Source organism: Tenrec ecaudatus, chromosome 1, assembly GCF_050624435.1.
Source record: "Tenrec ecaudatus isolate mTenEca1 chromosome 1, mTenEca1.hap1, whole genome shotgun sequence".
Lineage (NCBI taxonomy): Eukaryota > Metazoa > Chordata > Mammalia > Afrosoricida > Tenrecidae > Tenrec > Tenrec ecaudatus.
Window position 1 is genome coordinate 143,981,627 of NC_134530.1, and position 70,765 is coordinate 144,052,391.

At 52.0% G+C, this 70,765-nt stretch overlaps 1 protein-coding gene across 2 annotated transcripts; it reads right to left on the reverse strand.

Moving 5' to 3' along the window:
- Positions 1-13,984: 13,984 nt before the first annotated feature.
- LOC142458119 (glutathione S-transferase Mu 1-like) lies at positions 13,985-26,335 on the reverse strand. Of its 2 annotated transcripts, none has more exons than XM_075559172.1 (8): positions 26,226-26,335; positions 25,871-25,946; positions 25,417-25,481; positions 25,072-25,153; positions 24,899-24,978; positions 23,820-23,915; positions 23,624-23,734; positions 13,985-14,866 (listed from the first exon to the last, which is right to left on the reverse strand). In XM_075559172.1, the coding sequence occupies exons 1-8, from the start codon at positions 26,259-26,261 to the stop codon at positions 14,777-14,779; spliced, it is 636 nt and encodes a 211-aa protein (XP_075415287.1). In that variant the 5' UTR covers positions 26,262-26,335; the 3' UTR covers positions 13,985-14,776. The 2 variants fall into 2 exon arrangements, with proteins under 2 accessions (XP_075415287.1, XP_075415280.1); XM_075559165.1 differs by having other exon boundaries at positions 24,878-24,978.
- Between the last annotated feature and the right edge of the window lie 44,430 nt (positions 26,336-70,765).

Genomic DNA, 70,765 nt, shown 5'->3' on the forward strand with positions numbered 1-70,765 from the left:
GAGCAGTTGGTGGTTTCAAACTGCCGACCTTGCCGTGAGCAGCCCCGTGCATAACCATGCCACCACCAGGGCTCCTAGTTCACAGCATAGGATTTTTTCTTGCGTGCTTGACCGTCACGATCGGTGCATCCTATAATCTAAGGCATTTTCGTTGCTATGGACTCTAGTCTGTGCCGTGTGGTCTCTCTCTGACGACTGCTTTTTAAATTGCTGTCTGGCTCAGGGCAGACTTGCATAGTCCATGAATCTTTGTTAGTGTTAGCATTAAGGCTTCCTCCCTCCTTGGAAGTGAACATAGATCCAGGATGGTATCCACACGACTTCACAAAGGTCAGGAGACCGTTATCACAGCAGGCACGAGGCATTCAGGGGCCCTGCATGGGAGGTGGACAGGTAATAGTTCAGGGTCCTCATTGGCAGGGGCAGGTGTTTATTAACTAATCCAAAAATGTTTAATTTTTGCCAGTCATCATGACTTGGATGCTGGTATGCTATCGGAGCTGGAAGAAGAACCCAGAGCAGCTGTTGGACCGAGTGGCCCATGGACGGCACGGTGGTGTTGGGTGCTGGTCCAGGAGAGTGCAATGCTTCGTGTGGCAGGTTTTTCAGAAATGGGATATCTCTGGGGTATCTCCACCCCACTCCTTGGCCACCCTAGATGACTAGGTGGCCAATCAGTGCCCTTCACCGTGAATAACTAAGAACTTTCACACCTGCCCTGCTGACTCGACTCCCAGGGTGGCCCTGTGCATGCAGTAGCAGTGGTGTTGAAAGGGGCTGTACTCAACCACAGTCTAACCAAGGAAGTTCTTGTGTCAGCGGTTTATGTTCAGAATAAGAAGGGCCTGCATGTGGAAAGGCAGACCCAGGTATCCCCGGTCTGCTATGGCCATTCAGGGAGATGGTCTGGGTAGTTGTTTAACTTTTATTTTAAACAGAATGGAATAACCGTTGTCCCAGCTCTGCTGACCCAAAAGCAGTCACGGCTGACCTGGCCCACACAGCAGAATCACCTGGCGATCTCTGAATCCCGCCCCGCAGACCGTCTGGGGCAGCATCTCTGAGGGTGGTGGTATCAGTCTGCCTTCAGATCTCCCCAGGTGATTCTAGAAGAGTCTCTGGAGGGCCAGGGGTGTGGGGCCTGCTTTACAGCACCCACTGCCTCCTGGATCAGCCCACACACAGCACCTCTGAGCTTCACATTTTCCAGATCCTCGCAAGGGCGGCTGCTCTGCCCTTGGAGACACCTCCACAGCTCAGCTGCAAGCTCAGCTCAGCGGAGTTCCCGCATCATCGCGGGCTCTGCAGGTCTCGGTTCCTGTAGACGCTCGTAGGCGTGGACTAAACAGACCTTCGGAGCGGGAGCCCTGCCGCCCCATGCTGGGGCCCCTCATGGGCTGGCTGTAATAGGACAGAGCTTTGGCGTTTTGATCCCACCTGCCGTTCTGAGAACCCAGTGGGGAAATCCCTTGAGTGCACCTGAGACCCTCTGATGTCACCTCAAACACGGTTCCGTGCCCCTGGGAAAGAGCTGGGATTAGCAGCCTGTGGGCATTGTTCTTCTGACCCGCGCGCCCTTTCCCAGCGTGTGTGTTACAGGTCTGCAACAAACAGCCCCAAAGCTTACTGTGCGCCCCTGGCTGTTCTCATGGGTTCGTCGGAAAAGCAGCAGAAAGCTGTGGCCCAGAGCCCAGGTGGAACGAAAGGGAACATTGAGTGGTGTGGTTACCCAGGAGGAGCGATCGATGGTTCAGGAGGGCCCCCCTCTTCCTCAGCAAGTGCCCCAGCTTTTCCCTCTGAGGCCTGGGGGCAGGTAACAGGTCCCTCACACCCAAGTGAGCTTCACTGGCCCTGGGTGTTGGAAGAACTGCGCATGCGGGCAGACTCTAGGAATCAAGGGAGCTGGGAAGTCATGTCCTTGAATTCTGTTGGGTTGAATCCCACATGTCCTTCACACTGGCATCACGAGAATCAAGTAAAGCCTACAACAGGAAGAGGACACACACATTCCTAGCTTTCGGTGGACCCTGAAAACGCCTCCATAGATGAATGTTCAAGGGATGCTCCTAGCAACCAGGCGTTTTCTCTGTCCGGGTGCGCTGGAATGTTGTTTCTTTGGGGATCCCACAGGAGCAGTTCTCCGAGGGATTATGACCAGGTGTGTTAGACGGTGTTCTCTAGAGAAACAAAACCAGGACACACACACACACACACACACATATATAATAGGATTATACAGTGAGAACAAATATAATGACTAATTAGTCCACACAACAGTACAGAGGGCTCCGTTCAACTCACTTTCGTGGAACTGTTAATATACTGAAGGTCCTTCATTGAATTTAGGACAGTTCAAGGTCAAGGAAGCAGACAGTGGAGGCTTCCCTCAGGCAAGACAGGCAGAGTCTGCCCCCCAGGCAGCAGACAGCAGGGTGGGAAAGCAACAATCAGTAGCTCGGGAGCTTAGTGAAGCAAGCCCCTATGGGAATCTCAAACTCAAAAGGTGCACAAAGACAGGATCCACCAGCCCCAAGGCCAAGTGATGTGTGCACCAGCAGCATGGCGAAACAGGTCTCGAAGGTGCCTCAAGTTCTAGCAACACGGTCCACGGGTTGGCTTGGCCCACAGGTAGTGCAACACACAGTTGAGGCCAAGAACTAGCTTAAGCATGCTGATCAGATCACCAGGGAGGAAGAGAGAGGGGATGACAGCTGCCCCAAAGTATTATATCTCGGTGACCCTCCAATCAAGCGTGACCTGATTAAACTCTGCCCACATGTTCCTATGGTGGCCTAGTTGGCACCATAAATCTAACTAACACACCAGGACTGGGTCATGTTACCTGCTCTTTCTCCACCCACAGCCCCTACCCCTACTGCACCTCCCCCAAATATAATCCCCACACTGTAAAGGTCACTTATTTTGAAGCACGCAATCCAGTGGATTTTAATCTAGGCATGGAATCTGCTATCAGCGTCACAATGTTAGAATCTTCTCAGGGGCCTTGTTAAAATGTAGATTCTGACTCAGTATATCCTTGATGGAAATTAACATTCTCAGCAAGTGTTGTCAAAGCCCCTGTCCTGACCTCTCTGTGAGCATAATCCCTTTTGGGAATGGGCTGTCTTTGTTGTGTTCAGGCTGATTGCCAGGCCTGCCCAGGGCAGCCAGGCAGGTCCGAGGAAAAGGGGCACCCCAGTTTCCCTTCTGATCCACGATGGTAGGCGAATCTACCCGGCAGGGAAATTGGGAGGTTTTCTAGTCTGATAGTCTGTGGCGCCACAGGGCGGCAGGTTAAGCCCACCAACCCCGCCCCTGAGAAAGGCCTGAGAGCTGCCCCTGTGCAGGGACGGCCAGGAAGGCCTGCAGGGCTGTTGTGTTAGACAGGGTTCTAACACAACAGAGACAAAACCAGATTGCTGGCACAATAAATTATCGCAGCCGTCCACCTGGCCATGGAGTCTCTAGACAGGTTGGTGCACAGAAGCAGCACAGAGCCCCAAAGAGGACAGGAAATTAGAAGTGCCCTTACCAGGCCAGAAACCACAGGGAGACTGATAAGGCCCATCCCTTACCCACCTCAGATGTCTGTCTGTCTGGTCTGATTGCTGGCTGTGCCTGCAGTGGGAAGTACTAGCTCCCTCATGAGACAGCAGACCCTGAGCACCAGCCTTGTTTTCTCCACCCTCAGGGCCTGAACAGAGTCTCTTTCTTCCCTCCTTCCTTCCTTCCTTCCTTCCTTCCTTCCTTCCTTCCTTCCTTCCTTCCTTCCTTCCTTCCTTCCTCCCTCCCTCCCTCCCTCCCTTCCTTCCTTCCTTTTTCGCCATTCCCTTCCCAAAGGCCTTAGGCCACTCTCTCCACCCCAACCCCGACCCCACTGCATCCTAGCCCTTTAAACCCTTACTTTCCACTGTCCTCCAGCCAAGACCCCTCCCAGCCTCACCACCTATCTTGCTTCTGTACTGAAGGCACCCAGCCTGTCCGGCTTCTAATGCCATCTCCCCTCCAAGGAGCTGCCTGGATGCCTGCTCTCACCTGTCTGATCCCCAGGGGAAGGCTGAGCCACACCTGCTGTGCCGCCTGAACTGGGGCAGGTTGTGGTAGTGGTTGACTGGGTGTGGGGTAGACGTGGTGTCCAGGGCAACGGCTGGGTGGATGGAGATGTCAGTATAAAGAGAGTGAGATGGTTTCTTGTTCATTTCTGTCCCCTCTTCATGACCCTACCTTCCCCACTGTGGGGATCGCTATGGAAGGGACGACCCTTCGACACCTGACACCCTCATTATGAAGCTTCCACGAGGCCCTGGGTGTGGTTCTGAGGGCGTTGGACCAGTGGAGAGGGAGCTGGGCAGTCCACAGGGGTGTCGGGTCCTGTCGCCCTCACCCAGCAGCTCTCGCTGCCTCTCCTGTCCCTCTGCTTTGTTCTCACGATAAATCTCAACAGAGCAGGTCCCTTGGGTCACCACTGTTGCTTTATGTGGACTTTGCCAAATCAGAGCATGCATTCATTGCGAAGAGAATTCATGTCCCATTGGCTGCTTTATTTCTGATGTCTACACCCACACCAAACTCACTGCCATCGAGTCCAGCTGACTCATGCGGACCCCTTGTGGGTTTCCGAGACTATCACCCGAGGAGGTGCTGGTGGTTTCGAACTCCCAACCTTGTGGATCGCAGCCCAGCGAGTAACCACTACACCACCAAGGTCCCTCACACAGTAAATGTTCGAGTAAAGTTGGCAACCCGAGAGCGGTCTCTCTAGGTAAGGCCCCGCCAAATTCTGCAGTCCTGGTTGAGATTGAGAACCCCAGGCACAGCTCCCTCTGCCACCAGGAAGATAGCTCAACCCGTGTCCGAAGATGTTCAACCAGCCTGTCTGACTCCTCGGAGTAAACCACCCCCGGAGCTCAGAAGGGCGGCATTTGCCAAGACAGAGTTCAGAAGGGTTGGGTGAGAAAAGAATGGAAACGGGGGAACGGGGTTAAGTGTGGGTGTGCCCGGGGAGTCCAGTCACTGACATAACATGTGAATGAGTATTTGATGGACTGCTGATGGGGTTTGTCAACTTTCTCCCCATTTCACAATAAAAAGGTGTTTTTAATGTGAAGATTAAAAGACAAACACGTCCGCATTCTGAAGGAATGCACCATCGGTTCACTCTAGCTTCAGTGACACTAAGTCCCAGTGTCTGGTTGAACACCTGGACCGAGGCGGACGGGCCTAGCTTGCTGGGTCCAAATGGAGCAGGTCTGGGAGGCCAGGAGGCGGGATGGGCGTCCACCCAGGGTCAGCGCTCAGTGGAGAAGTGGGGACGGGCAGCTTCCTGAGGCCGAGGCCAGAGGGGGCAGCGGGGTCTTGTTGAGGCAGCCTTCAGCCTTGACACAGAGCAGAGTCTTATTGGAGTGTGCCCAGATGGGCTCTGCCTGCAGTGCCCTTCCTGCAGTTTTTAACTCCAAAGGGGGGAAGAGGAGGAACACTAAAGGTATTGAAGAAGTAAACGATCCATTTCAGCAGCTCAGATGCCACCAGGACTCCTCGTGAGCGATACTATTAAGAAAAAGTTTGTGAGAATTACCGAAACGTGACACGGAAGCATGATGAGCATGTGCCGTCGGCAACATAAGGCACTGACAGACCTGCTCGAAATAGGATTGCTACAAACCCTGCTTTCATAAAAACGCAACAGCTGGAAATCTCAGTAAAGGAAAGACACTAAAACGGGGTATGCCTGTACCTCGTCACAGAGGATCTGCCTTACCTGTCCATCGCGTGATCCCACCTCACGGTGCCCTGCCTGAAGCTCTGAGGCTGGAGGTCTTTATGGGAACATGTAGCCCTCCTCTTTGTCCTACAGGTGGCTGGTCACAGTCACAGATTTCCAGGGCAGAATAGGAGACCGGCTTTGAAGGACAACCGTCATCTCTCCCACACACCAACGGGCATGACAGTCCATCAAAAGCAAGTCCAAGTCCAGGAGGAACCTTGGGCTTCGGCCAGTGGTCTAAAGCAGGCGGGCTTGAGTCTACGGTCTTAGAGACAGTATCTTCTCTGAAGACAGACCTGAGAGGACTTGACCTAACATTTCAGATTCTTTGTGCTCAAACAGAAGGAAGTTATTGGAAAGATCGGGCGGCTCATTGCATCTCGGGGAGGAGAGGGGCTGTCAAGGAATGTACTTGACAAGCCAATTTTGGGTTCAAACACTAGAAAGTTGTCAATGGCTGATTTTGCAGAATTCCATTGCTGGGCCTCTGTTCTAAAGAGGCTCTGGGTGGACGTAGGCTTCCAACCTTTTAGTCAGCAGCCACCATTTGCACCACTCAGAGACAACTCCTTAATGATTCAAAAAAATCCGAAAGTCACTGCCTTCGAGTCAATTCCATGACACTATAGGAGTGGGTACACCTGCTCTGGCGGGTTTCAGAGACTCCAACTGTGTACAGGAGTTGAGTGTCACTACCGGAGAGGTGAGTGGGAAGCAGCCCAGGTGGAAAACAAACTCCAGCAACCTCCTTTGCCACAGTTAGGACCATGCTTTCTGGCAAGAAACACTTTAATCCGCCCAGAGAATAAAACAGAAGGGAACCAGAGCATGATTACAATCCATGTGTGTAAAGTCAATTTGTAAGTGTCAGGGCCCTCAAAGGCTGCTTTCTCCCACTCGGACCCGATTGGGCAGGGGTCTGTGGTTGGCAATAGGACAAGATTGAAAACAGCCTTGGCAGTTCCTTTAAATCCACCTCACCTGGCTGGTTGCGTATTGCTGCCAATTCATGCCTGGCGTCCCGGGGAATGTGAAGTGTTCTGGCTAACGTCGGTTTGCAGTGAGGTGGTGGGTCGGCCATGCTGAGGACACACGTCTTAGTCGGATGCAAGGCGATCCTGAGTGTGCACTTCCCCACTTTTGCTCATCAGCGCTTGTCTCTGACCGTTGACCATCGCCTCTGGGAATCCCTCCGGGCCTCTCTCTGCGTGAATATGCTATTGCGGTATCTTTCTCCAGCAGTCAGCTAAGGCGTTTGCTGGGTCTTGGGCCAGCATATGATCTTCAGCTTCTACGTAGCAGGGTCCTTCAGAGACAAGACCTTCAGAATGTTATTCTTGGGTTTTTGTCATTCAAGTTTTAGAGAGTTTTGTCTACGTTAGAAACTTCTTTCTTCCAGAGCATTCCAAATCAGTGGACTACACCCCCCAAAAGCATCTGTACACAATGTTTGTAATAGCTTGCAGTCGAGGATAGGTGCATATCCTCTCTATATGCCTTATTTAAGCGTACACTGATGTAGGAACATACAAATACATAATACTTCCAAGTTTTAACTTGATATCTAAAATGCAAACAGGTTAGGTGACGTGGCACCAGCTCCGACTAGAATTCAGTTGGTCATTCAAGCAACTCTCATGATTTTATACAGAAGCAGAAAACCCCACCTCTGGTTCTCTGTCCGGTTGTTAGGTACGGTGAAGTCAGTTGTCACACAATGCCCGGATGTGCAGCAGAGCAATACTCCGCTGTGTCCTGTGCCGCCCTTCCATCGGTTGTTCTGTCGGAGCCATTGTTACAGCCTGGTGCCCACCCATCTCCCTGAAGGCCTTCCCCCTTTCCACCGACACTCGATTTACCAAACACGATGTCCCTTTTCAGGGACCGGGGTCCCCTGAGAACCTATTCAAAGCATGTAAGACCAAGTCTCACAGACCTTGCTCCCATGGAGCCCTCTGGATGTCCTTCTCCCACTGCCTAAAGGGCTTGTTCTTCCAGCAGTTCAAGGTGCTTTCAGTCTCCTGCACCAGCACCGTCCTCCCAGGGCATCTGCTCTTCTTCGGTCTTCCGTATCCACTGTCTGGCTTTCACACGCACGGTGTTACTTTGATAAAGAAGTAGAACCCCCCATCTCTTGTGCTATAGAGCCCTGTGATTCGTAGCGATTACCAGAGAGGGGGAGGCAGGGGGCAGATGGTGGGGGTGGGGTGGTGGTGGCTGAGACTCCTCCTCTGTGGAGGCTGCTTGCCTCCTGACTTGCCTTTTATCTCTTTTAAGTTCTTCTCCCGACCTAGAAGCAGAAACTTTGATGTGGTGAATGGGGGAGGTGGGGGGGTGGGGTGGGGTGGGGTGGAGTGACACGATTCCCTCCCAAATGAGTCAGCAAACTCCAGTAAACTTGTGCTTCATTTGCTTATCTAACACTGGCTGGGACTCACCTCAGATCCCCTGACCTCAGCAGGGACACCAACCCTGAACCCTCTAGCAGTTACACTGTGCCTTGGGGGCAAGGTGACTGGCATAGCAATTCAGGGTAATTGCACCCAAGTAGAAACTGCCCCTGTCCTCCAAGCTCACCCCACTGACTACAGAAGGGGCAGCAAGCTCCTTGATTCTGGAGAGGGTGCAGGCAAGAGGGAGAGAGGGGAGCCCCTGGCCATCAGGCCCGATTCTGCCCTTCAGCAGCAGCAGAAGTCTGGTGGTCTCTGCGCTTCAAGGTGATCAATATGACATCTCGAAGGAACCAGTACCTGACGCACGCGCTCTTACTCCCTGCCAGCCTTGCTGCCCACCTCGCAGCGCCCTCCGGGGATCCTCGACTCCACCCCCAATCAGGGAAACACCCAGTGTGGTCCATCAGCGGTGGTTCCCTCCTGCCTGGGGAACCTGCAGTTTCAGACCCAACCACTGTCCCTCAGTCCAAGTCCTGCTGCCCACTGGCCGGAGGTCAGCTCCATCCCGAGAGGGACAGTTTAGGAAACTTTACCTCGGAGCGACTGTTCTTTTTAGGTCCTTTGGGGCCTTAAACCACATCCCCAGGGGCTAGGACAGTGGTTCTCAACCCTCCTAATGTCGAGACCCTTTAATACAGTTCCTTGTGTTGTGGCTACCCTCAACCACAAAATTATTTTCATTGCTACTTCATAACTGTCATTTTGCTACTGTTATGAATCATCATGCAATCATCAAATACATCCTGACAGGCAGGATTGTATTTTCATTGTTACAACTGGAACATAATTAAAGCAGAGTGATTAATCACAAAGCAGTATGTGATTGCCTTTCCGGCTCTAACGACCGCTCGGTGATCATGCCTCTCGCAAAGGATCTCCTTCACCCCGCTCCCGAAGGGGAGAAGAGAAAACACAGGGAGAAGCGCCTGGTGCAGAGAGAGCCCCAATTCCTACTCCATGGACGTCAAATGCCCAGGCTGCTATAAAATCACCACGGTCTTCAGCCATGCGCAAACAGTAGTTTTGTGTGCTGGCTGCTCTCCAGTCCTCTGTCAGCCGACAGGAGGGAAAGCAAGGCTCCCAGGACGCTCCTTCAGACGGAAGCAGCACTAAAGGACCCTGAGTCACGATGAGTGGGAAGCCATTCTAATAAACCCATTTTGGATAAAAAAAACCAATATGTGATTATATATTGGGAAATATTTATGTGTTTTTCCGATGGTCTTAGCCGACCCCTATGAAAGGGTCATTCGACACCCAAAGGGGTCTCGACCCACAGGTCCCGACCACTGGGCCGGGAGGAAGGCTCTGGGATATCCCTTCATGTAACTGTAGGCTATTCAGAAAACACTGTTGCCAGTGCTGTCCAGTGGGCTCAACTCAGAGCACGCTTAGCACGCACTGCCAGCCTCCCATCACTGCTCTGTCTGAGCACACTGTTGCAGCCACGGAATCGATCCACCTCATCGAAGATCTTCCTCTTTTGCAGGCCCTCTACTTTACCGACCTGGACGTCCTGCCCACCATCCCCATTGTTGAGAAGCAGCTTCCAAGACAGATTTGTTTGTTCTACCAGCAACCCGTGGTCCAGTCAACATTCTTTGCCAACCCCACGATTCTAATTCTCGGAGCCTTGTCACCGACGCCTTCCCTGCAGCTTGGCTTCCTCTTTCAGCGCTAGGGGTGCTCCATCACACGCCACCTCACGACATGGATGGATGCCGCCCAGTTCGTCTGGGACAATGACTCTGTGTGTTCCGTCCATCTTCTTTTGATCCTCCTTATGGCGTCCCATATGCTGCCCATGGACTCTTTCAGTTTTGCAGCTCGGGATTCGAACGTCTTTCTTCTCCAGTCCTTTCCGGAAGAGAAATACGGGGCATATTTTCCTAGCTCCAAGTCTTCTCACCTTCCATTGCAATTCTTTGTCTTCTCGAGCTGTCCTTTGAAATGTTCTGTTCCGCTCGCACGCTTCATCATTCCCCCGGCTGCTTTAGCTTCTCTGTACTTAAGAGCAAGACTCGGAGTCTCTTGTCGCATCCTTTTTGACCTCGTCTTTCTTTCCTGTCTTTCTAATGACCTTTGCTGTCTTCATGTCTGGTGGTTCTTGGTGCGATCTCACAGCTCATTGGGACTTCAGTTATTCGCCTGTGTTCAAGGCATCAGATTTGTTCTTGAATTTTTCTCTAAATTCAGACGGGATAGATTCAAGGTCTGATTTTGGGTCTCGTGGACTTCGTTCATTTTCTTCAACTTCAACCCGAGGGGCAATGAAGAGTCTCTTCCACAGTCGGCCCGGCCTTGTTTCGGCTGCTGAAGCTGAGCTTCTCCATCTGCTCTTCCTGCAGATGCTGTCAGTTTGATTCTTTTGAATTCCACCTGGCCAGGTCCATGCCTATAGGAGGTGTTGGAAAAGGACATTTGGAATGAAGTCATTGGTCTTGCAAACTGAGCATACATTTTCCAGCTTCATTTCCACCATCAAGATCCTGTTTTCCAGCGGCTGATCCTCTTTCTTTCCCACTTTTGCATTCCAATCAGCAGTGAATATCAGTGGCATGTTTAAGCAATTTCTTGATTGCATGTTTAAACAATTTCAGATCTAAGAACTAGCAGCGTTCTTTAACTGTCATCCCTGGCTTTAGGAGTTGGTGCATACATGTGAATAACCGTTGTACATGTATAGTTATTAGCCCATCACAGACTGCACTGCACTTCAAGCTAGATCTTAAAATGTTCTTTGTGATGACTAATTTGACCCATTCCTCTTAAATTTCCGGCATAGTCCTTCAAGATCATAACATTCAAAATGACCGATACCAGCAGTCCGTGTCCGCTCACTAATGTCTAGGGTGTCTATCTTTATCTGTTCCCTGTCATTTTGTGCCACTTCTGATTTTCCTGGAAGCATCCATCATCCACTCCACATTCAGATGATTAATGGGTGCTGGCAATTCTTCCTTCTCATTTGGAGTCACGTCACTTCAGCGAAATAAAGGTCATGGAACTTGGCTCCACCATTAAGGCCAACTCTGAGAAGACAACTCTTCCCTGGTCCTATTTTGAGCATCTTCTAGCCTGAGGAATCATCGTCCAGCACTAAATCCAAGCACGTTCTGCTGCTATAGAGCAAGTTTTCAGAAGTTAATCCCTCCGAAGGGGACAGCCCAGTCCTCTGCCTCACCTGTTCTTACGCAGAAGCTATGTGAAAGCTGCTTAGCATGGGTGACCCTGCTGGTACTAGAGATATTGGCGGCTCCCCTGCACTTCAGGTGAATGGCGATGCTAGCTCAGACTAGGAGGCTGCGGTAGTTTATGGTGCAGTCTGGCCGATAAGCACAAGTAGGAATAACTGAAGGGCAGAGGGATAAATGGCTTGCTTGTTCTGTGCCTCAGTTTAAAGGGGTACACTACCTGTGGGATGCCTAGCCTGTGGACTGTGTCGCTGTAAGTTGAGGTCCCTTTAAGCCCACACGATTGGAATGTTCCTCGCTGGAGCTGGGGACTGACAGTTGATGACAGCTGGGGACCTGCCTTGCTGTTTGCTGCCTGGGTATATATAGCCCAGCTCTCTCTACAGAAGGGGACTGGCAACTGGCAGCTCTCAAAACTTGAAGGACTGCTAGTGTCTCACTGCTTTGTAATTTAACTGTTAATTTCTCGTATTATCTAGCTGTATATAATTTAACGGTTCATTTCTTGAATTATATATCTATCTTTATAAATATATTTATATATAATTACTAGCAATCTGGTTTGTCTCTCTAGAGAACCCTGTCCAATACAGAGTATTCGAAGAGCTGGGAACTGCCCAAAGAACAAACAAATCTGTCTTGGAAGAAGGCAAACAGAATGCTCCTTAGATGCAAGGTTGATGAGGCATCTTCTCATGTACTTTGGACATGATATCATGAAAGAGCAGTCCCTGGAAAGGAAATCATGCTTGGGAAAGAGGAGGGGCAACAAGAAAGAGGAAGACTCTTGACAAACTGGATTGATGCCGTGACTGCAGTGATGGGCTTGGCCATGACAATGATTGTGGGGATGAAGCAGGGCCGGGCGGTCTTTCATTCTGTTGTTCACAGGGTCACTACGAATCAAAACCAACTCAATAGCACCCAAGGTCAGCTTCCAGCATCACAGCAACATGCAAGCTCCACAGTGTGACACACTGACAGATGAGCCGTGGCAAACCAGCTTCTGTGTGTGTGTGCTCTTGCTGTGGTTAAATGCCATCCAGTTGGTCCCAACCCATGGCAACCCAACCCACAACGGAATAAAACTCGCCGGGCCCTGCGCTCTCCTCACAACTGTTCCTATGCGTGCGCCCGGTGGGTCAATCCATCTCGCCGAGGGCCCGCCTCTTTCTTGCTGCCCCTCTACTTTACTTCTCTGGGGACTGGTCCCTCGTGAAATGTCCAAAACCCGTGAGATGAAGTCTGCCCATCTTCACAGGCCACACCTCGAAGGAACTCCCAGTTTCAGCTGACGGGCTGCTCCCAGCAGATTGGGTCATGGACACGATCGCACTGTTCTAGCTCTGATCACAGGGGTGACTCTATTCTACCTGCCCGACCACTGAGAATCATGGTCGAGCCAAGTGGACACACCTTAACGATCACAAAGTCGACTCGTGCAGAGGGCGCAGCAATGGCTGGAGACCTAAGAACAATGATGAGACTGTGGAGAGACCCAGCAGTGTCTCATTCCGTGGTGCGTAGGCTTGTTACCAGCCAAAGCTGACTGGAAGGCTCCTGGAAACATCACCGAGACATTGAGCTTCCAGCTCAGGACTTGGCCAGTGATAGGTACTGGTTTATGAAGATAACGTTCCATTCAGCTTTGTATGGAACAGGACAGGTTGAGGCCACGTGACCTGCAAAGCCACCCCGTTTCCTATCTGACCTCTGTGACAGAAGATGCTGGCCGAACCCTGCTCTGCGTACAGACACGCCCATTTCAATCAGATTGACATTATTTGTTCCAGTTATCGGAGTTTTCTTTCCCTTTTGTTTTCAGCGTTTCTGTCTTTCGGAGCTTGTTTTCAAGTTTAACGGATGTTCAGCTTAACTTTTACATTATCTGGTTCTGAAACCGCTCCCTTTGCTACAATTTTATCTCACCAGTGTTATCTTTTTAAAGGAGCCATTTATTAACCAGTGTTAATGTGACTCCTCTGGACGCCCTTCTATTTAATAACTGCAGGAAGTGCACTGCAGGCAGCGACCATCTGTAATAAGGTTGTTCTCCCAAACTTCTCTCTGCTGGGGACCAAGGCTCGAAGGGTGTGACACAGACTGACCACGGTCTGAGGACTCTGCTTCCTCAGCTGGTTCTGAGTCCTGCTCCTGGTAGATGGAGGGAATAAAGGCCACCGCCTCCTGAACAGCTAGATCTGACCAATTTGGTCCAACAAAGTCAGTCTGCCCAATTCAGGTCAAGGAGTCCAATCAGTAACTAGAGAGAACCAATGCCGTCTTCTCCCAGACATGCTGGGCTTCAATCTCGGGCCTTCATTGTAGACCGCCATGGGCTCAGAGCCATTGCCAGATCTCCAAATCCCATTCATGACTGGAGAGATCTCCAAGAACTTCCCCAGGACTGTTCTTTCAAGTTACCAATTTCCACTCCACATTTACTGAGGACCAGGCACTGTGATGGGCATCAGACATAAACAGTTCAATGAGATGTGAATGCTCTCCTTAATGAATTGATGCTCCAGATAGGTGAAAGCCAAGGTGAATGACAATGACACGAGATTGGGATGCATTCTGTTAACTTTATTGTGAGAACGGGGGGGGGGGGGGGTAATCAGAATCAGCGAGAGTGTCCAGGATGTAACACCCCTGCAGCCTGCTCAGTCCCCTCCTCACAGTTCCAGTGCTCACAGAAGCACGGGCACAGGGCCTCATGGACTTGATGGAAGCTGAACGAAGTTCCCAGTCACAGACGCCCTTCTGTGGGGACCCCATGGTGAGCAACAAAGGGGTATGGAGACTGGGCAGAAATGAGCAAGAACTCTTATAACGCTGGTCCTTACTCCCCCATCCCCAGAGTCCCCTCAGGCCCTGCCCAGGACACCATAAGCAATAGGACACCTGCTCTCCTAACCACCACCACCAGCAGCCCGTTATCTCTGCATCCAGGGAGCGGAGAGGACAGACTCAGCAAGTGTGGCCCCGCCCTTCCCCGGGAGTAGGCGGGGCTGGGGCAGGGCCTGAAGAAGCACTGCTTGCACAGCATCCTGAGCGGGCAGCTCAGGATGAGCCCTGCAAACATGGGTTGGTGCTACTTCCCTGAGCAGAAATGGCATCAGGGAAGGGCCAGCAGCTTGGCTTCCCTGCAGGGACAAGGGATGGGGGGTGGGGTGAGGGACCGGCTGAAGGGAAGTGGGAGCTGGGGCTTTAGAGGGTCTCGATCCCATGGGGTTGGGCAAGGGCCTAGGGAGGAGCAGCGAGTGATCAGGGGTCAGGTAGGAATGGGCTGGTACTGGGAAGCTGGTGTTCCTGGGCAGCAGGTACAGGGCTGGCACCTTTTCCTTCTCCTGGGTTTCCAGGCCCTACTTATTGCCCCAGAGAGCCTCCCTGCCAAAGACAGGGTGTGGGAGGAAGTTGCTGGACTTCATGTAGGCAGAAATCTTCTTCAGGCCCTGAGGGTGAGAAAGACAAGGTCCGGTTTGCTGCCTGTGAAGTACCTAGTAAAAGCTCAAACTATAGCACGATATCATCAACATCACATGCTTAAGATCATCCAACAACAGTTGTAGCAGTCCATGTACAGGGAGATACCACAGGTTCACGGTCGATTCAGAAGGGGATGTGGAACAAGGAAAGGAAATTATTGCTCTTGTCAGATGGGTCTTGGCTCAAAGCAGAGACTATCGGAAGGGCGTCTACTTGTGTTTTCCTGACTACACCAAAGCATTCAACCATGTGCATTACAACAATCTGTAGACAGCCTTGAGAAGAATGGGAATTCCGGAACACTGCATTGCGCTCATTTGGAACTTGTACATGTTGTGTGAATGGACCAGAGGGATCCTGCATGGTTGAACATCAGAAAGGGTGTGTATCAGGGCTGTTTCCACTCACCATGCTTATTAAATTTGTCTGCTGAGCAAATCATCAGAGAAGCTGGATTATATGGCACCAGGATCGGAGGAAGGTTTATTAACAACCCAAGATATGCAGGTGACACTACCTCGCTTGCTGACAGTGACGATAGTTGAAATACTTGCTGCTAAAGACCAAGGACTGCAGCCTTCAGTGTGGGTCACAGCTCAACGTAAGAAAACCCAAATCCCCACAACTGGACCAATAACTAACATCGAGGTAAATGGAGAAAAGGTTAAAGCTGTCAAGGATGTTGTCTTGCTTGGATCCACAATCCATGCACATGGAAGCAGCGGTCAGGAGATCAAAGGACGTGTTGCACTAGGCGACTCTGCTGCACGAGACCTCCTTGGAGTTCTGAAGATCAAGGGTGTTTCTTTGAGGACTAAGGTGAGCCTGACCCAAGCCATGGTGGTCTCCATGGCATCACATGCATGTGAGAGCTGGGCACTGAATAAGGAAGAGTGGAGAAACAGATGCTTTGGAGTGGGGTGGTGCAGGATACTGAAAGTTCAATGGCTGGCTAAAAGGACAAATGGATTTGATTTGAAGATGTAAGAGCAGAGTGCTCCTTGGAGGCAAGAATGATGAAACTCTGTCTTGTTGGACATGTTGTCCTAAGAGACCACTCCCTCCAGAAGGAGGACCATGTTTCATAAAGCAGAGGGACATGGAAAAAGAGGGAGACCTTCAAGAGGCTGCAACAGTGGGCTCTAGCAGAGGAACGATTGTGAGGATGGGGCAGGGTGGTGCACAGGGTTGCCATGGGTCACAACTGACTTGATGGCACCTAACAATAACAACAACAAGCACTCATGGGTTACTATGAGTCTGAATGGACTCAATGACAGTAGAGCATGTATTAGGACTTTCTCCTTATGGATGAAATATTGATCTTTTATTTTTCCCTATATGTTGTCTAGTATAATGTCTTATATTCCTTATATATTGCTCTAATAAAAAAGCCTTTGAATTAAAAATAAGAATCTAGTAAAAGAACTCTTTCTTTAAAAACCATCTCTTATCCCAACAGGAGTGCCCTCTAGGGAGACCCTGCAGTGCTGGGAAGCTGGCATCCACCAGAGATGACGACATGGTGCTGTGGCTCATGGCATCAAGTCAGTGCCCACTCAACAGGGACCCCATGTGCAACAGGACAGAGCACTGCCTGGCCCTGCACTGACATCACAGCTGTCATGTTTGGGCCCACGGTCACCGCCACTGGGTCGATCCCTCTGGCTTAGGCTGTTCTGTTTCTCACTGACCTACTTTACCCAGCACCACGGCCCCCTCCAGAGACACAAGCCCATCATCCTCGCTTTTAAAAGCACATTCTGCCTGTACATTCCTCTGCGAGTCCATGATAAATACAGCTAATATTCTTCACCATGATTCAATCCCATCGATTCTTCTCGGGCCTTCCTTAGTCACTGCCCACCTTTTCCATGCAGGTGAGGCCATTGACCATGCCATAGCTTGAGCCAGTGGCACCGAGATCCTCAGAAAGTGCCATCTTCACTCTTTCCCTCTTGAGAGACGTCTTTGCACCATGCATGCCCAGGGAGAGTCATTTGCTTTCTTGCCTAGTGCTTGCTGGATCCTTGGTTGTGGATCCAAGAACATGAAAGGCTTGAAAAGCCTGATGTTTTCTGCTTTTAGCAATGATGCTGCTGTTTATTTGCCCACTTGTTTCCTTAACAGTGAGGTGCAACTCATACCGAGGCTGTAGTCTTTGGTCCACATCAGCAACTGCTCCAGGTCCTCTTCGCTTCCAGCAAGCAAGGCTGTGTTCAACATCACTGCAGTTTCTGCGGCATTGTTCCTGAGCAGGGAACAAAATTTCACAGGCACATGCTGTTCCTTTAAACTGGCCCTCACAAAAAATGAGCTTTGAGTGAAACTGCTTTCATGAAAAAATTCACTGTGACCAGAAAGCCCCACCCCAGGGGACACCACTGAGTGCACTGACTCAGAGCGAATCGCTTGATGCTCATCTAGCGGGAAAACGTGACCGATGAAAGCTCTGTCCAGTGGAGCCTTTTCCAGTTTGGGGGTGCCCCTTCGTTTGTAATGCTGCTACCTTATTTCGGTTACCTTTTATCCTATTTTCACTTTCATGTGATATTGATGATGTTGTTCTGTTAAATCACCTTCGTCAGCAGTGGGCACAGAAATGGATCTCTCCGATTGGTTGGCAGGGAGCTGACTTCCAAGCAGTTTGCCACAGACAAGGGAGTGCTTCGGCTTGCTCAGGCATTGCAGTTGGTTTTCTGCCAACCCCTGCCTGCAGCCTTGTCTGCACCCATTCCTTCAGAGCAGCCGGATTCTTGAATATGCTACACGTCTGATTGTCAACCACTTCTTTTTGAGTCCCGTCACTGTGTATTGTTTCCATCTTCTTTTGATGCATTCTGTCTCATTGTCTAGTTTGCCCATTGAATCTCTCAAGATTGGACTCGAGGTTTGGAATTTCCCTTCAATTCTTTCCGTTGCAGAGGTGTTGGGTGTGTCCTTCCCTCTTGGGTTTCTGCCTCCAGGTCGTTGCACACTTTATTACAAATCTTTGTCTTAAGCTGTCCGTTGGGATTTTTGTGTTCAGTTGTTTTCTTTTTTTTTAGTTGGGGGGAGGAAGCATCCAGGATCTGGGGGAAAGCTGTGCTCTTCAGTTGTTTTCTTTCATCATCTCTTCCACTTGCGTATGCTACTTCATGTTCAAAAGCAAATGTCAGAGTCGCTTTCTACACCCATTTTGGCCTCTCCCCACCCCCACACCCCCCCACGAGTAAATTAGGAGCCGGAAAGTTTGCTATGTTCACATCACTAAGGTCAACTCCACTTGGAGGAAGTTCTGCCCTGGGCGGATTTTTGATGGCCTCAAACCTCAGGGGCTCAACATCTGGGACCCTAGCAGACAGCGTTCCCCTGTGCGCCATAAGGTTTTCAGTGGCTGGTGTCTCAGAAGTCGCCTGTCTCAGTGGGCACACCGTGAGGGTCCTGATGGCTGTGAGACGCCGTTGTCACACTGCAGCGTCCATCGCTGTATGAGAAGCGGGCCAGTGAGTGGTAGAGAGATTATGACCCAGCATGAGAACGGGACCTGGGAGTGGACTTCGAGCTTGCACTTCCTTCAGCCCTCATGACTAACAATTAGCTCCCCGAAGAATAGAGCCACGTGCTACCACCACTGGTCTGTCAGTCTGTCATGCTGGGGAAGCAACAGCAGTCAGCGAACGGGCTTGGGGATAGAAATAAAGTGGGAGGTCACTTGATAGGACTTTGTCAAGCCAGCAACTTGTGTTCACCACACAGAAGGCGGCTAGATGCATGGGCCTCTCCAGATGGAACACGGAGACCAGATCGACTACATCGGTGGGAAAACACAATGGAGAAGCTCAATAGCTAAAACCAGACCAGGGGCCGACTGTGGGACAGGCCATCAATTGCTCATATGTAAGGTCAGGATGAAGCTGATGAAAATGAAAAATTTTGACAGGAGCCAAAATATTACCTTGAGGATGGCACCTGGGTTTTGAGAACATCTCAAGAACAGATGTGAAGCAAAAGGTCATTAAAGACAGGAACGACATATCCAGGTGGATGCCCGAAGAGACTCTGAAACTTGCTCTTAATTGGAGAGCAGCTAAAGCAAATGGAAGAGAGGATGAAGTCAAGGAGCTGAACAGAGAACTTCACAGGGTGGCTCTGGAGGACGAAGGCAAACATTACAGTGGAATGCGTCAGGGCCTAGAATGAGAGAACCCAAGGGGAGAACATGCTCAGCACATCTGACACCGAAAGAGCTCAAGAAATTCAAGCCTCCAATTGCAGTTTTGGGAGATTCTAAATTGAATGATGCAGGAAGCTTCACAAGAAGATGGAAAAACACAGACACTGGACCAGAAAGAACTAGTGGACCGTCCACCATTCAGGAGGTAGCATGTGAGCAAGGACCAATGGAGTTCAGGGAAGAAAGGCAAACTCCAGCAAGTGACAGAACACTAACTGAATTGTTTCAGAAAATGGAAGACGCCCTGGAAGCACTCACTCGTCTATGCCAGGACATGTGCTTGGAAGAAATCTATATTTGTGCTAATTCCAACGAAAGGTGACCCAACAGAACGCTCACACTAGAGAAGGATGTCACTGAAATCTCAGACAAGTAGAATTGTGCTTAAGATCACCCAGCAGTGCATTGACAGGGCGTTGTCGGTTCAGGCCAGATTCAGAAGAGGATGTCGAACAGGGGATAGTATTTCTGATATCAGAAAGAACTTAACTCAAAGCAGAGAACATCAGAAATATAGTTACTTGTGGTTCATTGGCCACGCCAAGGCTCTCGACTGTGGACCGTAATAAAATGTGGCTAGCCATGAGCAGAATGGGAATTCCGGAACATGTCGTTGTGCCATGTGGAACTTGTTCCTGGATCAAGAGGTAGCTGTAGGAACCGAACAAGGAAATATCTCATGGTTTAAAATAAAGAAAGGTGAAGCATGTGAGTCAGGGTTGTATCTTCTCACCACATGTGGTCAATCGGTGTGCTGAGCAAATCACCAGAGAGGCTAGATCATATGCAGAAGAATGCGGCATCAGGATTGGAGGGAAGCTTATTAGCAACCTGTGGGTATGCTGCGGACACCACCTTGCTTGCTGAAAGTGAGGATCGAAGCACTTGCTGACAAAGTGTGGACTACTATTTCAGTATGGATTACAACTCAGTGTAAGAAGACCCCCTCCCCACACTATCATGATCCGAATCCTACTTTGCAAGAATGGCCAGAGCAGAGGCTGTACACTGGTGCAGATAGGAGCTGGAAGCACAGGGAATCCAGGGCGGATGATACCTTATACCTTCAGGACCAAAGGTGTGAGGGGCAATCCTGGGAGGGTAGATGGAGAGTGGGTTGGAAAGAGGGAACCGATTACAAGGATCTACCTGTGATCTCCTCCCTGGGGGACGGACAACAGAAAAGGGGGTGAAGGGAGACGTTGGACAGGGCAGGATGTGACAAAATAATAATTAATAAATTATCAAGGGCTCATGAGGGAGGGGGGAGTAGAGAGGGAGGGAAAAAAAAGAGGAGCTGATGCCAAGGACTTAAGTGGAGAGCAAATGCTTTGAAAATGATGAGGGCAATGAATGTATAGATGTGCTTTACACAATTGATATGTATGTATGGATTGTGATAAGAGTTGTATGAGCTCCTAATAAAACGATTAAAAAAAAAGAAGGCCCTAATCCTCAGAGCTGGACCAGTAGGTAACATGGTGGTAAATGGGGAAAGGTTGGGGTTATGAAGGATTTTGTCTTACTGGGACCCACAATCAATGCTCCCGGAAGCAGCAGTGAAGGGATCAATAGTTGTGCTGCATTAGGTACATCTGCTGCACAAGACCGCTGCAGAGTACTGACGAGCACAGGATGTTTCTTTGAGGACGAAGGTGTGCGTGCCCCAAACCATGGTGTTCTCCATGGAGTCATGTGCATGTGAACGTTGGCCATCGAATAAAGGAGACCGCAGGATAGGTACATTTAGATTGTGGGGCTGGAGAAGAATACTGAATGTGTCATTGCTGCTCACAGGACAGACTGATCTGCGTTGGAAGAAGCAAGGCCAGAGTGCTCCTTAGAGGCAAGGATGGCAAGCCTTTGCCTTGCATGCTTTGGACATTACTGTCAGGAGAGCCCAGTCCCTGGAGAAGGACATCATGTTGGGTCACGTGGCGGGACAGTTAAAATGAGGAAGGCCCTTGACGAGACGGAGTGACACAGTGGCGGCATCACGGTGGTGGGGATGGGGCAGGACTGGGCAGTGCTTCCTCCTGCTGCGCACACGGTCACTATGCGCCGGAGACCTTTCCTTGGCCGCTGCCTACAAGAGCATCACAAAGCGTGGTGAAGAATCGAGGGTATCCCACTATCCCAATGAATAGTGGCTGGGGTCTTCAAGGCTTGCTTTCAAACAAGCGTCATCTAACCGCGGTGTGAAACACAAGCAACCTTCTAGGTGAGGTGTCAGCTAAATGCACACGGACGACGCACACTAACCTGCATGATCCAAGGACTGCAGGGACTAAAATCTAAGACTGGAGCAGGGAATGCATTAGAGCTTGCTTTCTGAGCCCCTGGGGTGCAGAAGGCTATGGATGACAGGGAAAGTGCAAACCCATGTGCAGGGTCCTCATGCGACTAAGCCGCAGCCCTCTGAGCACTGGCTCGGGTGAATAGCATTGCTAATGGGCAGAGTGGATTGCTACATCGATTAGGGAAGCGACGGTTCAGATACAACCTCACCGTTTGTTCTCTCCTCTGACCCACTTTAAACTCATCCTGGTTTTCAATATTGTCTCCTTTCTTTCCATTGAGGTTTCTCTCCGTTTTGTTTTGCTATTGGTTTTGTTCTTGTTTTTTTTCTCTAAGTTTTTGTGTCTGTGAAATGCAGGATTGGTAAATCGATAGCGACTGTACCCAATTGATTCATAGTGTCCTCGTGTTATGGCATGGGGAGGGGGGACTGGGGGAAATGGGAAGCTAATAATCATGAGTACAAGAAATAAGAACATGCTTCATATTGGTTGTAGTGATGATTGGAAAGCTCTTTTTATATGCTCAGTCATTGTATTGTATGATATATAAACTACATGTCAATAAAACGGCTTCTTAAAACAAGTATCAGGATGATGTTGACAGACCCTACTATCACCATTTCTCTGAAGGGAAACTGAGGTGCAGAGACTTCAACGTCTTCCTCCTGCTGACTGATTCAGGCCTGGAACACACCCTGGCTGTCTCTCCCAGGCCTGGGCTCCTTCTCCCTCCCCGCCCCCACCGGAAGACCTCACACTCCCTGTGGAAAAGACTTCGTACTTTTGCAGGGGAGGCTCGAGGCGCCTGGCCAGCTCCCCAGAGCTGCACACATAGAGGTGCCCGAGCAGCAGAAAGGGGCCCAGGGTCCGTCTGCCAGCCTACAGTCACTCCCAGCGCTCTGGGAATGAATGACTCAGCAGATCTGGTTGAAGGTTGGCAAAGGGGAGAAGGGAAAGCAGAGCTGGGCAGGGCCGGACTCTAATCTCTCCACTGGGGGAGTCCACGCTCCACAGCCAATACCTGAGCCCAGGCTCACTGTGCTTCCAGCTGGGCAGTCTGAGAGTCAGGGGGCTGGGGCTATCACAGCAGGACAGATCAGCTCAAAGACCCCTAGACCTCGCTCAGCCAGTGAGATCAAGCCCCAGCAGACTGCAGGCCGCCATCCACAGCTGACCTTCACGGGCCTCTGAGCTCTTCTGTCACCTCCCAGGGGCTCAGCCTGGACCAGCACCAGAACCAGATGAGAACTAACAAGGGAACACATGTCTTCATGGGAAGGAACCATGAACTCCAGCTGACCACCCGCTGGCTAACTGCCTCTAATTCCCAAATCTAGGACCACCTAGACTGGGTTGCTCTGAAACCGAGTGGTCAAGTGCAATGGACAAGTGGCTGTAAGGGGCGTGTCCAGCCCGTGTCCGCACATGTGCTGCTGGAGGGCGGGCTCCAGGGCAGGGCCAGCTCTGCAGGCCCCGCTGTGCCTGACCCAGGGCCTCGTCCAAGGAGCGCGTCAGTGGACATGAGGCACACTACCCGCACTGACCATCTCAGAGACGGGAGCCTTCAACAGTGAGGAGGCAGAACCGGCAGAAGAGGAGGGAGCACTCTGGTCCACCAGAGAACCCTGGAGAAAGTCCTCCCAGGGGCACCCACACAGACCCTCCACCCCAGCACCTCTGCAGACCCGCGAATTCCCACTGGCCCAGGCGCGGATCCAAGTGCCGCAAAGCATTCTGGGGGCCAAGTATCAATAAGTCTGTGTCTTGGGAACTAATATTGAGCCAACCTTCTCACCGGCCTAGCACTGTCAGCGACAGACACACGCCTCAGTTCTGCCTCAGCGACTCTCCACGGACTGTGAAACTCAGTCAAGAGAAGGTCAGCCTTCTCCCTAAAAGAGAGGCCCTGGCTCCTGCCCCTGGGCACTGACGGGAAGCCCAGGGTGAAAGGCTGTGTGACCTTGAAACGCCCCTCCCCTGCGCCTCAGTTTCCTCATCTAGAAAAAGGGGCTCATAGTTCTGTCCAGCTTGGAGTAGGACTGTGAAGGGTAAAGCGGGTGCTGGATATGTCAATGCTTAGCCCGAGTCCTGGCTTGAAACCAATGCGCTGTAAATGGGGGTCATTGTTCATTGAATCTCCGAAACTCAGACAGCCTCATGGAGAAGGGAGAGGAAACGGAAGCATAGAAGAGGGTCAGGGACATTACCTCGAAGCGCGCCATGAAGTCCTTCAGGTTTGGGAAGGCGTCCAGGCACTTAGGCTCAAAGACACGGTGAATGTCAAGGGCATCATAAGCCAGGAAATCCACGAACGTGATCTGCAGAAAGCCAAGGAGGAGTGGGACTGAGGTGCCACCATCAGGAAGATTGACAGCAACCTGTCACCATCTCCTTCCCCTCTACCTTGTCCCCTGCGAACCACGGCCGCTTCCCTAGGAACTGCGAGTACAGCTTCATCTTTCCAGGCAGGGCCTCCAAGTACTGTGGCTTCAGCTTCTCCTGAGGCAGAAAAGAGTTGTCACCTCCCTCAGAAACTCTCCCTCCCCAGAGAAAGGCAGCTACCCCACTGCTGACTGACCCAGCTGGCCCTGGGGGAGCTGCCATCCTCCTCAGACTGCCCCTCCCTGGTCACAGGCTTCCATTTAATCCAGCCAGAATTCTTTAGACCCCTACTATGGTTAGACATCAGGCTGCTAACTACAAGGTCAGCAGTTCAAACCCGCCTGCCACTCCTTGCGACAGAGAGGAGTGGTCAGCTCCAGGAAAGACTTACAGTCTTGGGGGCCCTTGGAGCAGTTCTATCTGTCCCCCAGGGTCCCTCTGAGTCCGTACTGACTCTGGGGCAGAGGGACAGTGGAGACTGTGTTCAAGGCCCCTCTGTCAGGGCAACAGAAGGCAGAGAGGCGAGTGACACTGATCTGACTGCCCCTGTGCTCTCCATCCACCTGCCTGTCAGCAGGCACAGGGGCTGAGGCCATGGTGGAGGGAAGCACTCAGAGGCACAGCAACAAGGACAGGAGCTCAGGGGCAGGTGTCGGGCTCTGGCTGGTCGGGGGCACAAGAACCGGGAGGGCATTTGAATGGCCTCCTGAATGACCAGGAGACTTTGAGATGCTGACAGGGAGGAGGGACAGCAGGGCATCCCTGCAGAGAGACTCTGGGCGACACTGCTGCTGGTCATCAGGACCCCTGAGAAGCTCCTAAGTAACAGGGTAGAGTTCCCCAGCTTTTTAACCCCTTAGTTTCCACACAGGGGAGTTGATTTGACTTTTAAACTGGAGGGGATTGATTCTGTGTTTGTTGGGGGAGAGTGAGGGTGATGGCAGCAGTAATGAGGGTTCCAGGGAAGATCTAAGTTAGTTCTAAGGGGTTCAGCTGGCACACAGGACCACTGTAGCTGGGAGCTCCGAGTCCTGACTTCCACTCAAATCCTGATTTGGACCAGCCCACGGAGAACTCACAAAGTCGGGGCTGTAGCACACCCTGGCCAGGTCGTTGGAGGTGTCCATTGCCTGGTTCAGCAAGATGTCCACTCGGATCTTCTCGTCTTCTGTCTCGCCACCTGTAACCAGATCATCAGACACTCACCCTTGGCATCCTCCCCTCCCCCCAGCCAGGCCGTGCCCCTTCCCTGCCCCTGCCTCTGCCCACTCACACAGGTTGTGCTTGCGCCCAAGGTAGCGCAGGATGGCGTTGCTCTGGGTGATCTTGTGAGGCCCATCAATCAAGTAGGGGAGCTGCAAGAGCAATAGGGAGCTCTGCTATCCCACCAGGCCCCCAGCGCCCCGGCCCCTGAGCAAGGACACAGCTGGGACCCGGCACACGGAGGGCCTGACCCATGGAGGCCCTCAATCATATGTGTACAGCACCCGCATGACCTGCCATAGGGAACACACGGAGAGGCAGTGGAGAGAACCAGGAGGGGGAGGAGGGCAGAGGGCTCGGCACCCTAACACCTCCAGGCCTCGGGCCACCTGTCCCTGCCCCCACCCCGACTTACATTGGGAAAGTCGAACCCCAGCTTGAACTTCTCATTCAGCCACTGGCTTCTGTCATAGTCAGGAGCTGAGGTGGAAACAATCCAATGAGAACTGTGTTCTGAGGATCGGACCTCCCGCCCACAGAAACCATCCAGGAGGCCTTGCCCAGTGGGCCTGGGGCAGGGGGTTCTGGGAGCTCAGAGACCCACCAAGCCAAATCTTCCCAGGAGTAAGGCTTGCCAGGTGAGGCAGCCTCCACAGCAGGGGTTTGGTTTGGCGTCTCCAGAGGGGGTAACCCCCCCTCCTCATTACTGTGGGCGGCAGCAATTCCGCCCCAGCCCCGGTGTCCTGCACAGGCAGGCCCCTGCTGCTGCTTAGCCACAGGGCCCCAGGTGGCATGCAGAGGTGGGGGCAAGGGCTGCTTTTTACAAAGCATGTTAAAAATGGCAGAGGGCCCACACACGGCGCCCTTACCGCCCCCGTAGGTGTACTTCTTCTCCTCGTAGTCTGAGCCAGTGTATTCCAGGAGCAGCCGGATGGAATGTGCGAGCTGGAGAGAAAGCAGGAGAAGCGGTGGCCTTGAGGGGTCCTGACTCCTGCACCCCGATACCGCAAGGAGCAGGTCAGAAGACCCTTCTGAACTCCCTAGGGAAGCTGTTCCCTGTGCCCCATGTCACTTCCCATCAGGGCCCAAGGTACCAGGCCAGGCAGGTCAAGAAGGGCCAGCGCCAGCAAAGGTGCTCAAGTGCGTGCCCAGCTGCTCAGCACTCCCGTCCCCACCGCACCCCTGTCCCATCTGGCCAGGTGGGTGGATGGATGCCTCACTCACTCCGCGGATGTCCCAGTAACCCAAGATAACAGGCATGGTGCTGCCTTTCCAGGGGCTCTGCTAGGGGAAGCAGTCTTCTCGGAAGCTGGGCCCCGCCCCGCCCCTCCCCGTCTGCGCATGCTCCGCCCCGGCCCCGCCCCTCCCCGGGGGACCCCGGTCCATAGATGGGCCGACCCCACCTCCGTGCTCCGCAGCACATCCCGCTTCCGCTCCGGCCGCGAGGATTCCCGCAGCCCGCAGAGGTGTGCATGTGCAGAAGCGGAAAGCGCCGCACTCGGACTTTGACCTTCCGGCTTCCGGATTCCAACGCCCGGGGCTCCGCTAAGTCCCCGGCTCGCGGCGCCCTGGGGAGACACGCCGGAAGCACGGACGAGGCCTCTGGGAGGCCCAGGCTGCCCCACCCAGGGCGCAGTCCGCACCGCACGGGGAGCCAGGGCGCTGGCCAGTCCGAGAAGGCCCCCGGAAGCCAGGACAGAGAACAGCAAACAGACGTGGCCCCCCAGCTTTCCTTTCACTGTTGGGAAGGGCCCCGGCCTGGCCTGGTCAGTCAGGGGACAAAGGGCCACAAGAACCAAGAAGAAACCCATGCATTTAAATTGCGGCCCAATTGTCCACCCCAAATGGAAGACTCACACCCAGCAATGAGCCTGCTGTCTGCGGTGTCGCTCCAGAAATGTCCTGCCAGCCGCCCCCATCCAGGACAGTGACAGGGAGGTGCCGGTCACAGGGCTCTTGAGCCAGGCAAGACAGAGCTACTGGATGTTACCCTTAAAGATGGTTACAATGGCAGTTTTTATGACATGTCCATTTTAACACACACACAAGCGTAACCATCATACTGTGCAGGTGATAAGGTGTGAGGCCAATAGTAAAGAGTTCACTAATGGTGCCCAAGGGTCAAGGTGTACTGTGGCTTGGAGGCTGCAGTGGACTTCGGCCCCAACTGCATCTGCCAGCTGGTCTGTAAGCCTGTGTCACCAGGGCCGGGGAGGGGGCAGACCATGCTGCAGATGCCTCGCAGCTGTTCTTACCGGCCAGTCGCCCCAGGTCTCAGTTGAGGTGCAGGTCAGGAAGCAACTTCTGCTGTGACCCCTTAGTGGAGTCTCAAGGAAGTTTGCCTCCAGGGAGGACAGGCCCCAGTCCACTCGCGGAAGGGCCTGCTGCTTCTAACAGTTCTAGCTCATTATCCACGAAGGGTCCAGCAGGCTGAACGGACACATCGTGGAAGGGAACGCAATGACTAGACCGAACCCCGAAAATAGCAAAAAGGATTGCTCCCGGGTGTGAACAGCTTGCTCTAAGACAGAGCGCACTGGCTGGTGGACCGCTGCAGCTGCGATCAGGGCTCCAGCGAGCGTAATTGTGAGGCCGGCACAGGGCCCGGCGTGTTCCATAGGGTCACGAGTCAACCGCCACAAACTGCATTAAAACGTAACACGCTATCATTTGTTCCCCCTTTGGGTCCAGTTTCAATTTATTCTAGGGTTTATTATTTTCTGTTATCTTTTCAACTGAGGGTTTTCCCTCAGTTGGGTTTGGCGGGTTTTGTTTTTGTATGTTTTTCTTGACATGAAATCCTGGGTAGGTATGTCTGTTGAGGTAGAACTGGATTACTGGTTTCTTAGGGGTGATGGCAGGGGAGGTTGGGGGAAGGGAGAGTGAGTACAAGAAAAGGGAAAATTTCTACATCGATAGTGGTGGTGATTGTGTACATCTTTTTAATGTGTTTAATTGTAAAATCACATAAAATTTGGAACTCTAGATGTTAAAGGATAAAATAAGCACTAAGAAAAATAGAATAATAATAATAATATAAATAGAGCAGATGTTTTGAAATTAGTATTTATCTATGCTGTCATTTCATTTAATAAAAAATGAATCTTTACACCATGTGTACCCCTAGGGACCTGGAGATGTATTCAAGTACCCTGGAAACATCACTGATTGATGGTCTTTCTTATTTGGGGTGAGAGTGAGAACTCAATTACCATGTAAATAGTTTGAATTAAAAAAAACCCCGCTTGCATCCCCCTGATTACTGTGTAATAATTAACAGAGACCTTAATTGTATAAAACCAAATTCTATGGCATTCTATTGATGGGTGCGCATCATATTAAAACATCATGAAAAAGCTCAAAACTAAAATTTGCATCTAAAAGAAAATCTTTGCCATCTTGGCGTTCACTCGGTATCAGGAGTAAGGCAAGGTAAGGAGCCGGGTTTGGTGGTGGCTGTTTGTATCCGTGTAGCACGGCATTTCTCAGGCACACCGTTTGGTGGCAGCAAGGGCATTCCCCTTGCTGTGCACCCCCTGACAACGGTAGCCCGCTTTCCAAGGAGGCTGGAGCAGAGTAGGAACAGCAAGGAGCACAGCTTTGTTCTCATGGTTGGTTTAAACACGCAGAGGCGGTAGCGAGGGAGAGGCGGGATGGAGGACAAAGAGGCCATGCCGGTTAGGACAGGTCTCTGAGGACAGGCAGCTGCGGCCCAGAGCAGTGGACCCTTCAGAAAAGCAAGACCCAGACCCACGAGCATGGAGTTGATGGCCATCAATAGCAAACCTTCACAGAGTTTTCATGATTGTAAATCCTTTTCTTTCTTTCCCTGTGGAAAAGGAGATTTCTTTAACAAGAAAACTGTAATTTCTGTCTGTCTCCCAAGGAGCATCAATAGAATTAAAAAGACTGGGAACAGACATCCTTCTCTTCCTCCCTCAGAGCGGCGGGTGGGTATGAACCCCAGCTCTGTAGTGGCAGTGCAGCTCTGGGGTGACAGTGACACCGGAGCTCCTGATCCTGCCAAAGGAGGAGTCCACTTCTGCAGAAGGAGGAGGAGGACCCGACAATCAGATAGATTCTCAGACCCAGGATCTCCTGGGCCCACAGCCTCAGGCCCGTGGGGCACTGGAGCTGGGAGAGACAGCAGGGAGAGGTGGGCATGAGGGAGGTTTCCACAGGTGATGCAGTGATGGCATGAGGGGAGTGCCGGGTGAACCTCACCAGATGGCCCTGTCAGAGGGGGTGACACCAAATGACCGCCTAAAAGGGGCTTATGCGGTGTTTCAGCAAAAATGTATTTTTTAAAATAAATATATCCCTCTAGTTAGTTATAACAAAAACATGTTTTATAAGCTTACCTTGCATCCATCAATATCCTATCATACAAAACTCTAGTTTGCTTTCTGAGCCCTCTAATACACTGCCACCATCATTGCCTGCCATTGCTACCCTGAGGCATGGTCTGTTAGTCTGGCCCTTCTAGCCAGAATTCCAAATGGGACGGAGTAGAATTCCAGCCTCTATTTCTGTGGCTATCACTCCAATTTGGAAGGAATTCTCTGCTTTACGAATGGACAGGATTAAGATGGGGTTAAACCCTGACCTTAGTAGAGGGTATAATCCAGTCACATCCTTTGTGTCCTTGGGGACATCTTTACACTGGACTTCACTAAAGGGTGTGCCTTAAGACACCTTCCTTTTCCTTTAGGTATGGTCAGTTGACGAAGGAGCCCTGGTGGTGTACTGGTGGTCCACAGTTCAAAACCACCAGTTGCTCCTTGGGAGACAGACAGAAATTTCTGCTCCCCCAAAGACTTACTGTCTCGGCAAACCACAAGGGCAGTCACCGGCCTGTGGGCTCATTCTGAGTCAGAATCGACTCCAAGGCAGTGAGTTTGGTTTAGAACGCTCAGCTGAAAGACAAACACCACACCCAAGCCAAAGCCATTCCTCAGTGTATTCGAGCCATCTCAGACTGAGAGGAAAACGCCCAGGACCAGCGGCAGAGCAGCTCCAGATCTGTCTGAAGTGGTGGAGGCTGAGACCGGGCCGCCAGAGACTGGCACAGAGACTCCAAGGCAGAGGACAGGAGCCAGGCTGAGACCAGAGGCCAGACAGAACAGCGGAACCGCACAGAGACTGAGCCATGGGACTGTGAGCCTGAGTGGCAGGTCCTGGTCCACGGAGGCAGAGGTCCACGTGGCTGAGAGGCTAAAGACGAGGGAGAAGCTGCTGTTGCCTTAGGAGAGGTGTTGCTGTAGACCAAGAACTGTATTCTTACTGTTTGCTGATCCTAACGTGTGTGGACCTATTAACTTCCATCATGAACCCCATGATGGGGCGTGTGGTCTGGGAGTTCTGTGTGGCCGCTGCAGTGGACGCTGAAACGCAGCATGGAGGCGGAGTGCCGTGGGGGGAGCAGGGAAAGGAGGAGGGGCGTGGAGGCATGTCTGACCCCGCCTCTTGGCTGTGGGGAAGGCAGAGGGCAGGCAGGGCCTCCGGGCCATCTAGTGCACGCTCAGATACAGGGGTGCTTCAAATCAGGCGCTTGGTTTGTACTGATGCAAATTGTTCCTGTTTTCCTTGCTGTTGCTTTTTGTACGTCACTGGTTTTGTCAAGTTTTCTGCTTCTTCATCTACATTATGGTAATTAGCATTTTTTTTTAGAATGAGGTAGTAAGAAAATACAGGAGAAGAAACCTTTTTTCAAGGCTCCAACTGTATTCCTTCCAAGTCTCTGACCATCTAGCCCAGTGGTTCTCAACCTTCCCAATGCCACGACCCTTTCCTACAGGTCCTCATGTTGTGCTGACCCCCAACCATAAGATGATTTTCTTTGCTACTTCATAACTGTCATTTTGCTACGTTATGAATCACTCCACTCCCAAAGGGGTCACGACCCACAGGTTGAGAACCGCTGATCTAGGCAACCCATTGGCAACAGCGCATGAATCAAAAAGTTCGTGGAACAATTGCGTCATTCTCGTCAAACTCGTGTCATTCCCTGTTTCTGCGACCTTTTTGAAGCCCCCGGTATCGCAGTTTCCTCAAGACTCCCCTTTGATTTCCTTGTTTCCCCCCTATTCTGTGTTTGAGGAAACTGAGGCTCAGAGGAATACGGACCTGACCCAGGACACCTCCAGTGGATCACTGTTTGTATTGGCACAACGTCTGGCTCTCCCTGGCTGCCCCAGGACCTAAGACTGAACCCCAGGGCCAGAGGGCGCCCAAGCGGAGAAAACTGACACTGGATGAACTTGGCACCGAGGCAGTCATGTGCCAGGCACAGGGCCTTCTAGGTGCACTGTGCCCTTCCAACCATCCCTGGGGGAGAATTGTGGCTGCTGGAGGCCAGAATATTCAGAGCCGCCAGGGGCTGCAAACACCTGCCGTGGCGTCAATGGGTGGCTGCACAGCCAGAGCTCCACCGGTGCTGGGCAGGTGCCTTCACCAGGCTGCGGGGAGGCCCTGCATGGAACTGTTGGGATCTCTGCTCCCCTCCAGGCCAAGGAGTGCAGGCCATGGGGGAGAGGGGAGGGAATGGCATAAGAGGATAGTGGGAGAGATGGGCTGGAGGACAGCAGGTGGCCCCACGAGACAGGAACTGGGCCTTGAAGCCTCTAGCCCAGGTAGGGTGCTTCTGGGGAGTCTGCCCATGTTGGGGTCAGCCCAAGCTCGCTCCCCTGTGAGACCCAGAGGTCACAGAGGGCAAACATGAAGGTTTCCATGTGACTGCGGCCTGCCCATTTGAACTGGAAGCAGAGGTGATGCTGGGCCATGCAGATGTGGCAGGGAGAGATGGAGAGGCTGGCTTTTTGGAGCAGAGGGTCAGGAGCAGGGGTGGAGCACCCAGGAAGCAAGGTAAGCGGGGACGTACTTGTGCTTACTGACCCATCTGGAGGGAACAGTTACACGTGGGTCTCAGCACATCTTTGCTACCGATTAGTCAGCAAGCCCAAGTACACCCCTGCTTACCTTGCCACTCTGATCCTGTCTCACTGTCATGGGGTCAATCGGGTCAGTGCTGACACAGAGCGAGCCCCGTGCTTTCTGAGACTGTAACTTGACAGGAGCAGAAAGCCCGTCGTTCTCCCTCAGAACGGACGGTGGTTTCGAACTGCTCACCATACGGACTGCAGCCCAGGCTGTAACCACCACCCCAGCAGGGCCAAGTCCTGTTCCTGTCAGAGGCTGTCAATCTGCAGCGAAGCTTTGATGCCATGGGGTTGGGGAGTAGAGAGCGAGCTGCCAGTCGTACCTAGAAGCAGACTCGGTGGAAAAAAATGTGAAATGGTTCACTATGGATTTCTGACTAAGCACAAGGAAGCCTGTGCTTACCATGCTTATTGGGCAATGCTACCCTAGTCTAAGATCCCCTGACCTTCAGCAGAGACACCAACCCTGACCCACCAGCTGCTCTTCCTGCCCACGCTCACCACCCCTCTTGGCCTGCACCCGCTCAGGAGGCAGGGCCAGGTGGCTGGCGTGGCAGGTGAGGGTAACTGGTGGCCCAGTAAGTGACATTCTGGGCTGCTCACCGGAAGGAGGCTCAAACCCACCTGCTGCTCAGCGGGAGAAGATGGCGCTGTCTGCCCTCCTGAGGGGTTAAGGTCTCAGAACCACGGAGCAGCTCTGCTCCCTCCTGGGGGTCCCTGGGAGGGGGAAGGGCTCGGTGACAGTGGGTTGGGTTTGGCTGTAGCAAGACAGGGACTGCCACTCTGTGCCAAGCTCACCCCCCTCGCTGCAGAAAGGGCAGCAGTTCCTCCACTGTGGAGAGGTGCAGACAAGGGAGGGGCAGGAGGGCAGCCTGGCCATTGAACCCTAACGCCTCCAGCAGCGTGAGAAGGCTGGTGGCTCCTGGGCTGCAAGGTGCCCAGCAGCATGACTGTTCAGTCACCAGTACCTGGCGCTGATGTCCCAGCCTGTCTGGTGCAGCAGTGCTCCCTGCCGGTCACGTTGGAAATTCTCACCAGGGAAGGCCATGCATTGGTCAGTGTGTGGCCCATCTATGGAGGGTCAGCCCAGCTCCCTCCCGGAGCCTCGCCCTGGAAGATGCGCTCCTCCAGCCCAGCCCGCCACACACCCTTGGCCAGTTGCAACCTTGGCGCTGCCCACGTGCAGGAACACAGCTCTGTCCTGTGAGCACAGTCAGGCACGGCCTCCATGCAGCTAGAGTTCCTTGGGCTTTGGGGGGACTGGGGTCTTGGGCCACATCCCCAGGAGCTAGGAGGGAAGTCTGGAGCATCCTGGCATGTCGGCCTTTCAGGAACAATGTTGTTGTTAGGAGCCTGGAGTCTGCGCCAGATCACAGTGACCCTATCTGTACACAGCTGAATGACACCTGCCTGGTCCACCGCATCCCCACTGTTTTGCCGGAATGCACTGGGGTAGCCGCTGTGGCCATGACCTTGCTCGCTGCCCCTCTGCTTTCCCAAGCATGCTGTCTTTCCCCAAGACTGACTTCTCCTGGCGGCCTGTCCAACGCGCATGGGATGAAGGCTCTCCTTCCTTGCTTCTAAGGAGCATCCCGGCTGCAGGTCTTCGGAGAAAGGTTCGTTTGGGCTTTCGCCGCTCCGTGGTACTCCCAGTGCTCTCTGCCAGCACCGGGATTCAGATGCACTGACTCTTCTTTGCTCCCCTTTATTCAGTATCCAACTTTCCGTGTCTACGAGGCAATTCAAACCTGGCTTGGCTCAGGCGCACCTTAGTCCTCAAAGTAGCATCCCTGCCTTCAACCCTGTGAAGAGCTCTCGTGCAGCAGGCTGGCCCGGTGCGATGCATCCCTTGCTGCCGTGCGCACTGGTTGTGGATCCATCACCGTCTGTCACCACGTCCCTCTTTTCTCCCTTTATTACGATGCTGCCTCCTAGTTTGGCGGTGAGGGTGTGGGGTTGTTACGTTAAGTTGTGATCCACACTGCCGGCTGCCATGCTTCATGTTTCAAGTCCTCCTCCCTTTCAGCAAGTGCTGAGTGTCACCCGCTATTGCCGGTTGTCAGTCAGTGCTCTGCAGACACAGGGGCCACTGCTGGTGGACTGGCTGGATGCTGGCACCGAGGGAGCATTGTTTTACTCCTGAACTCCCCTGTGAGATAAGTAGGAGTGTTCGCCTCCTTTTACCCAAAGGCAAACAACCAGATTTTAAAGTCACTTGATTGTAAAGCAATGAACAGACAAGTGTTGCAGACTGGCAGCCTGGGAATGGCGCAGGCTTGTCGCTCTCCACTCACCCACACTGTCCCCGCTGCCCACCCAGCCCTGACTCTGTAAAAGGCCACCAGGCCTTCTCTCTCCTGTGCCTAGGGGTTGGCCTCTTTAGGTAAACTGCCTCAGCATCAGAGAGCAATCATTATGTCCCCTGTTTTATATCTGTATTAGAGCTTAAATTTTGAGCACCCTTTTTCAGAAGGCTGTGGATTACGGCGAAAACCCCAAATCCCTTTGCAGAGTCCCCGTGTGAATTAATCCCTCAGTGGATTCCTTCTGACCATGATGAACTAGGGGTGAGAGCAGTCTTGCCCTCAGGGAGAGTGCATTGGAAAGTGGGTTCCCTCCCCACTCTCCAGCTGGCCCAGGGAGGGGCAATCTCCCTCAGGGGCTCGCCTGGTGTGTCTCTGTTGGACAGGTTTGGGGGTCACAGTCAAGAGTCATGTCCTCTCAGTTGTGCCCTGACTGCTTTCGTTGGAAGGCCCTGCACCAATCTTGTAAGCTCGTCCGCCACCATGATGCACACGTCCCAATCACGATCCTGCTTCAGCTTCCGTAGTCCCACCTGTGGCTGTGACATGGTGATCGACCACCGATCATGATCATGTGACCACTTCCTTGTTTCCATGAACTAGTGCCCTGATCGTGGATCCTCAGACGCCACTTGACCTCTTGCTCCTTGGTGAGTCTTCCTTCTCCTGTCTGTGTCTCATTAAGAGTTAGCCAATGTTCCCCTGAAGCTGTGTCGGAGATTGGGGCGAACAGCCAGCCATTTGGATAGTAGCTGCATGCTTCACTGCTCCTGCCACCCAGGAACTTGTGGCAGTGAACAGCCACCAAACCAACCTCACAGCCATTTCTTTCTCCATGAGCCTTCCACTTACCTCTCTGGAGGCCTGTGTCCTCCCTCCCTGTCCCTGGCAGCAATGGCTGATGGGAAATGCAGTGAGGCTGCCCCTGTGAATGCGGTGAACCCTGAGACTCAGCCTGGTCCTGGCAGCTCCTGCCACTGCTGGTCTTTGCCCTCAGGACATGCCCAGCCTTGGCGCCCCCTTGTGTTGCAGACCAGAACTGCTTCATGGGTTTCTGGGCTGAAATCGACATGAAAGCCCACCCCCAAGTCTGCCTTCCAGGGTGCCTCTGGTGGGTTCTAATGGCCACCTTTCAGGTTAGCACTTGAACCAGGCCCTCGGGTCCCTGAGTCAGAATCGCTGGGACTGAACAGCACCACCAGGACCTGGGACACCTGGTAAGTGCTCAGTACATGCTAGCCATGGGGGACCTGACATCCCTTGATGACGGAATCCCCCTGCCAGCGCCTTTACTGAGCAGGAGGGAGAGTGAGCAAGCCCTGGAGGAAGCCCCCTGGGACAATCCTCCCAGGCAACTCCCTTGGCACTGGCTCCTGGAAGGCAAGGAGCCTCCCCTGGACCCCATCCCAGCAGGCACTGGTCTGCAGGCCCAGGGCAGTGCCAGCGCCTCCACTGCAGCCTCTGGGGCCCTGACCCCACAGCAGAGGATGAGGGAGACCCCCATGCAGGCTCCAAAGGCCCTGCTCCCAGGCTGCCCATCCTGAAGAGCCTGGTCAAAGCCCCCTCCTCCTTGGAGTCCTGCTGAGGGCCACCATTCTAGAAGCTCCTTTTGCTGAGGCCACCCAAACCCTCAGGAGCTGCCACCAGGCCTCTAAGCAAGGAGCCCTGTCTCCTTGACTCGTGCGGGGGTGTCACCAGGACCGGAGGCCGCCCTCCCAGCTCTGAGCGTTCCAGGGAAACCTTCTCAGAGGGAAGGAAATGAACTGAGAGATCAGTTTGCATCTCAGAAGCAGTGCAGATAGAGGGCGGGGAGCTGGGAAAGTCAGGGAGGGCCAGTGCAGGAGAGGGAAGCTGAGGCTGAGCACATGCGGCCACGTACCTAAGGAGCCTGGGGTCCTGGGAGGGAGGTTGAGTGGGCTCCAGACACCTGAGGGCCAGCAGGGCCCTGCCTCCTGCCTTGGCGACAGAGCAGGTGTCTGCATCAGCCAAATTTCCTCCTAGTGGGGTCCTGGCTGAACCTGGAATCATGTGTCTTCTTGATGGGGGCTCAGTCACGCGCCAGCCTGTCTACTGGGCAGGTGGATGGTGTCCCTCAGTTGTCCAGTCCCAGAGGAGGCAGACAGACAGGCAGACAGACAGGAGGCAGGGAGACAGAGGAGGCTGCAGGCAAGTGTAGGAACACTCCTCCTAAGGGGCTCGGTCCCGCCACCATGTGGACAAGGCCGGCACTGCAGAGGGCCACCAGGCAAGTGGCTGCTGTAAACCAGCTACACTGGACTTACCCAACAACTTGGCACCAACCACCTGGAAGAAGAGTTGCTTTTCTCATGACCCAAATAAACCACTTGCTCAGTGAGCCATCGGGAACCCATGAGGGGCCACCGTTCCTTAATCCCCTCATGGGTGTCACAGAGGGAAGCCTTAGCCCTGGTTTGGAAAGACCCGGGCCTCAACCAGGCCAGCAAGGTACCTGGCCCCGGGCCCCGGATGACGCAGGGGAACAGGGAGTACACACGGGCACGTCTCAGTGGGACAGCAGCTGCATGGTGGGGCCATGGGCAGGCAGGGTGATACCCTGTGGTGGGCGGCTGCAGCCTTGGCAGCATGGAGGCACCAGGTAGCCCTGGGCCCTGAGCTACAGGGCAGGATTGGGGTGGGGGCGGGGGTGGGGGAGTTGTCACTTCAGCAGCCATGTGAGCCCATGTAGGAAGAGCCTGGGGCATGCCTGGGGCATGAGAGCCTGGGGCTGGGGTCATGGGAGACAGTGGGGCCTCCCGTATCCCTGCAGGCCTCTGAGGCCTTGGGTCACCAGCCCCAAGCTGCAGGTTCAGTGAGCAGGTGATGTTCTGCTCCAGCCTGTTCCTATGGACACAGTAGACACACGGAGCTAGACAGCAGAGCTCCTCCCCCAGAATCTTCCTGATCCCATCCTGACCATCTGCTGCTGTGTTTCCCCCGCCCCCCACTCCCTGCCACCTAGACTGTTGCTGGAAACTCTGGGTTGTGCTTGGCCTGCCTGTGTCCAGGCCCCCAATACAAACACTGAGTTTGGGGTGAAAGGCAACATATATGATTCTGCAAAGAAATGAATATTCAAGGACTGACTGTTCACCCCAAGATGGCTGGTCCTGGAGAAGAATAAAACAAGTGATACACACACAGGCACACTCATATTGTATATATAAATTTTTATATCAAGAAAGTGACTCACACAGTTGTAGAAGCAGGTTAAGTTCAGTGTGGTTCGAGTCCATGGGTGTGTATCTGGAGGGTTTTCCTGACTTGTGTAGCTGTTGGGCTGACAAATCAGGACGCAGGAAGCCCACAGGCTGGTGGAGACAGAGGTGGGTGAATCCAAATCAGAAAGTCAGGTTCGTAGCTGCAGAGGCTAATGGATCCACAGTCAGCAGGCAAGATGGGAGGCCACTGCTTGCAACCAGGGCCTGTGGGTTAAGGAGCTGGAAGCAGGATCTGGACCAGCAAGGAATGAGCTATCTTCCCAACCAACTAAACTAAGCCAAGTCAAACCAAACCAAGCCAACCCAACCAATCCAATCCAACCCAAAGAAAACCAAACTAACCACCACTGGGTGGATTTCAACTTATAGAGAGCCCATAGGACAGGCTGCCTCTGTGGGTTTCTGTGCCCCTCCCCTTCCCTTTGCACACGGGCTGCTGACGATGATGGCTCGTTTAAACCCTGGGCAGAGGGGCGGGGGCTGCAGGCAGTGCAGGGCCGTGTGCAAACAGAGCAGACGTGTGAAGAGAACACGGCACAGGACAGGAACTGCGTGTGTTCTCGTCCCTGTTGCACATCTTCTCAGGGCCCAGCTTGGCCCCACGTCGGTGGGTGCTCAATACATCAGGGTTCACTAGGAATGGGGGGCCCCAAAGGGGCTGTCCTGGAGCTCAGTTCCACCTGGGATCAGAGCGGAGCCGATGGAAGTTGTTTCTGAGCCAGACTGCCATCTGGCTTTTGAGTGATTGGTCCGCTCCCTGTGCTTCGCTCCTGGCCTGAGCTCTCTTTGCGGATGTGGTCTCTAGCTGATGTCCTGCATCATTTTAGCAATGAACTGAGGTCCCTTGTTACTGCTAGCTGATGAGCTCATCTAAATTTCCACCGTTTATCTTCTCAGTTGGTCCTACTGTGGTGGCCTGTGCGTTGCTGTGATGGAGGGAGCTCTGTCACTGGCATTTCAAAGCCTGACTATGCAGAAGGAATAACCTTCAGAGGAATTGGCCACTGGGAACCTTACAAACAGCAACGAAACATCATTAGACACGGGAGAGGTCACGAATAGAGGTAGAACATTGTCAGAGATAGTGCCAAAAGATGAACCCAGCAGGTCGGAAGGCATTCAAAATATTGCTGAAGAGCCAAACAAGAGCTGTGTTCTCAAAGGAGCGTTGACTCTGATGGTGTGCATGGAGTTTGAGAGGAAGGCCTTCGGGCCCTTCATTTGCTGATGGGGATGACTCCTAGTGAGAAGAAACAGGTGCAAACATCAATTAATAATTTGAACGAGGTGTAAGAGCATGAATCTAGGAAAATAGGCAGTTGTCAAAAATGAAATGAAGCACCTGAAGAGGCCCATCGCGTCCTGGTTCTGACGGCACCCTTGCTCTCTGGAAGCTTTTGTCCACAGGCGCCACAGTCTGTGTCCGTTCCTCTGCTCAGGGTCTGTCAGCTGCTCAGGGTCTGTTGGCTGTCGGCTTTGGCTGTTGAGACTTGTGCTGCAGCGCACAGTGGAGACCAGTCTCCGTCCGCTCAGTGTAGACCAGGAGCTGGGTTGCTCAGTGTAGACCAGCCTCCATCCGCTCAGTGTAGACCGGAGCTGGGTTGCTGCTTCAGCCCGGAATTCCCTGTTTGGAGGAACTGCTGCACAGTTTTCCCAGAGGTTCTCCTGCTTTGCACTCCCACCACCAGGATCCCATGCTTCCCATGGCCTCACATCCTTGCCAACAGGTTTTCCCCTTAGCTTCCTCCCCGAGTCCACTGTCACCAAGCTGATTCTAACTTAGAGACTCAGTGTTTACAGAGTTAGTGCATATCTTTGAATACATTTGAGTCATTATATTGATTGGATTTCCTTGTATGGGGATAGGTATTATCTTATCACTGACATTTTCCTAGTAGTGTCTCTGTGTATCTGGCCTCCAGTGAGCTATTTATCTCCATGGCGTCTCCAAATGAGGTCATCAAGCTGTGGCCTGACAGGGTAGACCCCACCTCTTCACAAGTTGACAGGAGATAATGCAACTGCCGTAAACCATCATGTCTAATGAAAGACAATGATAAAATCATGTTTGCACCTAACAGAATACAACTAAAATGTGTACAACCCAAAATGCACTGGCCCCATTTTAATCTTATATTTCATAAGTGAACAAAACAAAACTACTGTATGCCTGACAATTGCAGTCTGTGGACAACTACACCTGAATCCTATAATCCTATGGACATCTCTCCCAGCCATGGAAACATGTAAGCCAGTTACTCTGTGCTTCTGTATCCCCCATTTTGTGTATCAAATTTCTAAACTTCTCATTTCTATCAACCCAGTGCTCTACGTCCTTTTTTTTAGCAATTTTAATTTTAAAGGTTGAATACAGGTGGGCTTACATTCTCTCATTAATCAGAATTTCCAATATTCATTTCTATCACACATTATTTCAATAACAGTAAGTAGGAGAAACCAATATAACCCTAGTACAGCCAGATCCTAAGCACAATTCTTTTTTTAAAAACTTTTTATTAGGGGCTCATACAGCTCTTATCACAATCCATACATATACATACATCAATTGTATAAAGCACATCTGTACATTCTTTGCCCTAATCATTTTCAAAGCATTTGCTCTCCACTTAAGCCCTTTGCATCAGGTCCTCTTTTTTTCCCCCTCCCTCCCTGCTTCCCCCTTCTTCATGAGCCCTTGATAATTTATAGATTGTTATTTTGTCATATCTTTCTCTTTCCGGTGTCTCCCTTCACTCCTTCTCTGTTGTCCATCCCCCAGGGAGGAAGTCACATGTAGATCCTTGTAATCAGTTCCCCCTTTCCAACCCACTCACCCTCTACTCTCCCAGTATCGCCCCTCACACCCCTGGCCCTGGAGGTATCATCCACCCGGGATTCCCTGTGCCTCCAGCCCCCATATGCACCAGTGTACAATCTCTGCCCTATCCAGTCCTGCAAGGTAGAATTCGGATCATGGTAGTTGGGGGGGGGGGGCGGGGCGGGGAGGAAGCATCTAGGATCTTGGGGAAAGCTGTATTCTTCATTGGTACTACATCACACCCTGACTGACCCATCTCCTCCCCTAGACCCATCTGTGAGGGGATCTCCAGTGGCCGACAAATGGGCTTTGGGTCTCCACTCTGCACTTCCCCCTTCATTCACTATTGTAATATATATTTTTTGGATGATGCCTTATACCTGATCCCTTCGACACCTCGGGATCACACAGGCTGGTGTGCTTCTTCCATGTGGGCTTTGTTGCTTCTGAGCTAGATGGCTGCCTGTTCACCTTCAAGCCTTTTAGACCCCAGACACTATCTCTTTTGATAGCCGGGTACCATCCACTTTCTTCGCCACATTTGCTTATGCACCCGTTTGTCCTCAGCGATCGTATCATGGAGGTGTGCACCCAATGATATGATTTTTTGTTTTTTGATGCCTGATAACTGATCCCTTCGGGACCATGTGATCACACAGACCGGTGTGTTCTTCCATGTGGGCTTTGTTGCTTCTGAGCTAGATGGCTGCTTGTTTATCTTCAAGCCTTTAAGACCCCAGACACTATCTCTTTTGATAGCCGGGCACCATCAGCCTTCTTTACCACATTTACTTGTTCACCCACTTTGTCTTCAGCAGTTGTGTCGGAGGGTGAGCATCGTAGAGTGCCAATTTAATAGAAGAAAGTATTCGCGCATTGAGGGAGTGCTAAGCACAATTCTTTTAAAACACTCAGGTTCGAGGTTTTCTAAGACCATCCCATTCATCTTCGCGTGGCCATAGGCTGATGGCAGCATGAATCCAGCAGGCCTGGATTCTAAAGCAAGACTCTTGCCTCAGGGAAGTCCAAAAGTCCCCCTGTCCCTCTGTACTGCAACTTAACATCCATCCCATCCCTTTCAGCCACTTCAGGTGGGAATAACCAAAGAACGTTCCTAAGAATAAAGGTTCACTTCCCATGCGCTTTCCAGAAGTAAACTGAGTAAGTCATGCGGACTTATCTGATCTCCAATGGCCATCCAACTGAGAAGGAAAATCCAGTCCCACCCGATTGCCTTTAAGACAAATCTCCACTCTCCATCTTCCTGATTTGCTTTTCTAGAATTCTACTCCTAAGATTCCAATTGGTGTCAGGCTGGATTGTTTAGAGAAACAGATCCAAGGACATGGACACACACACACACACACACACACACACACTCACACACACACACCACCCCCATCCAGGAGTCCAGTCCATGGGTCTGATGTTGGCTGATTCCCTCTTCAGACTCAGGTAGCTGCAGAAGGATGATGTCGGAGGTGAAGTCGGAAGCAGGCGATAACAGGCCCGTAAGTGCAGAGTCTCGAGGGTCCAGGGTTGGTGGGACTATGGCAGGGAGCAGAGAGCGGAGAGGTCAGCTCTCAGTGTCAGTGGCCCATGTGGGGATGCCCCTGGAGGCAGACACAGAGTCCCCGCATGTAGGGAAGGTGAAGGGGCAGGGGAGAGTTCTCAGGCCACACCCCCACAGAGACATCATCACACTGTGACCTGACCAAGAGGCTGGACTCCACCCCGACACTTTCACACAGGTTTAAATTGCTGTTAAATTTAACGGCCACAGTACTTCATTAAACAGAGATCAATTTGGAATTCACCTTTTCCCTATTTTGAAGCCCCCAAAGTTTTTCTTCCCAGCCCCCCTCATTTTCCCATTTCTGAAAGGACAGACAGGTCCGCCCTCAAAGTTGGGGGGTTGTTGGTTTGCGAGTGACCCGGGGAGCCTGTCTCCGGAGCCAAAAACAGAGACTGGGTTGATTCAAGAAATCCCAAGTTTATTTCTGCAAGCGCATGCAGAAGGAAAACAGGCAGTTCAGTCCCGACTCCACATGCGAATGGACAAGAAACAGGGATTTTTTTTACAATGATTATAGGTGGAGATTAGCAGGGTTTTTGAGTGTCACAGGGCACAAGTGATGCTGAAGAAAGCAGGTTTTGCAGTGATCATTAGGAAATTATCTATGCTTATGTCTCTCCAGGGGCCAGTAGACCACCCTCCCCCGAAGCTCCAAGCACAACTTGCTTATCTAAATTGGGGTGATGCCCTGTGTCTGGCTACTTATCTAACTGACCTTGTTAACCTCCCTCCCAACTGGGAACATCCCTGCTGATTACGCTTAAAAGGAATTTTTACTGGAAGGGAGGGGACTGTTACATTTGGGATTTTAAACAAAGGAAATCTTAAATTGTGTTATATTTCTAGTATTGGTTGGATGCTCATCTGCACGCTCCCCCATGCGGGTCCAATGGCGCAGGCCACACACCCCGCCCCACCCACAACTCTCCTGGGGCGTACTGATTTGGGGCCGTGGAAAAGCCAGACAAAACCAACCTCCATTAAATACAGTGGTAGTGTTAGGTAGCCAGAATAGAGACGGGGTGGGGGGTGTCCCTCCATGCCTGCACAGGGCCCCTCCAGGAGGTTGGAGGAGAATCAGGAGAGCATTAGGCACCTATGGAGACCCCCGAACTGGGCATGCTCTAAACTAAATCGGGCCCCAAGCTAGGCGGGCTGTACACCTGGGCGGCCCAAACCAGCTCCAGGTTCATGACCCCACTCAGGTGGGCTTCATTCAGCCAATGGAGTCAACCAAGATCTTCAACCACGCCTCCCCAGCTAAGGTTTGAAATACCCTGCCGTGAATGCTGGTCTCCTTGTACAGTGCTCGTGGTCCGAGGCCGGGGGAGGTAGGAGGCCCACTCCGGGTCTATCGAAGCCCACAGCCTCCCTTCTCACGGACTCTGTACCCCGTACGTGATGGTGGGGCTGCTCCGCGAGGTTGCTGTGTCCAGTGGTGAGCCCAGCCCAGCGCAGTCCGGCTCGGCTCGCTTCCCTCTGAGACTGTAAAACCTGAAACTTTCCGGTCCTTCTTAAAAACTCACGGGGATGACAAGAGTTCTGCACGTGGATTCTTTCTCTCAGCCACTCGAGAAACCTCACAGGTGGAGCCTGTTTTTGGAGTTTAAACAAAATACCTCGAGGGGCGAACGCTCTCAGGCTGGATTTGCAATCAATCAGGATCCCCAGAACCCTAGTCAAGCGCCACACCCTCAGTCTTGGGGATGCTGCCACTCCCCACCTGCTCCCCTCCACTCTCCAGGGAGGTGGTCCTGGGGAGGGGGGCCCGTGGGTGGAGTGGGGTGAGGTGTGGCCTGGGGTGGGCACTGCTGGGCAGCCTCACAGGGGCGGTTAGGTAGCTAGCATAAGACCTGGGCCGTCCATTGCGCATGCTCAGAGGTTCTGGCTTCCAGCCAGGAAGGGGTGGTACACCTAGGTGGGTGTTATACCTGGATTGGCCCATCTGGGCTAGGTGAATTGAATTCAGCCAATGGGGTCGACCAGGATTGTCAATCACACCTCCCAGCAGAGGACCTGAAAAGCCAGAATCCAGACCTTGCGGCCCTTCTTCTCTAGCTGCCCCTCAGAGGCCGTGCAGCCTCTCCTGTGGCCTCAGGACTCCACGTGCGGTGTGAAGTGCCCTGAGGGGCCTGTGCAAACCTGAAGCTTCTTTTACCTTTCGTAAAACTCACTTGGATCACAAACCAGGCTTTGGGGTGAATTCTTTCTCACAGGATGCCAAGGATCAAGGTGAATCTCTCCTAACAGGCTTGCCTGTTTTCTTGTGCAGTTTGGGGCCTTTTAAACTAAGCCAACCAATTGTTTGAATTCATTCTTCCTTCACAAACATCTCGCAGGCAGGGGAAGACCCAACTTTAAACCTGTTCACACCGGAGCCACCCAACGTGCTTCTGGGGCTGAGGGAGCTGGGGTGGGGTGCCCCCGAGCTATCCATTTGTATCAAAGACAGTCCAAAAGCATCGATAGTTTGGACCTGGTAACTCCACTAGTAGGAACTCTGGTTGGACTGCTAACCTCGAGTCGGGGGTTCAAACCCACCAGCTGCTCCAAGAAAGAAAAATGAGACTGGTTAAACATTGACAGTCTCTGAAACTCATAGGGTCGCTGGGTCAGCACTGAGTCCATGGCGGTGGGGTTGGGCTTGTTTGTTGTTGAATTTCATTGGTGGGTCGGGATGGTTCCAACACGCAGTGACCTCATGTGACTCAGCAGAACTGCCCCATGGGGTTCCCTGGGCTGCAAGCTTTATGGGAGCGGCTGGCCAGGGGCCTGCCTGCAGAGCCACTGAGTGGCTTTGAACTGCCAACCTTTGGGTTAGTAACCAAAGGCCTGGCTGGTGTGCCCCAGGACTCCATATGAGCAGCTTCTCTTCCTCACTGCCATAGAGTCAATACAGACACATGGTGAGCCCCTGTGGGTTTCTGAGACTGTAACTTTTTACAGGAGTAAAAGCCCAGTCTCTTAGAACTGCTAATGGTTTTGAACTGTTGACCATGTGGATGGCAGCCCACCCATAATTGCTACACCACCAGGCCTCTTAGGCAGCTAGACTAGGGTAATAAACACCTTATAAGCAATGCTAATGATTGCCATTATTTACTGAGAACTTACTTAGTGCTTGAGTTAGAGATCTACTAGAGCAGTGGTTCTCAACCTTCCTAATGCCACAGCTCTTTCATACAGCTCCTCATGTTGTGACCCCCAACCATGACATTGTTTTCGTTGCTACTTCATAACTGTAATTTTGCTACTGCTTTGAATCAGTTAACACCTGTGAAAGGGTCGTTCAACCCCCAAAGGGGTCGAGACCCACAGGTTGAGAATCACTGTTTTGGAGAAAACCAGAACACTTCTGTAGATAGATAGATAGATAGATAGATAGATAGACAGATAGATAGATAGATAGGTTTATACAGCGAGAAGGAATATAACTAGCGAATTAGTCCACACAGCAGTATAGGGGTCTCAGTTCAACTACTAGAAGCCCTTTAACTCACATGGGCTTCCAGGTCCAAGGTCAAGGAAGTAGACAGTGGAGTCTTCCCTCAGGCAGCAGGATGGGTCAGCTATAGTCAGTAGCTCAGGACTTTAGTGAGGCAGGCCCAGATTGAATCTCACACACAAACACGATAACAAGATCCACCAGCTGCAAGCTCAAGCAATGTATGCACCAGCAGCATGGCGAAGCGGGTCTTGAAGGAGCCTCAAGTTCTAGGGCCATGATTCACAGGTTGGCTTGGCCACAGGTAATGTAGCACATGGGTTGAGGCAGAGAACTAGCTAAAGCAGCAGCACATTGGTCTGATCACCAGGGAGCAAGAGGGTGATGGGATGCCAGCTGTCTTTATTTATTTTGGTTGTCCTCCAGTCAAGCTGTGGCCTGATGAAACTCCCCCACATGTTCCTATTGGCCTTGTTGGCACAATAAACCTAACTATCACAATGCTTTATATCCAATGGCTAATGAATCCCAAATCAAGGCTATGAAGAAAGTTCTATTATTCCTGTGAAACAAACAAGAAGCTGGGGCACAGAGAGGGAAAGCAACTGCCCAAGGTCACACAGCCAGACAGAGGTGGGGCCCAAATTCAAACCCAGGAGGCCTGACTCCAGAAGTGTCATTGCTGGCCGGGACACCAGCCCACAGTTAATCTTCAGACAAGCGCTGCAACGGCAAATTACAGTGAGGCTCACAATGGGACTCACACCAAACTCACTGCCGTTGAGCTGATTCTGACTCATAGCAACCCTGTAGGACAGGGTAGAACTGCCCCTGTGGGTTTCTGAGACTAACTCTTTCAGGGAGTAGAAAGTCTCACAAAGTGCATTTCCAGGGTATTTTAATGCAATATGAAATGTAGAAATTATCTCAAGTGCAAAACTATACGTATGATCTCAACTCTGTACAAATGTGCTCGATACAATTGATGTTTGGGTTGTTGTAAAAGCTGTAAGAGCCCCAATTAAATGATTTGGAACAAAAATAGAAGTACCTTTTTAGAAAAGACCAAAAGGAGTGTAAACATATTAAAATAATAAATAGATGTGGGGGTGCAGTGGGAGATGAGCACATATTGGGTGATGTTGGTAGATTCTGAGTGAGATCGTTTTCTTCCCATTTTTCTACATTTCCTGGATTTCTTTGATCATGGCACTTTCTTTTCAGATAGGAAAAAGCACGAAGGCTTCACTCTTTTAAGGCTGTCATGCTTGAGGGAAAGTTCTGAGAAACCGAACCTCCAGAATCAAGTTGCTCAAACAAATCGCGGGGCGCTCGCTAAGAAACTCCTCAAGTCGGTCGTGATCTCAGAGCTCGGCCTCAGAACACACTGAGAACACAGCAGGGACGACACAAACGGAATCGGGGCGTCTCTCAACACCAAATTCCAGGAGCAAACAGGGAGCCCCCACTGGCCTGAGCGCCATCAAGGGACAGAGTTCTAGCCTTCAAGGGATCTTCTAGAAAGATCTTCCGATCTTGTTTCGTAGATGGAGAGTAGGCAGCACTGTGATTAAGTACATTTGCACCTTCTCACGTTCCCTTCCCCTTGGAAAGCACCATTCCTTGGAGTTGAGGGAAGAGGAGGAGAGGGCTGGGGGCTGAGCAGCTGAGCTCCAGTCCAGGTCCTGCCTCAGGCCCCTTCACCTCCTGAGCCTGTTTCTGCTCCAGGAAACCAGCCAGTGGTGCCCAGTCTCAGGCATCATCGGCTCTAACACTCAGCTCTACGGCACCGAAGTGGCTAGGAGGGGTCACCGTGAACTAGAATTAACCAGATAGCAATGGGCTAGATCCCCTGGGAGGCACAGTTTGCCCTTGGCTTTGGGTTAGTCTGTGTTCTTTAGAGAAGCAAAACCAGTGACGTGTGTGTGTGTGTGTGTGTGTGTGTGTGTATGAACCCTGGTGGCATAGTGGTTCTGCGTTGGGCTGATAACTGCAAGGTGGGGAGTTTGAAGCTATTCGCTGCTCCTCAGAAGAAAGGTGGGGATTTCTACTCCCCAGAGAGTCACAGTCTTGGGAACTCACCAGGCAGTTCTACCTTGCCTTCTAGGGTTGTTAGGAGTTGGCATGGAGTTTGGTTTTTGGTTTCTATCAAGAGTAGCCACAGAGCAGACAAGCCCAGTCTAGCTCAAATGCTAAGATGCTAAGCTGGAGCCCTTTGCTGACTCAGGTTGATTCTGAGTGGATGAAGCAGGAAGACACACAGGAGCGGGGAGGACAGAGTCCAGTGAATTCACGATTGTCAGGGAACATGGCGGGTTATTGACAGCTCCCAGAGTTGGTACGGGTGGCTGTTACTTAATCTGTCAACTTGAGCGGAGGGATGGACTCTAGCCTGTCAACCAGGTCATCGCCAACGATGCCTCTGTGAGGGCATGGCCTTCTGAAGATTCTGGGAACTCCTGGCTTCCTCCCTGGAGGCGGGACATCCACTCTCGCTGCTTCACATCCTGTTGACAAGCCACATGAAGCCATGCTGATGGCAGCCAGAGCCCTGGAGCTGGAGGAGCCATGTGGAGAGCCACGTCAGCGCTGAGTGCTTCCACAAGACTTTTCAGCCACTCACCTGTGATATTCCTGCTTTTGGCCTCATTGCATATGCTGTATGAGTCTGTAGAAGCAATTATGGATGCATCGGGCATGCGGGCTAATATCAGACTTACGGACTTGATCGAGACTGGGCCAGAACATTTTCTCAATATACAGTTACTCTTGGATATACAACTCTCTCTTATACACATGAATGGCGCTGAATTTTTTCCTAGTCAACCGGTCTAACAACAGAGCAGGCACCATGGGGGACCGCTGGCCATGTTCCAAGAAACAGATGTGGGGTCCCGGGCAGCAGCAGCAGAAGGGAGGAAGTTCTCCGTGGCGTCTATTTATAGATGCGAAGCGACACCATTAGAGCACGGAGCTGTGTACATGCTGCAGCGTCGCGGAATGAGGGAGGCTTCCCCAAGCAGCTGAGAATTCTGGCCCAGCCAAGCCGACACAAAACCTAGTACAGCAATTAACCTGAGTGTGTGAAAGGTTTGAACTCAGCGAATGGTGGCGTGGAAGGAAGGCCTGGCCATCGGCCTCCATGACTGGTGTTGGGCATTAGCACCAAGAAGCACCTGTGGAGAACCCGGTTCCACCCTGAGACACGCCACGCCACCACGAGGCAGGCTCGAAGGGTTTTCCTGGTCCTGTGACTTTAGGTCTGGCAGGGGAGGCCTCTGGGATGGACCCTGGGTCTCAACCACGGGATCAGGAGTGCTTAGGGTATGGCGGGTTCCCGCTGAGGGGCACAGGGCCAGAGGCAGACCCGCCCTCCCCTGGTGTGTGCAGGACTGGGGTAGAGGAGCTGAGCCAGAGGGGAGGCGGATGACACAGCTCCCACACAGCCTTCAATTACACACAGGCTCCCGCTGCTCTCAGGCGGTTGGTTGTCCCTGAAGCCGTGGCCTGTCTTCCCACCATGGCTGCAGGTGGCTCCAGGCGGCAGCAGCAGCAGCCCCAGGCTTCTCTGGCTCGGATCCTGTACATACAGGGCACACCCCACCTTCCTTTGACCTCTGTGCCCAAGGAGGCACCCCAGAAACCCTAATTCCTGGACACGAGGCACGGGGCAGACCCACGTTGGTTAAGGCTCCATTCAGAATGCACAGACTCATTCCAACTGTGTCCAGTTAGAGAGTATGTTCACTTGCACCTGTGTGAAAGTATAGGCTTGGTGTCCGACCTATCAGGTCACCCTGACACTGCCTTCTTGACGATGTAGCTTAGATAGAAGACAGACACTGGGAACTTCTCTCTCCTTGCCCTATGCCTTCCTCCTCGCTGGAGCTATGCGTCTGCCTCCACTGGTGGTCCAAGTGAGCCACGGACACGGAACCATCATTGTCCCGCATGTTTCCACCCACCGTGGATCCTCGCGACTCTGCACCTACCAGCCTGTCATCTCCCTGCTTCCTGTCTCACCTTCCAGCATCATCGGCCTGCAGCCACGTGAGTCTGAAGAGGCCCCTGGCCAGCCTCAGCTTCGTGTACTTGAGTTGGCCTGGGCTGGGGGATGCCTTACTGATCGAAAATGACTTCTTGCTGTAAAGTTCTTTCTTATGCCTATGTGGAGTCACTGGATTTGTTTCTCTAGACAACCTAGCCCCTCATAACAGAAACCCCTCATAAGACAGTCTCCTGAATGTGCAGACTGTTGCCCATGGCCCCCACCCCCTTCCGCACTGGGGCACCCCCCTCATGTATCAGAGCAGAACTGTGCCCCCACGGCTTTTGAGGCCACCAGCTGTCAGTCATGTCGGGCCATTCTTCCAGTGGGACGCAAGCCTTTCAGTGACAGCAGGTCGGCACCCCCAGAGGAAACGTCTGTCTACTGACCCACATTTAAATGGATCCTCAGAGACGCCGAAGTCCCCAAAGCTGAAGCACGTCAGCTTCAAGTCTGTTTGTAAGGACTGAACCCACACCTACCTGTTCTCCTGAGGTCTAGAAGTGAGGGCCACAGAAGGAAGAGACGCCACGCCCCATGCTGCCATGACAAGGAGCTGTGCTTTAGAGCCAAGTGTCCTTGGAGAAGGGCCGTGGTGGAGGAGTGCTCCTGTAGCCTCCACCCCCACCCCACCCCCACCCCTTCCTGTGTTTGGGCACAGTCTCCATGTGCACAGACACAGTACCCAGCCCAGGTGCTCTCCACCAAATGCTCCGTTCAAAGTGCTCCCGGAGGCAGGAGTGCTGGGGCCAGGGCCCAGCTGAGGTGGAAAGGAGGGAGGCAGAGGTGAGTTGAGGGGCATTGCTAGGCAATCCTCCTGTGTTTGCCATTTGTAGAGGTGCACAGAGCCCGCAGGGAGTGCTTGGGGCAGGGGGCAGGTCCTGGGCAGGGAGCAGGCGGGCGGCAACAGAGGGGCACCCAGACCATCCTTCGTCTCTGTGGGGAAAGGACATTGATGGCCAGAGTCTGGACACTGGCCTGGGTACCCCTGGAAGCCCCAGGCCTCTGCCTGGCCCAGAATAAAGCCAGACAGGGTTCCGAATGTGGATCCTTGGAGGTGACTCAAGAAGTCAGCAGGATTCTTCAATTTCTTCACTAGCTCTAGTGGTTGGTATATAAATTTGAATAATAGTTGCATTAACTCCTCTTCCTGCCACGTGCTGATAGCAGCCGGGGCCCGGGAGCTGGAGGAGCCATCTGGAGAGGCACACCAGCACCGAGATGCTTCTGCAAGACTTTTCGCCCACTGGCCTGTGATCTTCCTGCAATCTGTGTCAGTGCATGTGTCGCGTGAGTATGCAGAGGAATTCATGGACTGGCATCGGACATATGGCTGAATACCAGCCCTATGGACTTGATCTGGACTGGGCTGGGATGTTTTCTTAATATACAATTGCTCTTTGCTATAAAGTTCTCTCTTACACACATTTGAGTGTCTCTGGATTTGTTTCTCTAGTCTACCCGGACTGAGACACAGCCCAGTGCAGCTCCTTAATGCCTACAACATTGATCTTGATTAACTGCAGAATCCCTAAGACGAATAGTGTCTTCCATCTTGAGCCACCCCGCCAAAAGCACAGACACAATTATTGAAGAATGGAAGAACACGTCCTTGTTATGAAAGAGAAGATAGGCATTTTAAAATGGAATGAACCCCAAACAGGATAGATCTCAAAAGAAACTCACCAAGACATATCATAATCAAACTTTCCAAAACCAAAGACAAGGGAAGAAACCTGAAACCAGTTAAGCCAAAATGAAAACTCACTGCGAAACCGGCGTGGGTCCGCGTCTGACCACCTCCAACTCTACAAGGGGAAAGAGTACCAAAGGCCACATCAGCCCCAGGCTGACTTCTATTAAGTACAAGTCAGACGTGCCCACACCGACCAGCCTTCTCTTCTGCCGACCGTTGCTTTCCCCACAGCACTGGGGCACTTCTCCGCTGGGTTTGCGGATGAACCCATGGCGATGGCTACAGAACTCACGTCATTACAATCCCCGTGGTTACGGGGCCTGTTAGGGACCTGAACAGCCTACAAGTTGGGACCCCAGATGTTAAGGATACTGTTTCATGAGGACTAGATGATTATTCAAAGCAGTGCTCAGAGGCCATTTATAGCAATTTCACACCAAGAAAAAAAAGGCAGCTTCACAAATCAACCTCTTAATGCAACATTTTCAACAATTAGAAAAAGCAACAAAATAAGCCCCCGGTCATCAGACAAAGAAAGAAGGAAAGAGCAGAAAGACGTGAAGGAGAAAACACGAAAACAATCGATGGTTCTTGGTAAAGACTAGAACCAGCCACAAATCACTGGCAAGTCTAAGGACGTTCTGAGAAAATTGAAAGCTGTGTTGGTGAGAGAGGGGCAGGAAGCTTGTGCCAGGGAATTTCTTTCCATCACAACAATGCACCAACCCCCCATTCCCCTTGGGGGTAGCAGGGGCTGTTTGTGAGAATTTTGTGGGCAAACTTCATCTCATCCATCTCAGCCCTGATCTTGCGCCTTTGGATTTACTTTTCAACCCAAACAATCCGTTTAAAAGGAGCCCAATTCTTGTCCCTCGCGGTTGTCAGTCATTAGGCTTGGTGTAAATTGAAGAGCACAGAATTCTTCAGGCTGAAAAACAAACAACAAATCCCTCACTACCATCCAGTCATTCCCCACCTACATGGAGCACACGGCACAGAGTAGAACCGCTTCTGGGGGGGTCTGTAATTCTTTTCTGGAACGGAAAGCCTCCTTTTTCTCCCTTGGAGTGGCTGGTGGTTTTGAACTGCTGCCCTTGAGGTTTGGCGACCCAACAGGTACCCACGACTCCAGAGGGGCTAGACTAGTGGTTCTCAACCTTCCTAATGCCTCGACCCTTTAATACAGTTCCTCATGTGTGGTGACCCCCCCCCCCAACCATAACATTATTTTTGTTGCTACTACATCACTGTAATGTTGCTGCTGTTCGAAATCAGGCGACCCCTGTGAAAGGGTTGTTTGACCCCCCCAAAGGGGTCATGACCCCCAGGTTGAGAACCCCTGGGCTAGAGCACTGGAACCAGCACCTTCAGAGTTTAGACCTAGCTAGGGGCTCTGCCGGTGAACACCAGCTTCACATGGTCACATTTTGTTTAACCAAGATTGCTGTGATTTTGTCACACTATATTTTGACAGGACCGAGCTTTGACCAAAGGTTGCCAGAGGACACATTCAGAAGGGGGAGGATGCCCAGAGCTGTGGTGTCCAGGGAGGAGGTGAGACTTGAACTGGGTCTTGAGAAAAGGCAAGGGGATTGCTGGTAGCAAAGGCAGCCTGCGAGGAGCTGGAAGTCAGAGCCCACGGGTGAGTGTCCCTGTAACGCGGAGCTCACCTGGGTGAGAGGTTTGCAGAGGGAGTGGTGGGTAATCAGCTTGCACAGGGATGCTGGAGCCTGATCTGGTGAAGCAGAGCTTAAGCTCTGGGCACCCCGTTTGCAGAAGGCTAGGGAATGACAGTGAAAATTCTAAACCATTTGCTGAGTCCCCCTGTGAATTAAACCTTCAGTGGATTCCTTCTGACCATGAACTAGAATTGAGAACAGTCTTGCCCTCAGGGAGAGTTCATTGAAAAGTGGGCCCAGGGAGGGGCAGTCTCCCTCAAGGGCTTGCCTGGTGTGTCCTTGTACTGTATGTGTGTGTGTGTGTGTGTGTGTGTGTATGTGCAGTTATACAGTCCTGAGGCATGCCCTATTGTGCCCAGACTGCCTTTGTCAGAAGGCCCTGCCCAAGTTTTGTGAGCTCTTCCGTCTAACACAGTGTTATATGTCTCGATCATGCTCCTGTTCCAGCTTCTGCAGTCCCACCTGTAACTGTGATGCATTGATCTGCCACCAATCATGGACACGTGACTGTTCCCTTTGTCCCGAGTCTTGTTTAATGAGCTTCCTGTTTTAACTAACTCCTGGGACCCCATTTTGACCTCAATCATGGTCTCCCTCTTCCAGATGATGTGTCTTTCTTTGTCTTGTCTTGGTCTTATTTAAGACTTGGTAAGACTTCAAACATTCTCTTTAAACAATATTTGAGATTGGGGTTTCTTTTGTTCCCCCAAGCATCTGGAAGACTCAACATCAGGCCAAAGGCTTTGCAGTGGAACAAGTACCGCCCAATGGGGAGACTCACAAGACAATGGGAAGCACCTGAGGCTGGGGTGGTCTTTGTCTTCAAAAAGGCCCCCAGCAATGTGCCAGCCTTGATGCTTCTCCTGCGGGGCCATTCCCAGAGTGGCCAGCAGAGGGAGGACCAACTCAAGTGCCTTTAGCTGAAGTCCCTTCTGCTCAGGGCTCAGATTCCTGAGGGGGGCCTGCGGTGGGTGTCCAGGTCCTTTGGGAGTGGGGAGCGGGAGTAAGAGCTGAGGGAAGAGGCTAGCGGTGTTCAGCAGTGTGAGGCTGATGCGCTCTTTCCCCCACAGACTAGTTTGTGGCTTGCTGGAGCTGTAAAGTGGGCTGGTCTGATGGGACACCCCAGGGGAGGTTCTATCCCTTACCTCCCCCACCTCTGAGACCCAGGTCTCTGCTGAACCTCTGTCTTTGGGGTCCTCCCCAGGTACAGGGAGCCTCAGCATCACAAGATACCAGAATCAGGCCCCTCAGGGGCCCGCAGCACCTTTGACATCAAACCAATTCCAGGAATGAGACCTGGGAGAATGGATCTCTCTCGCTCTCCTGCTCACGCCCTCCCTGCAAAGATGATGGAGAGTCACTCCCATAGGTATTTACTTCTGCGCCGGGAGCAAGGCTGCAAAGATGCACAGGGAGTACCCTGCCCAGCCCCCACGCACAGGAGTGAGCAGCTCCCTGCCACACAGCTGGAAAGAGCGGGCAGGGGCGATGAGCACAATGCCTGGGAACTCAATACAAGACCGAGTAGGATTTTATTAGGCAGAGAAGGAGGGGCATCCGAGATGGAGTGGGAATGGTGGTGCAGACCCTCAGGCTGTAGTTGAGGGTATGGAGGGACAGACAGCTCCATATGCTACTTACCAGGTCTTAGTGCTGAGCAGCATGCTGGGATATTCATTTGGATGACAGCCAATCCCCTATCACGCCTCGAGGCACCATGATGTTCTCTGTGCAGATGAAGAGACTGAGGTTCGGAGAAGCACCCTGGCAGGCAGCCTTGAGAAGGAGCCCAGGAGTTGAAATCCCAGTCCTGGTTCCTGTGACCACACCTGCTTCCAAAGGGCTGGAGAGAGAGAGAGAGAGAGAGAGAGAGAGAGAGAGAGAGAGAGAGAGAGAGAGAGAGAGAGAGAGAGAGAGAGAGAGAGCATGAGCGCATGGGAGGGGCCACACAGAGATCCCAAAGTCTCTTCTTGGTGGGGGGTGGGGTGGGGTTGGGGGCTCCATCCTTGGGCCCAGCTGCTCTGTGGTCAGAAGCCTGTGCTCAAACAATTAGCTATGGGTCTCCCCTTTCTCGGTTTCGTCTCCTTGTAGAAGGTTCTTCTGCAAGTCCCATTGCCGTGGCTCAGACATTTTGCCCAGGTCAGGGTCCAGCGAAAGGGAGGCGGGGTGTGAGGAGGGAGCCGCTCAGCCTACCCTGGCGAGACCGTGGGTGTGCTTAAACGAGACCATGGGTGTGCTGGCACCTTTCACTTGCCCTCCTGTGTGGATGGAGTGGGGTGCAGAGATGGCAGACCTCTCCCATCGCCTCCCAGATGAAAGAGGCTCACTCCACAGGCCTCCCCTCCTTTGCCCAGGGCTGTGCAAGCCTCTGTCCCTGGACCTTGCCCTCTGACCACCCGAGCCCACTCTTTCACCTCCTAATTGGGGCGGGGGGTGGGGGGACTCTTCTCTTTGCCTTGTCAGGAGCCCTTTAAAAAATTAACTTAAAAAATGATAAGAAAACGGTGTGAGGTAGTTAGTTTATTGTGCCAACCTGGCCGATAAACATGTGGGATTAATTGAAGGGCGGAGAGATAAATGGCTCGGTGAGCCTCACCTTTCTAGTTCTTGGGTCTCTTGCTTTAGGATGGATGGATCAGGGTGCAGCTGCTTTAGCCAGTTCCCTACTTTAGCTGGCAAGACTCACTTCCTGCAAGACATCCCCGAGGAGAAGCCTCATGGACCTACCCTGATGCAGCCCTGGGTGCTAGAGCAGCCATATGGAGACCTCTGCCAGTGCTGAGATGCTTACACGTTCACTGCCTGGGCTTTCCTCCTGCAGTTGCCATCACTGCATGTACTTTGTGAGATGGAGGAGGACTTTGTGGATTGGTGTTGGACATATGGGTTAATGGGTCAATGTTGGACTTGTGGGCTTGGGCAGCACTGGGTTGGGATGTTTTCTTGATGTGAATTTAACCTTTATATAAATCTCTCTCTTATACATGAGTTTTTGTGAAATTGTTTCTCTAAAGTACCCAGACTAATACATGGTGGCAAATAATACAGAGAAAACCAAAAGTAAAAACAAAGTCAATTGACTTATAGTGACCCTATGGGACAGACCAGAACTGCCCCTGTGGGTTTCTGAGACACTCTTTTTAAAAACAAACAAACAAACAAACAAACAAACAGTTTTATTGGCATATAATTCACATATCATATAATTCAACAGTTCAATCATATTCAAAAGAGGTATGCAATCACCACCACAATTAATTTTAGAATATTTTCTTCTTATACTCATTATCATCTCTCAATCTTGATTTTTAATATTTTATTTATATTTTTGTAACTATTTCCAAAAATAAACAAACCAACCCAAACTGACTGAGAATGAGTTGGTGCTGACTCATAGAGCTCCTGCATGGCCAGGGTGGAACTGCCCTGTGAGTTTCTGAGACGACAAGTCTTGCAGGAATAGAAAGCACCATCTCTCTGGTTTCAAGCTTCTGACCTTGCCGTCCCAGCCCAGCAGATCACCATACCACCACCAGGGCTCCTCGTTAACACAGAGGAGGCATGCAAGACTCAAAGGGTTTATCCACCTGTCCCCCTGGTCTTGTCATGTTCCCCAGGAAACAACCCTGAATAATTTCTTGTTCACTGTGCCTACAAACAGCCCGGCCATCGTTGGATGCTGTCATGTTGGGATCAGACTGTTGGAGTGTACAGGGTTTGCACTGGCCAATTTTTGGAAGTAGATTACCCATCCTTTCCTCCTAGTGTGTCTTAGTCTGAAATCTGTTTAGTGTCACAACAACACACAATCCTCCACCAACAGAAGAGATTTATCAGCTGGGAATTGAACCCGGATGTCCAGCAAGGGAAGGGAGAATTCTTCCAATGGACCTCCGCTTGCTCACCACAGTCTTGCATACATAGCAAGAATTCACTCTTTTCCGCTTCACGATGCAGACGGGACTGGGTCACATTTTTTTGAAGCTTGCTTTATCTTTCTGCACCTAGTGTCCTGTCTTGGACCATGTTGGCTTTTTTCCTCAATCATGTGGCTATCTAGGGATTGATCATCTTAATTTTTTTAATCAAGAGTTGGCTGAAGATTTATAGAGCAAATCGGTTTTCCACTCACCAATCCATGCTTGTTTTATTTCCTGTCATTGATTGTAGTCCCCACAATGTTGCATCAGCTCCATCATCTTTGTAATGGCCCCCAATCCATTGTAAAGACCACTTCCTTTTCGCTGGCCATTTGGCCGCTCTCCGACTTTTCCCATTTCAAGCAGCGGTGAGATGAACAACCAACTAAGGTTTTAGATGAATTGCCAGCTGCGTGAGAGCGTGTGCATTTAAGACTCGAATCTAAATTGCCTTCCCCACACATTCACCGTGTACAGACCCACCCGCAGTATGTGGGAACGCTTATGTGCTTACCTCTGTCCCAACACGGGGATGATCCAACCACTAACTCTCTGGCAATTTTGTTGATGAGCAAATGCTACCTCATTGAAAAAGGTTTAAATGTTTTTAAGAGCGGGCTGAGTGCCTTTCCCCATCTTTGCTGGCTACTTGAATTATTCTTTGTCAGAAACGGCCTGCTAACTTCATGCGTGTAGCCTGCACGTGTTTTTCTCAGGAGTCTCATCTTTCTCTCATTGTGGCAGCTACATAGTCTGTCAACTTGCGAAGGGGTGTAGTCTAGCCTGTCAATCAGGTCAGGTAAATAGCTCACTGGAAACCAGAGACACTCTGCTTCTCTCCCTGTGAGACATTCCTGTTGACAAGTCACATGGAACTATGCTGATGGAGCCATAGTCCTGGAGCTGGATGATCCACATGGAGACCCACACCAGTGCTGAGATGCTTCCACCACCACTGGATCCACAAGACTTTCCACCCACTGACCTGTGATCTTGCATTTGGCATCATTCCATGTGCTGCATGAATCTGAAGAGGAATTTATAGACTGGTATTGGACCTATGGGGCAATATTGTACATATGGACTTGATCTGGACTGGGCTGGGATTTTTTCTTAATATACAGTTACTCTTTTAAATAAAACTCCTTCTTGTATACATGAGTCTCCCTGGATTTATTTCTCTAGTCAATCCAGACTAACACACTCACTGTTTCGTAGGAGCTCTTGGAATATGAAGGAAATAATTACCTAAGATTCAGTTCATTTTCTCTTCCATCGCAAACTCCATATTTGGGGGGAGTGGAAAAAAATTAGTTGTTACTTTTTTCTCCATTTTTCTCCACCTGATATATAGGCACCCTTAGAGTATCCGCCCAGGGCGACTGGCTCTTCTCCACTGAGATGATGTGACGTCCACCAAGAGCAGAGTCCGGGGGTTTTGGTTAAGCACACAGCCCTAGCCATAGGGAAAGGTAGGCTTTCTGAAATGTTTGAAGCGCTTCCTGGAATCTTAGAATGTGGGGCCTCTCCTGGGAGCCTCTGTCTGGGTTCGGCTGTCTTAGCAGCTTCCCTGCCAGCCGGTTCTTTGAGCGGCTAGTGTGGTCTGCACCTGTAGCATCCCTCTGTCCAGCTGCGCAGTCTTCCATCCTGGTGAGTAGGCGGGGGTGGGGGGAGGAGGTGGGGTGGCTGCATATTTCTCCTTTTGTTTATAGGTGCTTAGGGGCGTGGGTCTCTGGGACTTTCAGTGTAAACTCTCAGAGACCAGACTGAACTGGCTGCCCCCAGGCGAGGCCAAGCCAGGCCAGGACACCGGAGAGGGAGAGGGGCCGGTCCCTTTATTGGAGCTCAGTCCCAAGGTCTGAGGAGGACAGAGGAGGGCGGGCAGGAAGAGGCTCTCTCACAAAGAGCCTCCCAGCTGGCCCCACCCCATCCTGGCTTGTCCTTTGGCTTCTTTGTCAGAAGAAATCATCCTAAGGGATGGGCATAGAGGCCCCAGGGCAGGATGGGAGGTGGCTTTCAGGTCTCCGGGCACCAGCCCCTCAATCTAAAAGAGACCTAATTGGAGTGACAGTGTTTCCATGTGCAGCACTGCGTGTGTATGTGTGTGTGTGTGTGTGTGTGTGTGTGAGAGAGAGAGAGAGGCAGGGAGAGAGAAATTGATATGTATATTAATTATCTATCTATCTATCTATCTATCTATCTATCTATCTATCTATCTATCTATCTATCATCTATCCATCCGCCCACCCATCTGGAAAGACCAAGGTCATCCTGGGATCTCAGGTAGGAAGGAGGGAGGGAGGGAGGGAGGGTGGGAGCAAGGGGAAGTCCAGCCCCAACCCTGCCTGCATTCCTGACCTCTGTCATTGATTTAGGAGGCTCAGGCTTGGTTTGTTGTTTTAACCCAGGGCTGAGTTTTTATGAGAGCCACTAAATCCCTGGGAAGATTGACTAGCCAAGATGACCAATGGGACTGGCTGTGGGAGGTGGCTGGAGGCCCACCAGAGCTAGTAGCTGAGGAAGTCAACAAGAATCCCAAGTTGCCGCCCTTGGAGCCCGGATGAGCAGTGCTGCAGCTTCTGCCCTAGGCCTTGCTCAGGGGGGAGGGGGTGGGCAAGGGACTGAGAGCTTGGGCTCCAGTGGGGAGAGCCAAGTCTCCCCAATTATTGCTTTCTGGGGCCAGTTCATGGGTATGGGACTTGGTCCTGAGTTTCCTCTTTACAATAGGACCAGTGGGATAGGCTATAGAAACAGCCAGGTCTCACCGCCCCTTCCCCTCCCCCCCCCCCAGTCTCCTGCTCTGCTACCCCTCTGGAGTCTGAGTGAAGTCTCTAAGGAGGTAGGGGGACCCCCTCCCTCCTTACAATCCTTTTAATTTGGGCTGTAAGAAAATGATCCTGGTAGGATACAAATGTACGCATTGAACTGTGAGCTGCAAAGTCGGCAGTTCTAAACCACCAGCTGCTCCGCAGGGGGAAGTCGGGGGCTTTCTACTCCCATAAGCAGTTACTGTTTCAGAAGCTCACAGGGGCAGTTCTGCCCTATCCAATGGGGTTGCTATGAATCTGCATCCACTTGATGACTCTGAATTTGTTTGGATTCAAAGGCTCCCCCTGTGGGTGGCGGGTCAATGGCGCCCATAGCTCCCATGTCTCCTGTCAACCCTGTCACAGACAGACTGAGAAGACCCAAACCCCGACCTTCGTAATGTGATGGTGAAGGTAGGCTCAGGGCCAGGCAGATGAGGGTCAAGCTTGGCCCAGCCACACGGTCATGGCCCATGCTTATAAGTAGGGAGCCTGGCAGTGCCCCGCAGGTAGGTCTCACCAGGTATGTAAGAGCTCAGCAAGTCCCTGGCTTCCTGGGCTCCCTCCACTTGATGGTCAGTTCCCCTCCCTTGCTGGTATAGTAGTTACACATTGGGCTTTGATCCACAAGGTCAGCAGTTTGAAACCACCAGTCATTCCCTGGGAGACATACGTGGCTGTCTGCTCCCATACAGTCTTGAGACCCACAGGGACAGTGGCAATGAGTCTGGTATTTTGGTTTGGGGGCCCCATTGGGGCTGGCTCTAGGTTCATCTTCCCCATTCATAAAATGGGCAGTTTAGGCTAGAGCATCTCCGAGTCCCTTTCAGCTGTGAAGTTGGGGACTTAGGTCGATGCCACATCCTTTTAGCTGGTTGCATTCAAGGAAGACTTAGAAACTCAGAACAGGCCGCTCTGGCAGGAGAGGGGCCCAAAGGCCTGGAGCACCAGAGGGGCAGTCCACGTCAGGGTGGGGGTGGGGTGGGGGGTTGCTCCCCCAGGCCAACCCCAGAGAAGAGGTGCTTATAGCAGTGGATAAGAGACAGGTGTGTGTGTGTGTGTGTGTGTGTGTGTGTGTGTGTGTGTGTGTGTGTAACCCTTGTCCCTTTTTTTGCTATGCTCAGGTTGCTGCTGCTGAGACAGGGTTCATTCTGGCACGGCCAGGCCCTGGGACGTGTGTGCCAGGGGTGGTCAGGTGTTGGAGTGGTATGCACCTGTCAGGGGTGCATGTCGTACAGTGTGACCCTTCATAGAGTCTCCAACTGAAGACCTCTCAATTTCTTTGGTGGTGTTGGGGATTTTCTGTGCATGTCAGAGAGTTTCTACTTCACCCATGCCTTTAGGAAATGTATTATGCTGAGTCTAGGTTACTGAACCTGACCCCCAGCCCGGCAGTTGGAGAACTGGGGGAACCCACTTAGACGGTGGTGGGTACTTGGGTGTGGTGGTCAGAAGGGAGGCTCTGCAGACGAGGTGGGCTTGAGCCTTCAGTAGGGACTGGAGGGCTTCCGAGGGGTGCACACAATGGGGGCAGCCATCCCAAGCATGCTCCTGCCCGTGCACAAGAGCATGGACAAGCGTAGCTGGGTGGAGAACTAGGAGCATATGGTGTGGTCAGAGTCTTGCCCATGCTTGTCCCAAGGACCATGCCACAGTGGCCCCAGGGGCCAAGCTGGGAAGTTTGGATGTTAACTGGTGAGCAGGAGCCATAGCTCAGATGTCTGCAGGGCAGGCCCGGGACAAGAGGGAAATGTTGCCCTGGGCAGGTAGGCCTTGCCTGCACAGCCCAGGTGAGAAGCCAGATGCACTGAGTGGGGGCCAAGAACTCATCCAGAGAGGCTGGGGATCTGGGTCTTCACGCGGACACTTTTATTTTTAAATGTTAGCAATGAATTCAAATTTAACACTTAGCAAAACAAAAACGGCACAGGCTAAACAGGAAGGGGCTGTGACCTGAATTTGGCTCACCAAACTGCTGGGCTCGACCCCGCCCGTGGTGTCAGGGAGGCGCCCACAGGTTTCCAGGGGGCCTGTGGCTACTCATGGGGCTAGTGTCTTGGAGATGGCTGGAAGGAAGACAAGAGCCCGGGGTGAATGGGAAGACCAGTTTAGAGACCGAGAGAAAAGACGCATTCTTATTGATTCATTTGGAAATATTCCTTGAAAACCCGCTGCTGGCTCCGGAAGCTTCAATGTTTCAAATATTCCTTGAAAACCCACACTGGTTTAGGAAGTTTCAATGAAGGGAAGCTCAGAGGTGAGGTCACATCCACTTTAAGAATATTCCAGGCCCCCTGGGAGCTCCATCAGTCTTCAGGCTCCCCACTCCCTGCCCTAGCTCTAGGCAAATGTCCTGTATCTTATGAGACTCCAGGGCTACACTTCAGAAGGCCCTGGCTAAGTCTTCCATCTGTAGGGCCCTTGAACCCCAACTGTGTCAGTCTGGGTAGATTGGGGAAACACATTCATAGACACTCATATGTGTATAGGAAAGAGCTTTTGTACATTATATTAAGAGTAATTGTACATTAAGAAAAGATCCCAGCCCAGCCCGGATCAAGTCCATAAGTCCAAATTTAGCCCATATGTCAATACTAGTCCATAAACCCCTCTTTAGACTCACGCAACCATGCAATAATGCCGGATGTAGGAAGGTCACAGGCCAGGGGGTGCAGAGTCTTGTGGATCCAGTGGCGCTAGAGGCATCTCAGCACTGGCAGGGGTCTCCACATTGCTCCTCCAGCTCCAGGCCTCTGGCTGCAGCAGTGTAACTCCATCAGGCTCGGATGTCCTCAGTAATGTCTCGCAGGGAGGGAGTATGTGTGTGTGTCCGGCCTCCAATGAGCTATTTATCTCCTTAGGGCCTCCAACTGAGGCCATCAAGCTGCGACCTGATTGACAGACTAAACTCCACCCCGTCACTCTTAAGTCTCAAATGGGCAACAGATTGTTGACAACCTTTTCTCTGGATGCCCCCTCCCCACTCCTCCTTTGGAGTTCATTGTCCCCTCTTCTGCAATTCACTGGCTCCCTTTCCCTCAACTCTGCCCTCCTTACATTCATTCCCCTGCTCCCCTGCTCCCCTGCTGGCAGAAGAGAAGTCCCCCTCCTCCCTGGGGGTCCTAGTCTTCTCAGGCAAGCCTTCACAGGAACTCACCAGAGTCAAGAAAGCACTCAATCCTCACCCATTCTGTTGAGTACCTACGCTGACCTGTGAGCGGTAAGGGATGCAGTTAAGGTGGGGGCTAAGGCAGGCCTCCACTCCTCAAGACCCTCTCAAGGAGTCAGCCTAAAGGAACCAGCCCTGCAGTGCGGTGAATTACTTGATTTGGCCCTGCGAGCCATCATCTTTGTAACTCCCACCAAATGACTGGGCTGTCGATTGATTGTGGGGCGCTGCTGTGTTGGTTCTGACTCAGAGCACACTTATGTGCAACAGAACAAAATACGCCTGGTCCCGTGCTGTCCTTGCACGAGCCCCCTGTGCAGCCACTGTGCCCATCAGTCCATGTTGTTGAGGGCCTCCCTCTGTTTCGATGACCTTCTCTGGGGACTGGCCTCTCCTGACAACGCGCCCAAAGCATGTGAGACAAAGTCTTGCCATCCACACTTTTAAGGCCCATTTTGACGGTACTTTTTCCAGCACAAATTTGTTTGTTCTTCTGGCAGTTCCTGGGATACTCCATATTCCTCACCAACATCATAATTCAAGCGCATCAATTCTTTGGGCTTCTCCTTCATTACCCAACATTGCCGTACACGCGAGGTGACTGGAAATGTCACCATTTGCATTGCAGGTGTCATTAGGTGCAGGTGAGTTGGTTACAACTTGTAGTGACCCTGCGTACCGCAGAATGTCACGCTGCCGGGCCTGCACCGTCCTGCCAATGGCTCTGCCTGAGCCTCTGCAGCCACTACATCTTGTGGATCGTCTTCCTCTGTTGGCGCTGCCTGTCACTTGACCAACAAGGCTGTCCTCCTCAGGACTGCTTTCTCAAGTCTCACCATCCTTGCCTCTCGGGACCCTTCTGGCTGCACTTTTCCCAAGGCGCCTTTGCTCCTTCTTCTCCTGGCAGTCCACGGTCCTTTCTTCACTCCCTGCCAGCACCATAATCCCAATGCATCCACTCTTCTTTGGCCTTCCTCATTCAACGCCCAACTGCCACACACCTATGAGGCTGTTGAAAATACTGCGGCTTACTCCTTTGGAGTAAAAATGAGACTTTCTACTCCTATAAGGAGTCTAGAGACGGTAACTGGATTAATCATTCTTTTCAGAGAATGGCTGTGGTGGTGTGTCAATCTGTATAGACCAGAGAACCCAATTCATAGAGACACTCATATGCGCATAAGAAAGAGCTTTATATACAAGAGCAATTGAATCCTGAGAAAACAGCCCAGCCCAGTCCCAATCAAGCGCACAAGTCTGATAGTAGCCCCTATGCCTAATACCAATCTATAAAGTCCTCTTCAGACTCAAGAAACACATGCAATGACACCGAGTGCAGGAAGATCACAGGCCAGGGGGTGGGAAGTCCTGTGGATCCAGTGGCGTTGTAAGCATCTCAGCACTGGCAGGGGTCTCTACATGGCTCCTTCCACACCAGGGCTCTAGGGTAGCTCCATGTGTTTGTCTGCAGGGATGTCTCACAGGGAGCGAGCATGTGTCCTGCTTCCAGTGAGCTATTTATCTCCTTAGTGTCTCCAAATGAGACAATCAAGATGATTGACAGGCTAAACTCCACCCCTCCACTCTTAAGTCTCAAATTGACAACCAAGTATGTAACTACCACAGGTGGTTTGGGGAAAAGGGGACCGAATAACAAAGAGAACAAGAAAGAAGGAAATGTTCTAAAATAGATTACGGTGATGATTGTGCATATGCTTCTTAATCTGATTGAACTATTGAGTTATATGATATATGAATTGCATGCCAATAAAGCTGTTAAAATGTACCATGACTTGGTCAAGTGCACCTCAGTCCTTAAAGCACCGTCCTTGCTTTCAATACTTTAAAGAGGTCTGTGCAGCAGATTCACCCAGTGCATCATTTGATCTCATGACGGCTGCTTCCATGAACATTGATTGTGGATCCAAGCAAGACAGAATCCTCTCTTCTACATTTATCATGATGCTGCCTGTTGGTCCAGTTGTGAAAAATTAGGGGTTTTTTTTCCCAAGTAAAAAGAAAACGTTTTGAAAATGGTGATGGCAACACATGCGCAAATGTGCTTGACACAATGGATGTATGGATGGCTTTCAGAGCTGTAAGAGCCCCTAATAAAATGATTTATAGGGAAAAAATGTGCTAGGATGGGAAGATTTGCCTTTCCCTCAGACAGAAGTCCAGCTCCTTCCCCTCTAGCACATGGCTGTCTGCTGGTCTAGAAGCGATGCAGGCCGGTCTTGGGTGCTCTCAGAGTAATTCAGCCTCTATCAACTGAAGGGTCAGTAGGCGCAAGTATACGACAATACTATATAAAGGTAATAGTAAAGCCATAGAAGACAGGCGAGAGACTGAAATGAAGGAGTCGGACACATTTCACGGTAGCAGGCTCACCGCCGGACGGCTGCAGTCTCAGCAGCCAGGTCCACACAGAGAGAGTGAGTGTATTTCCAATCCCGGCTTATTGACACTTAGGGGGCGTGCAAGTCCCCCTGATTACAGGTAACCACATACATAAGCGGAAGGCGCTGTACAACCGGCATATGCGTGACAGGAAGGGGATGAGCTAGGGGCGTACCTGCAATAGGAAGGGGAGGCACTGGGGGTACACATGTGACAAGATGGGTGGACCCTAGATTCGAGATGGCAGCCTAACCTGGGTCCTCCTGACTTGGCTTGACTTGCTTTTGGCTCTCCTTCAGGGACAATCTACTATCCTTATCAGCAGGGAGTGGTCCCCACCGAGGGCTGCGGGTTCCAGATGGCTGATAACCCTCAGGGAGATAAGCAGTTGACCTCCAAGAGTGTAGTCATTTACCGTGTGTTGCACGCATGTCTCAGGTTGGCATATATTTGGGGGACAGCCCGGGGAAGAACCTTTCTGTATCCCACAGGCGCTGGCTGGAGTCGATTTGGGTCTTCTTGACAGTGAGGAGTCAAGAGCTCCATTTGTTTGAGTGAGTCTCCCCTTAGTCCCCAGAGTGGAATTTCTGCTCTTCAACACTTTAAATAGGCCTTTTTACAGAAGATTTGCCTGATTCAAAATGGTATTTGATTTATTGACAGCTAATGATTGCCAAGACTATGTGAATCTGAGGTCCTTGTGATCCACGAAGGGGATTAAACAGCTTGCTGATGATGTAAGTAAGCTGCAGGACATTCCTATTCCACAAGGCCATGCAAATAAGGCACATGACTTCCTAAGAAGGGGCTTGGTGAGCATTGTCATGCTCTTAGGTTTAAAATGAGCCATCTGAGAGGTGGTAAAGGGGGATCTCACAGAGTTCAGAGTGGAGTGCATCCTTTGGATCCGATGTCCCTGCGCCGCACCTCCGGGACTCGGGAGACAGAGAGCTAGGACACTGCGTGAGAGGGTGGGAGATGGAGGCAGCGAAGTGCTGGCTGCTGAGGCAGCAGAAGCTGGGGGCCTGGTGGGCTTCCTTCCTGTGGACAGAGAAAGTGGAGTGCCTTCAGGCTAGAATGCCATTCAAAGCCCAAAAGGGCAGTGTGTTAGTCTGGGTAGACTAGAGAAACAAAATTCACGAACACTTATTTTATGAGGGAGTTTTATATAAGGAGTAATTGTACATTAAGCATCCTAATCCAGTCCAGTCCAAGCCCATAAGTTCAACATTAGCCCATATGTCCGACATCGATCTACAAAGTCCTCCTCAAACTCACAAAACACACACAGTGACGCCTACTGCAGGAGGAAAGTCGACTCAGTGAGCGTGTAAGCATCTCAGCGCTGGCAGGGGTCTCCATGTGGCTGCTCCAGCACCCAAGGCTGCATCGGGGTAGGTCCATGCGGTTTCTCCTCAGGGATGTCTCACAGGAAGTGAGCCTTGCCAGCCGAAGCAGAGAACCAGCTAAGGCAGTCGCAACTGGTTGGACCATCAGAAAGCAAGAGATGAGACAGGTGAGGCTTGCTGAGTCATTTATCTCTCTGCCTCTCAATTCATCCCACACGTGTTCATCGGCCAGGCTGCGCAATAAACCTTAGCTATCACAGGCAGCCCTACTCTGTCCTATAGGGTCGGAATGAGCTGGAATTGACGTGTGTGTGTGTGTGTGTGTGTGTGTGTGGCACAGTAAAGTATTGACTCCTAACCTGTCCGATCACAGCCTAGAAAAGCCCATGAGGCAGTGTGGCTTCGGTCATGTGGGGCCGCTGAGACCAATCCACGTAACGACACCTTAAAATAATAGTGGCAGCAGCGTTGCCACTGTTTGGCCTCACGTGAGTCCCACTGCAAAGCACTCCCTTCCTGGAGGTGGAGCCTCCAGCGCCCACTCTGACTGTGGTTCAAGTCCCGGGGGCCAGCCTGCGGGCTCTGGAGGTGGCCTGGGCAGCTGCTGCCTTACGTGGCTGTAGGAGCTGCTGCCTCGGCCCTCCACTCCCACCCCAACCCCCCAGTTTCTGGTTTCGACTCCAGAGCACATTCTTCTCCCAGAGGGAACAGGGTTCTTGGAGAATGTTTGGGGACCAAATGTGGGTTTCTGAAGAAGCAGGGTGTATGTTGAAAGATGAGGGGCCAGCTGTGTAAAGGGACGGAAAAGTGCCCCGCCCCGGTAGGCCCTGCAGTGGGGGCCATGCCAGAAGCTGGGGAGGGGGCAGCATGGACCAGGAGAGGCGGCAGGGAGTGAAGCTGGGCTCGGGACTGCACGTTCCCCACAGCAGAATAAGCTCAAAAGGGGTTTAGGCTGGAAGTGCAAGAATGAGAATGCTCTATCCCCAGAGCCTTTTTATTTTTTAATGATCCGGGTCTCTGCAACTTCTCCCCGCACCCTCCACCCCCTTTGCCCTAGGTAGGCTGGGGTCAGCGTCAGACCCTCACCCCCTCTCTGTCCAGGGCAGCTGATTGAAAGCAGATGCCTTGCCCGGTGGGGCCCTGGCGGGAGTGGTGAGGCCGTGGTGGGCCCGGCTCCCCACTGCTGACCTCAGACCGGCACTGTTGGCATGTCCAGGCCGCAGACTCTCTGTCAGCAAAGCCGCATCCGTCCTGCAGAGAGACGGTCACTGTGGCTGCCCGCACCCCCAACCCAGCAATTTCCCTGCCACGGTGAGAAACCTCCTGCACTTCCCCCAGCTGGCTGGAGTGCAGCCTGCCCACCCCACTGGGCCTGGGGGCCTGGCTCCAGGAAGGAGAGATGCCCATGCCCGGCAGGCCCTTGCAAGGACACAGGGCTGGGGAGAGGCCTCTGCCACCCTGACCTGCGTCCGTGGCTCAGCTGCACCTGCACAGGACTGCTCACCTGTGCTGCGCTCTGTGCTTTACTAAATGCGTGTATCCACAGACTCAAAAACCCAGGCCCGCGAGCGTGGGGAGCGGGGCACAGGCTCAGAGAGGATATACCGCATCGCATAGGTGACATTGAAACGCAGGCTCTTGGAGGGTGGTCCCGTCCAGTCCCTGGGTGGTGCAAACAGCTAATGAGTTTGGCTGCAAACCGCAGGGTTGGAAGTTTGAGGCCACCCAAAGGAGCCTTGGGGAAAAAAAATTGGTCCCTGAAAATTGTATGGAAATTTTACTCTGACATGCATGATGGATTGACTGGACTGTGTCCTGCTGTTTCATTGAGCTCCAAAGGCCGTAAACTCCCAATGGTCATCTGCAGTGGGGTCCTTGTGGCAGCTCTGCTCCCCTCAGAGGCTCCTTGGGGTCTTTGCTTCTGAGGGCCCCACAGGCTCCTCGGGTCTGCATCTTGACACATGGCCCAAGAAGTTCACAGAGAGCCTTGGTCCAGCCTTTGAGTGGAGTGGGGTGGGGCTGGGGGAGCCCCTGAGCTCCAGACAGGAAGGGCAATGTACTCGCGATTGATTTACAGTGAAGGCCATGTCCAGGGATCCCTCCCAGAGGGGCGTGACCATTCAGATCCTGGCCTCTGAATACTGGGAACTCCTGTGGCAGCTCCCCATCCGACTGCAGCCCCTCCTAGCCACCCCGGCCCTGTTCTTCAGCCTCGCTGCGTGCCAGTAGGAGCCTCTCAGAGATGCCCTTGGGTCCTTCAGTGACCCGAGCACTGTCCCTGATGCCCCCCCCCACAAGAAAGGCATCTTTCCTCTGCCCCGTCAAGACCACCCACTGCCTGCAGACCGAGGGCTGCTTCCCTACTGGCCTGCCCTCCTGAGCCTAGTTTTCAGATCTTCCTGCCCTCACGCCTGTGAACGAACAGCCACCGAGCCAGAGAGACCTGTGGGCTGGGAGCTCAAGCCCGGAGTCAGGCTCTTGCCATGTTTTGGGGAGCTCACATCCAGAACTCTGGGAGCACCAAGGAATAGCCAGGGTGCCACAGCTCAGCCCTGCCCTAGATGCTGCCCTCTCCCTGCTGACAGGTGAAACCGCGAATCCAACCCACTGCTGTTGAGTTGATTCTAACCCCCAGGCGTGCCTGGTAGGATTGCTTCATAGCGTTTTCTTGGCTGCCATCTTCACGGAAGCAGTTCGCCTGTCCTTTCCTCTGCCGGCTTTGGGTGGTTTCAAACTGCTAACCTTCCCTCCCTTTCTTCTCCATGTTATTTATGGTGTTAGTGTTGCTAAGACTACACGCTGTGGAAACAGACCAGCCCCACGGGTTCTGCGGGGGCCGTTCAGTGACAGGGGTGACGGTGTTTGTTGAGCCACTCACTGTCCTCTTCCTCTTTCCCGAGTTACTCCTCCTGTTAACCTAAACTCACTGCCACCGAAGCTTCCTGCCCAGCCCTTTCAGGAGATACTGTCCACTTGACCCTAGCTAGATGGGTCTTAGATGCTCAAGACAGACTCAGAAAACAACAACAACAAACTGAATTAAGCTAAACTGTTGTTTAGGTTTTAGGAAAACTTCAGGGACGATTTTTGGTTTAAGGATGAAGAGTTATGTTAAGGCAGTAGTTTGAGGGGTGCACCCGTCCTCCATGGCTCTAGGACATCGAGAGTCCATGAGCACTTGAAACTCTACTCTGCATGTGACCAGGGTTCCTCTGTGGAATCTCTGACCAACACGGTCAGGGGCTGTAGCAGACACGTCCGTTTGGGTCTCTCGACACAGTGCGTCGTGTAGCAGCAAGCGGCCACGCATTCTACACTCGCCCCTGCCCCTGACTCTCCTTCTTCCCCGTGTGCTCTAGGTGGAGAGACTGGCTGTCGTGTGGGTCTTGGATGGCCAGCTGGGAGCTTTTAAGGCCCAGGCACAATAGGCCAAACGACAATGTAGAATAGAAGCACCAACTGTGCTATTAGGGCAATTAATTGGGGTGTCCCACGAAGCCAGGACCTACCCCTCCAAACCAGGAACGAAATCTCAGGAGGTGTTCATTGTATACAAGCAGCCTCAGCAGCATCTCTCTCCCTGCATGTGCTTCTGGTTATTGCAAATCTACCTGTCACACTTTGCCGGTTCAGCTTCGCACAGGCACGATGTGTTGGCAGCATTGATCGTCATCGGCTGTGCAGCCCTGCCTTCAACCAAGGCAGGTGTCCCATTACCATGACTCCCCTCTTCCTCCCTCCGCCCTTCAGAACCACCGTGCTCTCAGGGCTGTTTGCCGTCTTTTGCTATCGGAGAGGCCATGCGCTCTTTGTCCTTTGTGATTAGCTTAGGCTGCTCCGTCGACCGTCTTCAAGTTCCATGCACCCTGGGGCGTGCATCAGGGCTTCGTTTCTCGCTCGATTGTAGTGGAAGGAACCAAGGTATCACGCTTCCTGGGCAGGTCACCCCCTGAGCTTGCTGTGAGTTTAAATATTTCTCGATTGTTCTTAGACAAAAATTCTCTCTCTGGCTTATTTGAATATCGCCAGTGGTCTTTTTATTTTTTTAAAATTGTTTTTGTGAGGTTTCCCGGTTTATGAAGCACAGCAGGAGCAGCTGTATAGAAACAATACCAGATGTCACAGCTTATCGGGGATGCAGGCAGTGGGGTGGGCTGAGGAGAACCGAGAAGCTAGTAATGAGTACGGGGGGGGGGGGCGGAGGGGGGATAGAACACGAGCACTGGAACGGACTGTCACGATACTTATACAACTCTTTTAAAAAGCGACTTAACTGTGGAAGTGCATGAGATGTGGATTTTATCTCAATCAAGCTTTTAAAGAGAGAGGGGGACAACAAGGCCCTGTCACTTTCCTGGCTGCGCATTGTTCCACTAT

Coding starts and splice junctions, on each gene's coding strand:
- LOC142458119 (XM_075559165.1), bottom strand. CDS start 26,261: ATGCCTGTTATCTTGGGTTACTGGGACATCCGCGGA. Junction 24,979..25,071: donor TGGGCGCAAGCACAACCTGT/GTGAGTGGGCAG, acceptor ATCTGGTTACAG/GTGGCGAGACAGAAGACGAG. Junction 23,916..24,877: donor TGTGCTACAGCCCCGACTTT/GTGAGTTCTCCG, acceptor TTTCTGCCTCAG/GAGAAGCTGAAGCCACAGTA.